General features: G+C 37.5%; 4 protein-coding genes and 2 long non-coding RNA genes across 9 annotated transcripts; 5 read left to right on the forward strand and 1 right to left on the reverse strand.

Annotated features, from left to right (window-relative positions):
- Positions 1-14,694: 14,694 nt before the first annotated feature.
- On the reverse strand, positions 14,695-20,069 carry LOC110930618 (pentatricopeptide repeat-containing protein At1g63330). Of its 3 annotated transcripts, XR_004889124.1 has the most exons (3): positions 17,714-20,068; positions 16,807-17,060; positions 14,695-14,845 (listed from the first exon to the last, which is right to left on the reverse strand). XR_004889124.1 is itself a non-coding variant. In XM_022173962.2 (2 exons), exon 1 carries the CDS (start codon positions 19,888-19,890, stop codon positions 17,731-17,733), a length of 2,160 nt encoding a protein of 719 aa, XP_022029654.1. In that variant the 5' UTR covers positions 19,891-20,069; the 3' UTR covers positions 16,791-17,060; positions 17,714-17,730. The 3 variants fall into 3 exon arrangements, 2 of the variants coding, with proteins under 2 accessions (XP_022029654.1, XP_022029655.1); XM_022173962.2 differs by lacking the exon at positions 14,695-14,845 and having other exon boundaries at positions 16,791-17,060; positions 17,714-20,069; XM_022173963.2 differs by lacking the exons at positions 14,695-14,845; positions 16,807-17,060 and adding an exon at positions 17,441-17,605 and having other exon boundaries at positions 17,714-20,069.
- Positions 20,070-22,473: 2,404 nt separating this feature from the next.
- On the forward strand, positions 22,474-30,707 carry LOC118490306. 2 transcript variants are annotated; one of them, XR_004889125.1, is made up of 2 exons: positions 22,474-23,479; positions 24,443-30,707. It is a non-coding gene; the product is annotated as an uncharacterized LOC118490306 (long non-coding RNA). The 2 variants fall into 2 exon arrangements; XR_004889126.1 differs by having other exon boundaries at positions 25,584-25,979.
- Positions 30,708-37,035: 6,328 nt separating this feature from the next.
- LOC110932522 lies at positions 37,036-37,905 on the forward strand. The gene has a single exon (XM_022175850.1). It carries the CDS (start codon positions 37,036-37,038, stop codon positions 37,903-37,905), a length of 870 nt encoding a protein of 289 aa, XP_022031542.1.
- Positions 37,906-39,872: 1,967 nt separating this feature from the next.
- Positions 39,873-42,600, forward strand: LOC110930619. Its single transcript, XR_002587945.2, has 2 exons — positions 39,873-40,151; positions 40,563-42,600. It is a non-coding gene; the product is annotated as an uncharacterized LOC110930619 (long non-coding RNA).
- A 9,990-nt stretch (positions 42,601-52,590) lies between these two features.
- Positions 52,591-59,578, forward strand: LOC110930620 (probable methyltransferase PMT26). Its single transcript, XM_022173965.2, has 9 exons — positions 52,591-52,753; positions 53,558-54,446; positions 54,795-54,944; positions 55,613-55,883; positions 56,827-56,937; positions 57,037-57,211; positions 57,882-58,154; positions 58,261-58,455; positions 59,137-59,578. Exons 2-9 carry the CDS (start codon positions 53,598-53,600, stop codon positions 59,363-59,365), a joined length of 2,253 nt encoding a protein of 750 aa, XP_022029657.1. The 5' UTR covers positions 52,591-52,753; positions 53,558-53,597; the 3' UTR covers positions 59,366-59,578.
- A 4,644-nt stretch (positions 59,579-64,222) lies between these two features.
- On the forward strand, positions 64,223-70,413 carry LOC110930621 (increased DNA methylation 1). The gene is made up of 7 exons (XM_022173966.2): positions 64,223-66,427; positions 66,514-66,602; positions 67,692-67,930; positions 68,665-68,751; positions 68,832-68,931; positions 69,244-69,457; positions 69,635-70,413. Exons 1-7 carry the CDS (start codon positions 64,606-64,608, stop codon positions 70,120-70,122), a joined length of 3,039 nt encoding a protein of 1,012 aa, XP_022029658.1. The 5' UTR covers positions 64,223-64,605; the 3' UTR covers positions 70,123-70,413.
- The last annotated feature ends 1,676 nt before the right edge of the window (positions 70,414-72,089 follow it).

The raw sequence follows: 72,089 nt of genomic DNA on the forward strand, positions 1-72,089 counted from the left end.
CTCCCATCAGCTTGTATCTTACCGTCTTTAAAATAATTTCACTAACCATTTCCGGGGGTCTCAGCTGATTTTTGAATAACCGAGCATTTCTCTCTTGCCATATGAAGTAAGAAGCAGCCGCAACTAGAAGCTTTGCAACATAGATCACAGCCGATTTTGAACGAGCACGAGCAAGTAACCACTCAACAATATCCCTCCATTTCGGGCTAACCGTTAGCATACCCACCTTTTGCCTTACTGTATGCCAAACTTGAAACGAAAATTTACATTCAAAGAATAGGTGAGGATGAGAATCAAAGTTCTCATAGCACAAAAGGCAACACATCATATTCATATTCTTCCGCCTTGAAAAATCCCACTTCAGAATTTTGTCTTGAGTTAAAAGTTTACCTTTTATGACCAACCACATCATAAATGCATGTCGAGGGATACACTGCGAGAACCAAACAATATTGCACCAGTTAACTTCTGGCTCCTTATACCGAATTGAATGCCAAATAGTCGACGAGGAGAACTCGGTTAGATCACTACCATCCTTCCATAATAGTCTATCTTGTTTTGTTGGATTTAAGTGCACCTGATCTAGATGAATTAGCACCGGAAAAGGATCTCTCCAAGCCATAGGCCATCTCCAAGTACCAAGCGAAAAAACATTAGCCACTGAATCATCCAGCTTGAAATCTGCATTAGTAATGGTTCTTGGTGAAAGAAAGTCACATAACGGTCCCAGGTCACACCAGTAATCGAACCAGGCCGAAGTCTTAACGCCATTGCCTAAATCCGACCAAACATGACTCCTGATCAGCGGGCGTATCTGAATCAATTTTCTCCAAGACCAACAGCAATTAGAAGGAGTTTTGCAAACCCAAAAGCTCTTACCTTTTACACGATAGCTATGAACCCACGCAACCCACAACGAATCTCGCTTAGACACAATACTCCAAATGTGAGATGAGATAAGAGCCTTATTCATATCCCCAATTCGTCTAATACCCAAACCCCCTTCATATTTTGGAGTACAAACAGTCTTCCAAGAAACTTTAGATTTTCCTTTAGTAAACGAACTCTCTTGAGACCATAAGAAGTTTCGCATTCTAGCTTCTAGCTCCTGAATTATCCGAGTCGGCAAGATAAACACAGACAACCAATAAATGTGCATGGATGAGAGGACAGAAATAATAAGTTGTAATCTACTAGCAAAAGAGAGCAACTTGTTCCTCCAGTTCGTGATACGTTTCTCTAATCTTTCGACAAGAACTCGACAATCATTATAACCAAGCCTTGAAGAAATTAGAGGCACACCCAGATATCTGACTGGCAACTTTCCTTCCACAAAAGGCATAATATCCAGAATAGCATTTTTGACATGACCATTAACATTGCAAAAGAATATCGTGCTTTTCTGATTACTAGGCACTAACCCCGACATCTTCGTAAAATTAGAAAGAGACGTCAAAATACATCTCGCCGAGTTGACTTCTCCTCTAGCAAAAATGAATAAGTCATCCGCAAAACAAAGATTGATAATTTGCTGTCGTTCACATTTATTATGAAATTTATACGACGAGTCAATACGAACCGCATGTGGAAGAATGGCCGTTAGGACTTCCATGACTAAAGTAAAAAAGATAAGGAGAGATCGGGTCCCCTTGTCTTAAACCTCGGCCACCTTTAAAGAAACCATGCACAGAGCCATTGACACAGATCGAAAACGAAGCCGTAGAAACACAAAGCATGATCCAATCTACCATCTTACCATGAAAACCAAACCCAAGTAAAACACTCTTGAGGAATCTCCAATCAACAGTGTCATAAGCTTTCTGGATATCCACTTTAAACGCACATCTTGGAGGACCCGTATGTCTTTGGTAATTATGCATTAATTCTTGCGTGAGCATAATATTATCACAGATTCTCCTTCCTGGAACAAAAGCTGATTGGTTAATGCTAACTATGTCATTGAGAACGCCTTTAATTCTATCAGCCACAATCTTGCTTATACATTTATATAAAACGTTACAACAAGCAATTGGCCGATAGTCAATAACAGCCGAAGGAGTAGGAACCTTCGGAATGAGCACAATAGTCGTGTGATTCAGCTCCCGAAGAAGATTGCTTGTTTCAAAAAAATCCAAGATGGCATAAGTAACATCATTACCAACAATAGGCCACGCACTTTTAAAGAACGCCGCTGTATAGCCATCAGGACCAGGAGCTTTATCAATCCCAATAGAAAACATCGTTTTTTGACCTCCTCCACAGTTACTTGGCGAATCATATGAGAAGCGGCCTGAGGAGCAATAACTTTAGAAAATAAATGTGGAGCCGGAGAAAGAGAAATATCACCTTGAGTACCGAAAAACTTCTCATAATGATTTACAAAAGCTTGAAAAACCGTATCACCTTCATAGAGATTTCCATCCGAATCTTTAATCACATCAATTCGGCTACAATGGTTTCTGATTTTCAGAGAAGAGTGGAAAAAGCAGTGTTTGTATCCCCCGCCCTTAGCCAATTAACCTTAGACTTTTGTTTCAGAAAACGTTCCTCGTCCAGCGAAGCCTCTTGGAGATCACGGCTAATCACCGTTTCAGCCGCCCGGAGATCGACATTAGTCGGGTCACGGTCAATACTTTGCTGGATGTCATCCAGTTTCGAGCGAAGAGCTTCCACTTTTTTGTGAAGATTACCTTGCTTGAATAACAAAGATCGAAGAGGATTTTTAAGCAACCGAAGCTTCTTGACCACTCGGAACTAATGCACACCGCTCACACTAGATTCCCAAACATTCTTAACAATTCCCAAAAAATCCGGTTTGAAAACCAGAAAGTTCGCAAAATTGAAAGATCTCGGCTTCACTTTACCAGCTTCAGGAAAACGATAAGATACACGGACAATGATCAGAAAGCCTGTACGGTTTGACTAAAGCAACAGAGTTCGGGTATTCGGCAAGAAAGGGAGTGTTTCCCATAACTCGATCAAGTTTCTTCAGAAGCCTGATAGAAGGGTAAATAACCGTGTTTTAACATGTGTAAATATAAGGTTTTAAGTGTTTATCATCATAAAACATGGTTACTTTGAGTGTGTTTCTATTTGTAGGTACCTAAAGCTTAACGGATGGATATTGAAGCTAAACGGGAGGCTTTCGGGAAGATTTATGAAGGTTAGAAGCTTACACACAAGTTGGGAGTTGAAAAATGCGAAAAATGGTGAGAAACCAGTACTTGGCGCAAGAAGAAACCAGTTTGGCGCAACCTGGTGTCAGTTTGGGCGCAATACAGATGCTAATTAGTCAGGGGCGCAACCTTGTGCCAGGGGGGGCGCAACCTGCGCTGACAGCAGATAGTCATGCGAAAATTAAGGATTTCACTTTATTTTAAGATATCTTCAACCCCAAAACGAGATATACACTAACCCTAGCCGTTTTCCACTTCCCAAGGACGAATTTTGGAGTTCCCAACCTCAATTTTCATCAATCTTTCATGCAATCAAACATCCAAGACAATCAAGAAGATCAAATCATGACTATGAGTGGCTAGATTCTTTTGTGACCACCTCCGGGTGGATGGTTCATGTATGTGAAACTCAAACCTTGTTTATTTAGTTTCTTGGATTGTTTTTCATAACTTGAAGAATACTTGTGGTTTAGTTTTGTTTAAAAGAATCGTGAGTGTTGCAATTATTCATCTTTTACCATTCGCATTCGGTTTTCTTGCATCGTGAGTAGTTTGGTTATTGGGTGGGTTCTTGGCACTTATGATTTGGTAATTAAATTGCATAGGTTATTATTAAAAACTTGTCTTTGATTATCAATCAAACTAAACCGTTAACAAGACCTTTTGGTATCTATCTAATTAAACAGGTTTGGGTGAATCATTGAACCCGAAATCCGGAGGGGGTTGCTTTTCTCTAAAATTGATAACTTTCTTAATTCTTCTCGATCAAAAATCTTAAAACGCAATCAAAGCAATAGTTTTTCTTAGTTCTAGTTAATCTAGGTTTCTACAATCAACACTAACCACATATTCCCTGTGGAGACGACCCTACTTACCCTTGCTAGTAAAGGTACTTAGGACCAATTTTTAAACTTGTTTTTGACCGACCTTTCGACATCGATCAAAATGGCGCCGCTGCCGGGGAATCGGTGCGCTTAGTGTTAGTAGTTGTTTTTATCAAAAAAAAAATTCAAAAAACCTAAAAATTAGAAAAACCAAAAAAAAAAACGAAAAATATTTCTTTTTGTTTGTCTTTTATTTGTTTGTTCCGTATTACGCTTGGTTTCTTGTTTGTCTGTGTGCAGGTGATTCTCGTGTTGCATGCATACCAGGTTTTCAAAGAAATCCTCACCGCTCTTATTTGATCCAGAAATTGAGAAGACTGCTCGACAGAATCTCGTTCTTCTCCGTTCAGCAGTGAAAACTAAAGCTCAGTCATCAACAGTTGCTCAAGATCTTGAACAAGCAGCTCACGAAATGGCTGATCAAGAGCCACAAAACCAAGCCCAAAACGATCCAATCCCTCCCATTCCAGATCCACCAATCCCTCAAAATCAAAATCAAAACCAGAACCAAAACCAGCCTAATAACCAAAACCAGAATCAACCACCACCACAACCATTTCCACAATTCAACCTAGGCCCACAAAACCAACCTGGAAATCTAAATCTCCGACATGGGGAAATTATTCGTCTTAACCAACCACAACATCAACACGGGTATGATGAGGATCCCAACCAAAGAGAAGGCAGTGTTCACACGTGGGAATCCGGTTGGGAAAATGATGATTATCAAAACCAGTACGATGGGAGATATGCTGATTACAGATACGACAAATGGTATAATGTCAATCAGGGACACCCGGTACAACAACAGGTCAACCAAAGAAATCATATCCAGCGGCCGATTCCACAGAATCAGGTTCATAATGGAGTCCCGCAGTTTAATGCGGGAAGAGCTAATAATCGGTTTAGGGGCGAGCAAATACAGTTTGTGGATGGCGTCCCACAAGTCGTTCAAGGGGCACCAATTCAAGGCGTTGAAGGTCATTGTCGACCCGTTGTAGTACCCAACTCATCAGCTATAGTTACACCGGTTGGGAACAATAATCGACCTTTCGAGGTGAGGCCTCAATACTTAGGCCATTTGCCAGAGTTTTATGGAAAGAGGACCGAAGAGCCATACTTACATATAGCAAGTTTTGATTCAATTTGTCAAACTATAGGAGGTTCGGGGTTTACAAAGGATGAGGTGAAGCTGATGCTGTTTCAGTTCACCTTGAAGGACAAAGCTCGACAATGGTTCGCGACATTACCTCCAGGTAGTATATACACTTGGCAAGAGATGCAGCAGGTGTTTTTGGAGGAATACTACACTATGAATAGAACCAGTGAAGCTCGGGATGCAATCAGAGCATTCCAGCAACATTCAGGGGAAGCGTTCCATGAGGCATTCACAAGATTTAAGGAGTTGCTTAGGAAATGCCCACATCATGAAATTCAGACATGGGAATTAATTAAGGCGTTTTATGATGGGCTACTTCCTGATGATGTAAGAGATCTCATCGCTATCAGTAATGGTACGTTTCTCACCAATATAGAAGCTGCAGATTGGGCATATTTGGAGAGACAGAGTGCTACTTCTAAGAGACAGGCACAATCTAGCAGGAGGGCAAGATCGAGTTCAGCGAAGTCGGTTGATTATGAAGCTGAGGAACGGGTCGAGAAGCTGAGGCATCAAAACTTGTTGCTTGAGCGTCAGTTAGCTCAAATGAACCTTGGAAAAGGGGGTGAAGTTAAAACCACCAATACGTTTTCAGTGTGCACTGAATGTGGAGAGTTAGGACATCAAGTCGGAGAATGTGTTGTGTTGGGTGGTCAGACCGATGAAGTGAATCAAATCTATGGTGAACGAAAGCAATATGATATGAAATCGAATACATATCATCCATGTTTGCGAAACCACCCCAATTTTAGTTATGGTAATTCTGCTAATCAGTTGAACCCCAATTTTCAGGTACCTAACCAAGGAGGTCAGCAGTATCAGAATCAGCAAGGAAATTACCAACAAGGAGGTTACCAGAATCGAGGCCAATACAATCAAGGGCCTCAAGCCAACAACCAACAACAAAATCAAAGCAATTATCAAGGGAGTTGGAGGAATCAAGGCAACCTGCAAGGTAATTCTTCAGGTGGTGGAGGCGACTCGAGTAATTCGAAGCTAGATGCAATCATGTCATTTATGAAGGATATTCAGAAGGATAATGAGGTTAGAGACAAAACTTCGGAAGCAATGCAGAAACAGTTGGGGCAGCTAGCAGAAGATCTAGCTCAGCTGAGAAGAGATCCAGGTAAGTTGCCAAGCACTACCACAGTTAATCCAGCACATCAGTCATCTAGCTTAAAGAATGGAAGAAATGTGCACATCAATGCGGTAAGTGTTCGTCCAACTTTTGACACTGATAGCGTTGAGGTAGCTCCACCATCACAAGTAGTTGAGGAGGTGGTGGAGTACGTTAATACTGAATCGGGTTCTCAACATGATCGGGACCCACTATGGGATGAAAGGTGGGAAAGCTTTAAACAAGCTAAAATTAATCTACCCTTACTTGATGCAATTAAAGAGAGTCCCGATCATGTGGAGTGTTTGAAAGAGTTAAGTACCCAAAAACGACTTCACAAGTTTCCTAAAAAACTTGATTTAACTACAAACGTGAATGTCGTTTTATTGGGTACCCTTCCCCCCAAACTCCAAGATCCAGGAGCACCCATTATTTCCATACAAGTGGGTGAATTTAAAATAAAAAGGGCACTGTTGGATCTTGGAGCGTGTGTTAGTATTCTACCAGGGAGTCTGTATGACCAATATGATTTTGGTCCGCTACAAAAAGTCAACACCACCGTGGTGTTGGCTGATCAGACTCCCATGTGTCCGAGGGGGATTGTAAGGGACGTAATTGTGAAAATAGAAGAGTGTTACTACCCAGTTGACTTCTTAGTTCTTGATTGTGCCACAAGTTCAAAGAACACACACCCTCCAGTCATTCTGGGTAGACCGTTCTTAGCGACTGCTCATGCAATTATAAACTGCGTTGATGGAACGGTAAGTATGAAGTTTGGTGATCGCGAATTACGGTTAAATGTGTTTTCAAATGCTACTAATCCTTTTATTTCAGGTGAACGCTCAAAAGTTGAAAATGGTGATGAGAATGTCTCTCCTGCAAAGGAGATTCAAACAAAATATGAGTGCTTTTTGGTTAACAGGTTTGAAGTGGCAGGGAGCAAAGCCGTAAGGAAAAAGGAAAGTGTGGCGGATGAGGAGTTTAAAACAGACAAAGGGAAGCCACGAGGGAAGAAGAAGAAAAAGAAACCGCCTGAAGTTGATAATGCAAAAAGGAGGTTAAAGTTATTCGGTCCAATGTGGAAGAAAGTGGACGACTTACTAGAGCATTGGCGGGGTACCTACGTAGAGGCCATGGGACGCAAGCATCCCACTCAACCACCATAAGGGTATATCAGGTACGGTCTGGCTGAAGACCTATAAACTTAGCGCTCTCGGGAGGCAGCCCGAGGATGTAGAGTAGTGTATATTTGTTTTGTTTTTGCATAAGTACTTTTGCAGGTTATCAGGTTATTAATCTCCATGGATGCAATGGTCCAAGTGTGGGGATGTTCGGTGAAGTCCCAGTACATTCTAGTTGAAATTGCAGAAATTGCACGAATTAGAGTTCAGTCAAAACTGTCCATACTCAATCTCCATTTGGACGGGGATGATCTGCACACTAATTATAGAGATTGACCTGAGTACTTTTTGGACACGGCCGCGAATGAAACGCTATATGGTCGTGGTGGAACATGACGCATGATGCTTCTACGCTTTTAACCAGGGGAGTCTGTTCCACTTTTATTATTGCATTTTTATTCGTGTTCTTGGTGGTGTTAAACTTTAGTGTTTCAGGGTATGTGTTTTTGCTAATTGTGTTAGGAACGGTTGCTCATGAGGTTTGTTAGTTGGTATTCCCGGGTTCTGTTTTTAAAACACTATACATTGGGGACAATGTCGCCCAAGTGTGGGGATGTATGGCAACCCGGGAGGGCAAAGGCTTGGGACATAGTTTAAAAGAGGTTGAAAGTGATTGAAAACGATGAAAACTGAAAAAATTGAAAATTTTGAAAATTTTAAAGAATTTCATCGCCTTAGGTAAACTAAATGGATATGAAAACCGAATGTTTCAATCACTAATGGGTTCCTTGCCGGTAGTAAACTAACATAGTCCCTTGTCATGGTCGTTCCTTTAAGTTTCATGAGAGTAGGTCCGACAGGTGTTTTTAGGATAAAAGAATTGAGAAGAGATGTCTATTTAGAGGTAACATGCTTTAGATTGCATATGCTTCATGTCGGCAACCCTTTTACCCTTTCTTGGTGAGATTTTGAGCCTGTAGAATGATAGAATGATTTACTTTATGACTTCATTTGTTGAGAGCAGGCCGCATGTTATTCTATGTTAGAACTTGTATGATTTGATACATGCTGAGACTGTGGTTTGACATGTGCACGTGAATGATAAAGGCATTAGGATATCTCGTACACCCGTTGTGTTTGTTTTATGTTTACCGAACCATCACCCTTAGTAGCCCTGTTGAGCCTATTTACCCTTTCGTTTGTCCACCTAACATGAATTGTTTGATAGCGACCGTGGATGACAGTTTTGAATAATTGAGAAAATAAGAAAAAAAAGAAGAAAAAAGAAAAAGACAAAAAGAAAGTGTTGTGAATATTGTCTATGTTCTTGGGTAGAAACCAACCCAAAAGTATGTTACGTTTTGCAAATAAGTTGTCACGGTTTGTTCATTTGTTTGCCACATAAAAATCTATAAATATAAGCCAAAAATTTCCTACCTTTAGCCTAAGCCCAAAACCGAAAGTCCTTTTGATGCGTGTCATGTTATATGATACAGTGGAGGTATGATTGTTATACAAGCCTATGATTACAGGATTTCATGTTTGGTTTTGAGTGATATAAATACTAGCACATTACACGCTAGTTCAGATATTAAACCGAGAGGAGAGTTTATTGTGAGAGGCGTGTAGCATGTGTTGTAATCCTAAGCATGTTAGTTTTGAATAGACAAGTCTTAAGTTTTATAAATTGCATCACTTGCTTGTCGGACTGTCAATCTCGATTGTGTTAGTCTATGGGACGGGTATGACTTGGGACTTAAACGGTTGCATCGGTATAGGGGTTTAGAGGTATTGTTACGATGGTGAGTAATTCCGTAACGGTTTGCTTGAGGGCAAGTAAAGGTGAAGTGTGGGGATGTGATAGAAGGGTAAATAACCGTGTTTTAACATGTGTAAATATAAGGTTTTAAGTGTTTATCATCATAAAACATGGTTACTTTGAGTGTGTTTCTATTTGTAGGTACCTAAAGCTTAACGGATGGATATTGAAGCTAAACGGGAGGCTTTCGGGAAGATTTATGAAGGTTAGAAGCTTACACACAAGTTGGGAGTTGAAAAATGCGAAAAATGGTGAGAAACCAGTACTTGGCGCAAGAAGAAACCAGTTTGGCGCAACCTGGTGTCAGTTTGGGCGCAATACAGATGCTAATTAGTCAGGGGCGCAACCTTGTGCCAGGGGGGCGCAACCTTGCGCTGACAGCAGATAGTCACGCGAAAATTAAGGATTTCACTTTATTTTAAGATATCTTCAACCCCAAAACGAGATATACACTAACCCTAGCCGTTTTCCACTTCCCAAGGACGAATTTTGGAGTTCCCAACCTCAATTTTCATCAATCTTTCATGCAATCAAACATCCAAGACAATCAAGAAGATCAAATCATGACTATGAGTGGCTAGATTCTTTTGTGACCACCTCCGGGTGGATGGTTCATGTATGTGAAACTCAAACCTTGTTTATTTAGTTTCTTGGATTGTTTTTCATAACTTGAAGAATACTTGTGGTTTAGTTTTGTTTAAAAGAATCGTGAGTGTTGCAATTATTCATCTTTTACCATTCGCATTCGGTTTTCTTGCATCGTGAGTAGTTTGGTTATTGGGTGGGTTCTTGGCACTTATGATTTGGTAATTAAATTGCATAGGTTATTATTAAAAACTTGTCTTTGATTATCAATCAAACTAAACCGTTAACAAGACCTTTTGGTATCTCTATCTAATTAAACAGGTTTGGGTGAATCATTGAACCCGAAATCCGGAGGGGGTTGCTTTTCTCTAAAATTGATAACTTTCTTAATTCTTCTCGATCAAAAATCTTAAAACGCAATCAAAGCAATAGTTTTTCTTAGTTCTAGTTAATCTAGGTTTCTACAATCAACACTAACCACATATTCCATGTGGAGACGACCCTACTTACCCTTGCTAGTAAAGGTACTTAGGACCAATTTTTAAACTTGTTTTTGACCGACCTTTCGACATCGATCAAAGCCCTACCCCATGTTTCGGCTTTTGGCTCCAAGTATAATGAATCCCCATTCGGTTAATATCAACAACCTCAATATCATCCACACAGTCTTGAAAATCCCTCGTGCCAATAGAAACCGACGACGATCGCATAGAATTATCCTCAATGTTAAGAGCCGTGTTAAAATCACCCATAATACACCAAGGTTTGTTCCCAACAAGAACTTTGTGCATGGAAAGATTGTGTCATAATTCTTTACGGGAGACATAATAGGTATCAGCATAAACGAAAGAACAAGAAGCCATCCTTTTGTCAAGTTTAAAAACAAGCTGAATATGCATAACCTGAGGAGACTGCGCCAAAATCATCACATCAAAAATAGCCAGATTGCAACCGATAATAATTCTCGTGCCTTTGTCACAACACCCTCCATTCGAACTCCAATCCCAAGAACGAAAAACGGAATTGCAAACCTTACCCAATTTACCAACATCTACATGAGATTCTAAAATCACACACAAGCTCAAGTTAAAGTCTTTGACTGCCTGACGAACCTCCTTCTGTTTGAGAGGGCGGTTCAACCCCCTTATATTCCATGTCGCGATACTAACCATCATTAACTATCGAAGAAGGAGTGCTTGACCCTTTGCTTTTTATTTTAAGAGTACCTTCCATCATAAAACCATCTGTTTCATTGTATACCTCTTCATCTGTATCCTCAATGTTCATACCCGATGTCTTAATACTAGCACCCGAATCAGCATCCACTACATTTAAAATATCAAAGGGGTTATTCGACCTGTTACTGTTCGAACTCAAAGCCTTGTTACTGTCTCCCTTTGGTTTTGGCCCCACAGGACGATATTCGAATTTAGATTTTTGTTTGTTCACAAGAATTCCAACTTTTTTAGCAGCTTTTTTACCATAGACCCCTATGTACCCATCCTTATCCACAACAGGCATCTTCCTTGCTGGACGATCTTTTTGAACATTCTGATTGTGCTCCTCATGCATAGCCTTATTTAGTTTCATAGGTTGGTTCGGACATGCATCAATAGTGTGGCCAAAGACACAACAAGAAGCACAGCGATGCGGACTCCATTCGTATTCCACATACATCGTTTCTTTAATAAAACCCTCCCCTTCAGAATCAGGAATGGCCATGGTGATTTCCTCTCGGAACTCTTTATCAGCTGAGATTTCAATCAACGCTCTAGCATAGCTACTGCGACCCCATGGGTCCATGCACATAGACGTGGTTAGGGATGGCAATGGGTCGGGTTCGGGTCGGGTATTAGTAATCCCATACCCGTACCCGGTTATAAAATCGCGTCCCATACCCGACCCAATACCCGTCGGGTATTTGTCGGGTAATTACCCGTCGGGTATCGGGTATACCCACGGGTATCGGGTTTACCCATTAGTTTGTTAAAAGATATACGTTCGGATTTCTAAATACATTTTTTTACTATTGTAATTATTATATTATTTTATTTATACAACAACTATTATAAATTAAAAATGTACATTACATACATATAAGTTTTATCATAAATTAATAATAAGTTTATAATACTTATACACTCACATGCATATACTTCACAACATACAAAATATAAATACTATTATCAAATGCATATACTAAAAGTAAAATTATTTTTTCACATTATGAACATACTAAAAAAATCACTAATAAACAAGGGTTAATGGAAATAAAAATATAAATTAAAAAAAAATCGGGTATATGATCGGGTATATAGTTCGGGTAAACGGGTATGTGATTTCAGGTAATCGGGTCGGGTATCACCTAATCCCATACCCGCGAAAATTTTTAAAATTAATCCCATACCCGGCCCAATACCCGTCGGGTATCGGGTATACCCGTCCCATTTGTGTCGGGTTTCGGGTATACCCGGCGGGCTCGGGTTTTTTTGCCATCCCTAGACGTGGTAAACGAATCCAGCATTTTTGGCTCTCCAATAGTCGTTGCAATCAGGCTAAGACCATCTTCCGTGTAGGCCGCAATAGGAACTTCATGAATTTTAACCCAAAGTTGAACCTTCTTAACCTCTTTCTTTTCGAGTTTAGTTGTTGGGGTCCAGCCATTAAGGAACAATGGTTGAGACCGAATTATCCATGGCCCATCCTTCAGAACATTCAACATACCAACTTCATCTTTAAATTTTAAATTTGAAGAAGAAAAAATCATTTGCATTCATCATGGTTTTTTGTAACCCATATTTCTTCCAATTCATAGGCACAAAATAATTCACCACTGGGAAAGCAACACGATCTCCTAAAAAATACCCATATAGGGTGTTAGCCAGCTTATCTTGCACCATACGTACTGATTCCCTCGGCAACACAATATCACATCCATCATGCACTGCAGAGCTAGCAAGAGAACGAAAATAAACTTTCTTTAAATTCTGAGCAACTACCGAATCTGCATATGACATAGGCTTAGCTGTAGATTCATTAATCGGATGAGTTCCTTGAGTATTAACATCAGCAGCTAACTTCGTACCCGCAACCTCACACTCCGATGCAGCAACCGGAATAGTTATCTTGGTTAATTCGTCGATTACATTAAACTTCTTAGACTCCTGCTGAGACACTTGCACCGATCCTCTCCTGGGTAATACCGGGTTCCCATCAATGTTTACCACACGACTGGCTAAACTTTTGTATGGTAACGGCGGCTTACCTCGATCTCCCAGAACTGAATTATCAGGTTTAGAACGATCATCCATAGTGAAATAAACACCTCTCTCCAAACACCAGTAAAGAAAACAACCATGCACCGACAAAACCAGCCAAAACCAGATCCTCAACAAGAACAAACCGAAAAAGCAGAAAAACCCTAATTCTAGCAAAACCCTATTCCATGCAACTTCCGAATCATATAGTAAAACTTGGAGAATCAATACCCTTGTTATAGAAGGATCGACAATCCACGAATACTATACAGCACATTAGAAAACACAGAAATAAGGAGGCGAATGATCAGAAAAGAAAAGAAAGAAACCCTAGATAAAAGTCGATCAATCCTGCTAACGAGTTCGTTATAGAGATTAATAAATCAATCCCTAATCACAGACTGTTATACAAGAAATCACGAAGAAGATATGCGGATTCATGAAGAACAAATCGCCAAGCTAGAGAGAGAGCATTAGGGTTTTATAAGGTACAATACCATTATGCATAGAAAGGTTGTAAATTAATACTATGTAAATATGATGGTAACTAAATAATATACCAGCCTAGCAAAATTACTCCCGAGCTCGTGCTATAAAAGTAGAGTTGTAAACGGGTCGAATATGAGCTTATGCAAGTTTGGGCTATGCTTTGCTCGTATACTATTGATGAGCCTTCGACATTTAGGTTCAAGCTCTGAGAAAGATATGTAGAGATTGCGTAACTCATATATCTATATGAGTTTCATATTTTAAGAACCATAAACTTAATAAATTAGTCATCACATTGTGCATTCACAAAATCAGAGATTATAGTATTTTAAGTTGATATGTATGTTTATATTGTTCCTAGATCGTATAACGCATCTAATAAATCTTTCGTAGTTTAAGGCTAGTATTTTTATGACCAAAATAATTATTTAAAGTTAAAAAACAAAATAAAGTTTCGGGTTAAATGGTTGTGTTCATGTTAACCCGTGAAAACTCATGTCATGTTCAAGTTTTCGAGTGCATGTAGTGTTTGGTTCATGTTAGGTTTGACCCATCAACCCATATTACTAATATCTTTAAACCAAAATTGTGTTAACAAATAAATTAGAAGCACGCGGACATACATATTACCCAAATCTTTAAACCAAAATTGTGTTAACAAATAACCTTACACCTCAAAAGTATACTGCATACAAATCGCTCCTTTGATGATAATGTAAGAAAGATTAATATAAGCTTGCAAAAAAAAAACCTAGACTCTAACCACAAACATAAGAACATTGGGCATTTCCATCTTGGAAAATGTTGTAATTTGAATGGACACGTAACGTTTCTGGTCCTAGACAGTTTTGTATTTGTTCGTTATAAACGATAAAATAATGTGGCTTAAGTTATTCTATAAAGGCTCCTAAAAATAAGAAGTGTACAAAGATACAATGGATCGCACAAGATGACACAACGTCGAGCAAAATATAACATAATGCCGAAAAATATAACACAATGTCGAGGAAAAAATACACAATGCACAATGACGCAAATATAGAAAAGACACAATGATAATAAACAAAAATTCTAAAATCTACAACCTATAAATCCAAAAGTGAGGCCTAAAATCTCACATCGTAGAGTTTAATGAGACGGTTCCAATGCCGTTTGAATGAGGTCAATCGGAGTCCGTTTGATACCTTTTGTACGACTTCTTATTTTTAGGAGCCTCTGTATTTGATCTTAAACCAAAACTAATGTAACCAAGTTAGTGTCACATCTCGAACCTTTTCCATCAAGTCGTCTAGAGATTTTAACACTAAACTATATTATATTTTGCTCAAAGTAATAGCTTTGTTGAATGGCTTAGCAAGATAACCCATTAAAAATAAAATTATTATACCAGTTCAGTAAAATTATTAAGTCTTATGAAGTTGAGTTAACTGCCATTTTCGTCCCTGTGGTTTGGTCACTTTGGCCATTTCAGTCCATTTTTCAAAAATGCGCCATTTTCCTCCCCGACATTCTGGAAAGGTGCCATTTCAGTCCAAAAATCATAACCCAGTTAAGTCAGTTTGTAAATAAGGACTGATTGTGTAAATTTGTTAACATAAAGGACCATTTAAGTAAAATGTATAAATATTTATATAATTATAAAATCTATAATATATAAACACACAAATCACTGCTCTCTCTCTCTACTCTCTCTCTAAGCCACCACCACCATCACCTCCACCTCCACCGCCGGTCAACCACCACTACAGAACACCACCGCCGTCATCATCCTCTGCCGTCATCATCAACCACCATCCCAAAAACACCACCGCCGTCATCATCCTCCTCTCCTCATCATCAACCACCATCCTAAAACACCACCGCCGTCATCATCCTCCTCTCCTCATCATCAACCACCATCCTAAAACACCACCGCCGTCATCATCCTCCGCCATCATCATCAACCACCATCCCAAAAACACCACCGCCGTCATCATCGCCACTCTCTCTCTTTCTACTCCCTCTCTCTCTAAACCACCACCACCACCACCACCATCACCTTCACCTCCACCACCACCATCACCTTCACCGCCGCCACACCAGACCTCCGCCGCCACCAACTGAATCGGCAACGCCGATGACGGAGAAGGTTACGGCGGCAGATGATGACCAGCATCAGAAGCCCTAACGTTCGCCTCTGTTTCAGGTAGTTGAACTCTCCGATCACCGTTCTGCTCAGATCCGTATGATTGAACAAGCCCTAACGTTCGCCTCTGTTTCAGGTAGTTATCAGTTGATTTATTCTATGTTTGTTATCGGTTGTTATAAGATTTGTAATTGTTAATTAGGTTTTTGAGAATTAAGTTTGACTTATAGCTGATCACCTCTGCAAGTCTCGCCGGAAAAACCATCGCCGGAGCTTAGTCGAGCCGCCATTCCAAACGATACCGGATCGGTTTTACTTGTTAAATCAGTATGTTATTACTTATATTATGTTTCTGCAAGTTTAATTACATTATAATCATGTTTTGAATCGAAATCGGATCGGGTTTGACTTTCGTTGACTGTTTTGGGGAAGACGATGAACAGTAACATGTTCAAATATTTGAATTTTCATTGACTGTTTTGATGGTGGTGGTGATTGCAGACCATTCATTTTCATTTCCGGATTCTCCGATTCACTCCCACCGGCGACCAAACCTGCAACTATCATCATCTTCCATTAATCTTCTTCATCATCGTTGAACCACCCTGTTCACCGTGACATCCTCTTCTCCGATCAAACTACATCTCCAGCATAGAGAGAGAGTAGAGAGAGAGTGGTGGCAGTGGCTGTGGTGGCGGTGGTGGCAGTGGCTGTGGTGGCGGTGGTGGCGATGGTGGTTGTGGTGGCGGTGGTGGTGGTGGTGGCAGCAGAGTGGTGGTGGTGGCAGGGCTAGTGGTGGTGGTGTTACAAATTTACACAATCAGTCCTTTATGTTACAAATTTACACAATCAGTCCTTATTTACAAACTGACTTAACTGGGTTATGATTTTTGGACTGAAATGGCACCTTTCCAGAACGTCGGGGAGGAAAATGGCGCATTTTTGAAAAATGGACTGAAATGGCCAAAGTGACCAAACCACAGGGATGAAAATGGCAGTTAACTCTATGAAGTTTATACATTATATATTACTTGATTGGTGTAAAAAAAACATGCAAAGAAACAAAATTCTCACCTGGATTTTGAATAAAACATGATAACCAAGGCCTTGAGAGATAAAACAGAACTTAATGGTAAGTTAGAACATCTCCAATGGGAAGCCTAAAAACATCAACCACGTCACCACCTGCCCCTCTCGGCCAAAAACGCCCCCTCTTCCTCTCACAGATTCCTCCCGACTCCATCCTTAGGGGGCATCCAAACACGCTTAAGGATGCCACACGGATCAAAAACACCCATTGTGGATGCTCTTCCCCAATCAGATGTAATCTGTGTGACTAAACAAAATCAGATCCCAACAAAATCAACAAATGAGATTCCTCAATAGTAAATTGCATAATAGTTTGAGGGGTCAAACTACAATCATCTCTATTTAGTCGGCTGGAGGGTCAACGGTTTTCCACTTACACGCTTAGAATATGTGTGTGTTTGTGACTAGTGCCGGGTTACAGGTTGGCAGATTGAATTGTTGAACCTGAACATAACTCATATTTTTGTTCGTGTCAAAACATCAATCCTAAGCCAAACACTTAAAATCATGTAACCGAACACGACTTGTTTAACCCAGTTATCTAAATGTGTCAAAAACGGTTCTAATCAAGTTGTAAACGTGTTATCGGGCTGGTGGATTGTAAAAATGGTTAAATGGATTATAGTGAATTGACATGTTTAATTAAACGAGTTAAACTGGTCAACCCGAACACGACCCATTTATCAAACAAGGTTCGACAACCAAAAACCTGATTATGTTCGCATCGTGTCGGAAATTTCCACACCTATATGTGACTTACAACCACCGAGTCATAAGAATTAGCCTGCCACATTATAAATATCTAACTTTTTCAATGAATTTATCATAAGCATAAATATGCAAACATGTATTTAGCTATTTATAAAACAACAGTATAACAGAGTGATCGAACCTTCTAACACATGTCGATTAAGGTTCGCCGAAGCCCTCAGAGAGTATGTTACTTATCTCATCTTCCGTGTCGCCGCCTTTTTCATCAGCTTCACTAGAACCAGAACTAATCAATAATCTATGCGTTGTAGAATCAGGCACCCAACCGTTTTCCAATATCACATCCAATACCAAACGGGCTTCCTGTTTATACCCTTCTTTCCAAAGCCCGTTTATAATTACGTTACAAATCGCATGATTCAGCACACAATGATCAGAAACAGATAACAACTTGTGTATTGCAGGCAGAACCGTATGCAACTGCAACTTTTGTGCCAAAAAAGAAAGTGAACCAGATAATATTTCAGTATCGGGCAACAACCCTTTATTGACCATTTGATTAAGATACAACGCACATTCTGTTGACCTTTGATGATCACTCATGCTTTTTATTATATGGTTATAAGTTTTGGAACTTAAAGGGCAACCTTCTACAACCATTCTTCCGACAATGGTTAAAAGATCGTTGCTTTTCGATAAAGTATACATGCTCTTCATAATAATACTGTAATCTTCACTAGAACAAGATAGACCATGATGCGAAGCAAGATGCAGAAAGTCAACTACTTTGTTGACTTTCGCGTTTAGACATAATCCCTTGATTAACATACTGAAAGTGGAAGTGCGTACGATACATTTGTTGAACAAACCGTGGTGAAACACATCAACTGCATCTTGGATCTTGTTCGTTTGGCAAAGACTTTCGATTAACGTATCGTAACAAGAAGAATCTACGATCCATTGCTCCTCACGAATATGATGAAACAAGTCGAGGGCGTCATGAACTTTATTCGATTTACATCTTCCGATAATAAGTGCAGTGTAAGTGGTGGAATCAAGCGGATTACCAGAAACAATCATTCGAGTCAGCGCTTTATAAACCGTATCATATCTTTGATTCTCACTAAGATAACTGACTAAAATGTTCCATGAAAGACTGTTTGTTATGTTCTTTTCTACCATTTCCTGAAATAGCCACATGACATCAGCATAACTGCCAGCCTGGCAATAGCAATAGCCTTTAAGAAGAGCGTTATACGAACCGGCTTTGGTTACTTGATGATCTTGAAGCAACTGTTTTGCCTGGCGTAACTTGTTTAACATACAAAACCCGTTAACCAAATCAACAAACACACAATCCGAAGGCTTCAAATCACGACTTACCATATCATTAACAAGATCCATCGCATCATCCGTACATTGGTTTTTAGCAAAACACCATATCAAAACCTCATACACCGACAAATCCGGAACAACATTCAAACTCTTCATCTTTCCAAACAATCTCAACCCCATATCATACTCACCCATCTCAAACAACAAAGGCAACACACACGAAAAGAATTCCAATTCAAAAACACACCCACTTTCAAAAACATCACTCAAAACAACAAGAGCTTGATCCAACCGATTCTTCCCAATAAGCCCACTCACCACAATCTCATACGTCCGGCTATTCGCACAGCACCCCTTTTTCTCCATCCGTTTATACTGATCCAATGCCGAATCAACCCAATCATCATCAAACAAAGCCTGCATTACCCAATTCAACGTCTCCGTATTCGGACAAATATCCGCTTTCGCCATCTCCTTATACACAAACAAAACATCCTTAATCCCCTTCTTTTCCTCCACAAGCACACCTAACACGCGATTAACTAACGAAACCGAGGGCTTATAACCATTCAAACTAAGCACAGAAAACACCCTCAAAGCTTCATCTAACTTATGATTTATAACAAACCCATCAATTAATCTTAACAGAGCTTGTTCTGAAGCTGAAAATCCAGCTTTAACCATCTCGTTACAAAACCCTTCAACTTCATCAACCCTAGAAGCCATACCCAATTTCATGATCATGTGATAATATGTATCTGTAGTGTGTTGAAAATGGTGTTGTAAAGATGCCCATTTGAACAACCGTAACGATGAGTTTAAATCGCTTGTTGAAGATAGGATGTTAATTAGGGTTTCTGGGTGAAGTTTGTTTCTTAAGGATTGGATTTTGGCTTCGTATTGTGTGGAATTGAGTGGGTTTTGGTCGGTTGATTGGATGTAATTGGTGCAGGAGAGTGAGGCAACATGTGAAATTAAGTGAATTGTTGAGGAAAGTAGCGGTTTTGGGGACTTTATGATCATGGAATGAGGTTATGAACATCTGCGAGTGGTGCCGGATTGTTGAACAGCGTATGGTGGATCAATTTGTTCTTGAAATGTGAGGAATTGAAGGTGTATTTACTGTACGGAAGAAGAACACGTTTGTTAGGGACGGAAAGAGGACTCAACCCGACCCAAAAAGTGAAAACGGGGCGGGTTTGAGATGGGTTCTGGAGGATGGGTCGGACGGGTTTGAGATGGTATTGAGGGATCATGACTCGAGCTATGGGTTTTCAAGGATGGCTGTTGGACCGGTTTGGGATTAGTAATATTATTTTTTAGAGTAAACTATAATTTTATACTATGATGTTTATACGTGGGATCGACTTTACCTCCTAATTTAAAAATTCTATCATCTATTCATCTTGCACCCTATGTTTCCCTTATTTAATCAAGAGTAAATTACAAGTTTTATCCTTTATGTTTATACCAAATTGCAGGCGGTGTCTTTTGCCTTTAAATTTGACGAGTTTTGTCCTTAACGTTTCAAAATCCTGCACGTTATGTCCTTTAGCCCTAACTCAGTCAGATTTTTTTGTTAAATATGGTCATGTGACTTGCACATGAGGGCATCTTTGTCATTTTACCTCCTTAGGGACTATTAAGAAAATAACTTGATATTCAAGGGACCAATTATGTAAGAATTAAAACATATTCTCTCTCCCCCTCCCCCCTCTCTCTTCACCCACTACCACCATCCACCTCCCACCACCGACACCCACCGCCGCAACTTCCCACCGCTACCCTTCAGCCGTCGCCACAACCTCCCACCACCAACCTTCAGCCGCCACATCCCATCTCCCACCACCACCAACACCCAACCACCACCGCCTCCATTGCTTAGAGCTGAATCACCATCACCACCAAAATTTTACATGCTCAGTTTGCACCCCTCCATAACCATACACAACAAATGCAATTCAAACAAATCATACATTACTACCAGAGTATCGATTCAATTATAGAACAAGAACAAGAATAAATCTGAACCACTTTCACAAACAGATTCAAAACATCAAATCAAATCAAGTATCGAACAAGAATAAATCACCTGAACCATCTCCGGTCTTATGTGTGTTTAAGATTTTCTAAACCATCTCATACTACTTATGTTTGTTAAAACATTGCTTTTGACTAAAAACTAAATTTTTAGTTTACATTTTCTCCTTGTCTTATATCTTTTTCTCATGTCTAGGAATTTCCGTTCTAAGTTTTATTCGTGACCGTTATTATTTTACACGGAGAATTGTAACCAGTTTCCCTTGCTTTACAATATTGACTCGTATGTTTCTTCACTTAGCCTCATGGGCTATTTCTTTATATGTTTCACCTTTTTAAGGTGAGACCCAACAGTTCGTTTCTTTCTATTTATGACCTAACGGTCTCCTTGGTCCCGTAGACCTTATCACGACGTTTTATCCCGTAGGTTATGATGATCCCATAGATCATTTTTTATTCACGTCTACATTCAAATGTCTATTTATACATATATAGCTTTAAAGCATCCTTTGTTATGTTTGGAATCATTTAATTTTGCTTTTGAACTTTAGTTAACCTTGACCGTAGTCTAAGGTTTCATTTGTTTACTTTCGGACTATCTTTCCGACTTTACGACTTCTAACGTCATTTACACGTCGGTTTGTCCTACGCGTACCGTTACCCGGTTCATACTTATACTCCTTTATAGCCCATTACCTCGGTCCTTCTATCTTATTGTTTTTAGCTTTCCGGTTCACCGGTTTGCGTTTTCCTATTATATTAAGCGTTATTCCTTAATTGACTCGTTTGACTCATTTTGGGTGAATTTTCATTGCTTATGAATGTCAAACTTCATTCTTTATTTGTGACAACCGGTAATTTACGGCTCCTAATTACGTGATTAACAGGCGATTTACGCTACATTAAATAGTGCTTACGACGCTAATTAGCTTAATTAGGCCTCTGGAATGCCTATGAACGTTTATAGGACTTTACAGTGCGCGTATGGTGGTTTACGGGGAATCTGCTGAATATTAAGCGACGATGGATCGAAACCGTACAAAATACTGACAACGCCGAAAAAAAAAATTATTAAATTTTTACGAATTAGTTGGTTCGTAATTAAATTTCAACTACCGTATCCGAAATCGAATAGAAAAACGGTCGAAGACGACAATAAATACGCGACTTTACGTTATCAACGAACGAACGTGCAAACTACACCTACCGACATTATTTTATATTTTTAAAAAAATCAAAATTTATATTTTACGGCTCGCATAAAGCTTGGGTTGCGATATCGAGTCTCGTAGGAATTACGGGCCACTTACACATGAGATGGGCTTGTGGGCCCTGTGCCCAAGCCCAAAACCCACAAACCTAAACATGTACATAATATATTAGGTATTATCAAATCTCTACCAAATATTGTCAAGATGTTTACTAGATTTGATAATCATACAATCCTATCCAAATCTCACCAAGAGATTTTGATTCATTGGATAAAAAAATATGACCATGTAATTTGATTACATAATTGACAATGAGAGCATTCCACAACTCTATAAAATACCCATATGTCCCCCACAATTTAAAACACCCAAATAACATCATACATCTCCTCTCCCTCTCGAAACTTTCTGTACACCAACAAATAAAAAAAAAATAATAAGTAAATAAAATATATAGCACCTTCAAATACTCATACATCTGATATACAAACACACACACATACGATACTCTCTCTCGGTCTCCCACTTCCGGCGACACTTCACCGGCGGAGCCGGCCGGTGCACGGCGGAGCCATGGCGGCGGAGCTCCGGCGATCCCCCATTTTGGCGCGTGGCGGCGCGTGTACCCCTTTCTCATCTCCGATCTACCATGCGGTCACGTTTCGGTGTCGATTTACTGGTTTTAGCACCGGAGGTGGTGTCGGTGTTAGAACCACCGTGTACAGGCGGCGGTGGTGGTCCCTCCGACGAACGGGAACCCCCCTTTCTTTTGCGATCTAGAAAACAATCACCACCACCACCACAGTCCGGTGGTGGTGCGGCGACGGTGTCGAGCAGGGGAGACGGGAGAGAGTGAGCGGAGAGGAGAGAGATAGAATCGATGATGGTGAACGGCGGACACGTCTCGAACCGGTGGTTCGTGTCTCAGCCCGGCGGTAGGTGTCTCGACCCGGTGGTTTGTGATTTTATCCGACAAGTTCTCCGGTAAGCTCTCCCTGTTTCTTTCATTCGGTTTCATTTATGGAGATTTGATGAAGATGATGATGCTTGATGATGATGATGAACAATGGATTTGGTTATGTTAGCTCGTTTATGTTAGGATCGGTTCAGATCGGGTGAAGGCTCAGGTCACGTCCCGTGGTTCAAGCCCAGACAACAGTGGTTAATCAACAAGCTTCGTTCGGGTCAACAATAGTCAACAGTTTGGTTCGCTTCGGTCAGATTCAGTTTCGGTTGACTCGGTCAAGCGGGTCAACTCAGCGAGTCGACTCGGTCAAACCGAGTCAACTCAGTCAAACCCGGTCAACAACAGTAAACGTCGGTCAACTCAGTCCATGTTCGACGACTCGGCAAGAGTTGTGGTAATGGTTTAAAGTCGTGATTTCGTTACGTTATCTTTATAATTTTATTTACACGTGACAAACGAGCTCTTGAACCAAATGATAAAATCGTATATATAGTTTGCGGTTTCATATATTATCTTGTCTTATAACTTGAGTTATTATAAATATTTGTTTGAAAACTTGTTGAATCTTGATAAATAACGACAACTTGTGTTGTCGGGGGCGTCCAAAAACAGAGGAAACTCTGCTCGTTTTTCGAGAAAACCCGTAAAACAAAACGAGTTTTTTTTTTAAAAAAACGTGCTTTTCTTGTAAAACGACAACTATTGTATTAAAGCGACTTTTACGAGATACAAATATAAAGTTTCCTTCGACAACGACTTACAACTTACGAGAACAACGATATGGAATTTATTTCGACAACAAGAATAAATATAGTTATTATTATATTTATTTCAAACGAACTCGAATCCTTTTATAAATAAATATAGTTATATATTTATTTTCCAATACAAGTCGACGATTCTTTTACAAAATAAATATAACCATTATATTTATTATATACGCCTAGACGGCATATACGTATATTTTTGGCAAATATACACAAGACGCGATATATATAATACAAGTTATTATATATTATTTTCATACGAAACGCGATACGAGTTTGTTATATGATATTTTCATAGAAATATTCTTTTTATACACGTACGACTACTCGAGACGTCTAGCGCGATGATAACGATATATTTATATATTTTTATATAAATATTTATTTATTTATTTTAAGTCTCTCGGGAACTAAGTCTTTTCAAGACTTATTAAATTGCTGCTAACATTAAATGAGACTTAAAACGTATAACTTAATCTTTTCCATTAAGTTAACAACTTACGTCAAATCGTTCAGTTAACGATTCGGTAGAGCTCGGTAACACGTAGTTACCGTTTTTGCTTAGAAACTTATTAGATATTTCATGTTAGGAATATTGTAGAACGCACGCTAGCAAGTCTCGTCTTGGAAACGACATCGCGAAGTCGTAATTAGCTAGCTTTGCACAGGAATATTCAGGCGAGTTCATAACCCCCACTTTTTACTATTGTTTTACATTCTTTTTGTAAATGTTTTCGGGGTGGAAAGACATGCACAATTTTCAGAAACATACAAAGTTTTGAACAAACGCAAAACTCGTATTTCTAAATCATATCACGAATGGATTTCGAGGAACTCAAACGATTCACGAAAGGTTTATACTAAACATACCGGTTTTTACAAAACAAATGCTTATTTTCGAAATATGAATGATTTTTCATAACTAAGGAGTCAGTCAGGGTGGCTGGGAAGGTTCAGTCAGGGTGGCTGGGAAAGTTCAGTCAGGGTGGCTGGGAAAGTTCAGTCAGGGTGGCTGGGGAGGCTCAGCCAGGGTGGCTGAGGTGGAATATATGTTACAGTAATTACGAAAAATTTTTACATGGTATGGTTAACGTAAGGAGGTGTTATACGATCATGTGAGTTGATAGGAACAACATGGGGCCATTAGTCCTCATGGAGGGACCGAGGGACAGGAGCGGTAGATCTATCTGGGTGTAGCGAGCCCAGCCCCCGGCCAAACTAGAAACAGACCGTGGGGTGACTTTGTCCACATACTTTGCCGTGGCGAAATCTGCTAGGTTTGAGTCTCCCTATTTGCACTTCACATATGTCAGTGGCCTTGCAAACCATTGGTGATCACAAGTCCTCTTACACTGCTACATAACAGGGATTTTATACTTACGGAAACTTCTTGTTCATACAAATTAACTACCATGTTTTATACAAATACAAAGAATTATGGGGGTATGGAGTCAAAGTCAGGGTGGGCATTGACGGTTATGCGAACATTACAAAGACAAGGCTTTACAAATACATGGTTTTATGAACATAACGTGTTACAAACACAACGTTTCCATATAACTTGGCAAGAAAATGATTTTTAAATTCATTCTCTCAATACTATTTCAAAAACCGGTTACCAAAGATTTATTTCAAACCTTTCACAACTCAAAAGATTTATTTCAGATCTTTTACAAACAAACTATGAACTCGCTCAACTTTATGTTGACTTTTTCGCATGTTCTTTCTCAGGTTGCATTTCTAAAACAAGGCACGGTTGGAATAGGAGGACCATGAAGAGTCGAGTACTTAGTGGCGTTCATTTTCTAAAAGACTTAGCTTATTTGCTTCCGCTGTGCAATGAAGATACCAGTCCAGTCACGCCAATGCTCTGATAATTTCGGGGTGTGACATTATTTGACCCGTCCAACTTTGAAATGGTTGAACGTAATTACCAAAATTTATGTTGCGAAAATTCTTGTCATCTTTTAGTCATGACTCATATTCCGAGCCTTTTGACTTTCTATTTCACGTTCCCGTCTCTCGGTTTACGCATTCACCCACAATCCTACCCGTCCATCGGGTATCTTTACCGTAATCATTATCAAGTAACCATTCTTATATGGTTTTAAACATCATTTTAATTTATTTGGTCGTCTTAGCGAAATCCATCGCTTTTATTCAATTAAGTCCTTTATTCATTATTTAATTCGTTTGACTTGTCCACGTGAATTTCATCACTTATGTCAGTCAAACCTTTATCCCCATGCCTTAGCATTCTCATTAGTTGGTTTGTATTTTCATTTACTTCGATCTTTGTCCCTTCTCTCGGGCTCGTCATTTTAACGTAATACGCTTCCGTCATCCGACTTGCGTTTACGTTTACTATCAAACATCTTATTTATTTGATTCATTTGGGTACCATTTAAGTTAGTCCCATTCACCCCGCCCTTACTACATCGGACGTAAATGTGTCCGCTACAAAAAGCTCATGGTATCATATGCCACTACTTACTTGGCCAGAGTAAGCGATCAGCACATGATACACATGACCCTTTTATAGCTTTCACATCACACCCTATGTAAGTAATGCCTCTATTTATTTCATATCTCTGATTTCATTTAGTAAAACTTTATTTAATTGCAAAACAACAATCATTAGTTTTACTAGTTTTACATTTGAACATATAAAATGTTTTTCTTTTCTATCGAACTATTATATAATCACATTTGTTAATGTGATCGCTACTTTTCTCAATAGCATTATATTGAGAGTTTTCCACTTGGATAATTACCCCCCGTCCAAGTTTCCATATGAACTAATCCTATTATTTCTTTGTTATTCATCATCCTGAATAACACATATTTCTATTAAACTTTTCTTAGAAACATCATCCTGAATAGATATCCTATTCAAGTTTTATCAGATATATGCAACTGTTATCCCCTACGTGTTTGTTGCATGTTACTACTTATGCGATTAAATTCAAAAGTGTGCACCTGGTAATGCTTGCCCAAACGGGCGTCTCTTGCCGTGAACTTTGTTCGCGATCGTCACGCGATTTAGGTCCTCAATGAGTGTGCTCAGCTTGTCATACCTCGGACCGTTCCACCGTCATATCCACAATTTATTCAACTCTCGTCATCTTCAGATGCGAGTGTCCTTCAACTAAACATTTACAAAATTTAGTAATTTCGACATTAATGGATGCCCGTAGTATAATACAAGGCTTTTCTACTATACGCATCAACGTGTGTAATTTCGTTGACTATATCTACTCTATATCGTTTTTATTGGTGTAACGTGTATTACACGATAACCATATGTGTTGTTTACAACACTTTAGCATGCTAAATCATTAACATACATGTATTTACCGGATTTGCGATCAAGCCTCGAACCGAACACACTTTACTTTTTAACCGTGAGCTCTGATACCAACTTGTAACACCCTTAAAATTAATTTACAATTTTCGTTCATTTTACGAAAATACACATGTAATTATAGTTTCATATACATTGTAAATACAGGTTAATTAAAACTTTTACAATTTAAAAGAATATATAACTTAATGTAATTGAATTCGTCGTTTAAAAGTTACGACGAAACGTTGTGCGGAAGCTTGTATCTTGGTCGTGTTCGGTTCTTCGTTGAGCTTGATCTTCATCCGAGAACCCTTGACATTTACCTATGATCAAAACCAACTCAAAAGTTAGTTTTGATAACTTAAAAACAAGTTTAAATGAGTCCGGAGTTCAAAATATACAAAATTCAACAATTTTCGAAATTTAGGGGGGCGTCGCGCTACACCTAACCCCCTTTTAGGGCGCCGCCGTACGCTAAGGGGTGTCGCGCTACACCTAGCCCCCTTTTAGGGCATCGTCGTACGCTAAGGGGTGTCGCGCTACACCTAGCCCCATTTTTGACAGAATGTTGCTTGTCTGCAGCTGCAGTCGCCCAGCTATAGTTTTTAATCGAAACACAAACTTCAAAGTGCCATTACTTTTTATCTACTTATCCGTTTTACGCGATTCTTCTTCCTACGCGTTCGTAATTTAATTCCATCCTATGGAGTAAAAACCCGACATCTGAATTCGCAAAATATTAGATTTCAAGCTCTCGGCTTGAAATTTAATTTTGACACTTTTTGACCCGTTTGTGATATGATCAAACAAACTTGTTGGTTAACTTTAAAATGTCATGCAAACCACATTATATCAGTTTACTAATATCCAAGGTTCTAATTACGGGTGCTTAGGCAAATCTTAACCCGTTTTGCATATCTACTCTTTTTGACCCGTTAAGGGTATTTAACATTTTCAAGCTTAGATCGTGCTTCTTTTTAGTTTACATCCTATCACCATTTTTATACGAGTTCCAAGGACTCAATTTAACAAGACGCTTATTTCGAAATAACTCTTTAAAGGTTGTTTACCCTATTTACCCCTTAAGGGCTTTTTGGTCAATTTTAGCCCTTCATTTGCGCGACGAAGGACTTCCGATGTTATTTGACCAAAATATCACTTTTTGCTATAATTCTAAACATGCGTACCTGACTCGGGTCATAAGATTGACCTATTTAAATACCTTTCGCTATTAATATCTAGTTAATAGCAATGCTAACCATGTGTTAATTCCTGTGATCACAAAACTCAACAAGCAATCATCAAATATTATTGACAAATGGTGTTAACAACACCATTTGACCCGTTTAGTCGAAATGACCAATTGTCATTATAAGATGGCACTTAATTACCATTTCACCCCCTTTAACCTATCCCGGATTACTTTTTGAAATCATCCAACTTGAAAGTCGTTTCCTGTTTTATTTGACCCATTATGACTTATGCCAAATGGTGTCGTTTTAAATCCCTTTATCTAATCGTTAACCCATGTCCGGATTACCATTTCACCATTTTTACCCCTTTCTACCATAATTTATGGTTTCTACCATTTTCACTTGTTCCGACTAGCATTATATCGCGTCGGAACATCATGTTTCATTTACTTAATATAAATCGTATTCCATGCTCACAAATAAGCATTTTGTAATAAAAGTAAAAAGGGCATAAGCTTAACTTACCTCACATCCGAACTATGCTTTTCCTTTCCGTTCTTGCTCCGTTTGACCCGCTTCATTCACAAGCTTCCACCTAACTTGTTAAGCGCCAAACTATTATCAGATTTCGTAAGATGGTTAGTTTAGTCATTGTCGATCATGACTATTCCACCCTACGTATCTCCTATCCAAATTATCATTCGATTACATTAATGGCCGGTTTGACTTTTGAAAAGTCAAACGCCTATTAGTTATATAAAATGCACATTCAAGTTTGTCAACTAGTTTAGGCATTTTCTCAATTATCCGGTTGGCGTTATTTCTTTGCCACTGTTTCAACCAAATTTGTTATATTTCTAACACTTTAACTAGTTTAAGCGATTATCATGACTAGTTTATTCATTTATTTTTGCAAGAACTAAGGGTTCTCCTTTATAAGTGAGACCCGTTTCATCATACGACTTAGCATCCATTCGAACTCTTAATAAAATCAAGTTCTTCATATGATCTAATACATAACCCGATTGCATTCATCTATTTACATGAACAAACTTACTAATATCATCACAACATTCAAGACCCACTTCAAGCCTTATATGAGCATTCACTCAAATTTATAGATTGTTCAAGTATTTTGCTCCAACTATCAAATATGATGATTATAAGCACATGCATATCATCATTCTTACTATTTAGTCAAAAACCCACTTAGCTCATACTTGATTAATTGACAAATCACTAGTTTATGACACAATCATACAAATTTGCATCTAGGGTTTGTTTCTAGACCTAGATTCAAACCAATATTACTCATGTATACAACATTCATCACATAATTTTCGATTGTGAGTGTTCGTCACAATTTCGAAATATCACTAAACATCAAAATTCAACATACCTTGTGATCCCCTAAGCTTGGTGGTCACAATTTTATTAAAAGCCCCAAATTTTAGCTTGATTTCTCCTTTGATTTGAGCAGTTCTTTGTAGTTTAGGGTTCATGAGAAGAACCCCTTTTGGCTCCTGTGAATTATCGACCAAAAACACACACCCAGTGTGTGTTTTGAGCCCCTTTTTCTTATTAGTAAATCAACTTTCTAACTTGACCATTTTAGTCCCTCTAATTATATATCTATAAGAGATGGTTAACTTGGTCAAGTTTTCTTTATTATTTTAAACACTTAACTAACTAGGTTGATATTCCTAGTTACCTAGTGGGTCCCAGGAGTTATAACCCGTTTTATTTTAAGTCCCGTTAACTCGGGCTTCTTTTAAATTTACTTTCCTCAAATCATTTATTCTCATTTTAATTAATATTAGGATCATTCGTTTAAGTCCTATTATTCACCGAGTTAATCTTACTACTAACGGTATTTTACCCGTCATTAATATTAATGTGGTTTGATTACCAAACCCGTTTTTGGGGTGTTACAAGGCATTTGGTAAACAGGATATGGAACGTGAGGAAACTTATGTTGTCTTTGAGGATCGAGCCATTGAGGAAATGTTGCCTTATTTACAGGAAGAAAAGACACCTGGAGAACTTTACAAAGATCCAGAAAAGACTATAACCCTGAAGTGTTGAAAGATGCATGGGATTGCAGCTTTCCACCCGAAGAGGATGACTGATATTTCAATCCATATGAAAGGGAGCATGATTCAGATTCGGATTGGTCATGTGTTGATGATTGTCACTGGAAATAGTAGTGTTTGTAATGACTATGTGTAATGTTTGACTTTTCTTCGTTGTATTGTGTTTCATCAACTATGTATGGAATGGCACTTTTAATTAAGACGTGTTATATGTTTAGTTCAATTGTGTTGTATGTGTAATAATTGACTTTTACGCGATCAACTTCCATGCCTGTGCTGGAAATTTTGTGACCGGGTACTATCCCCTCTGTGACCATGAAATGGCACTTTTCCCAATTAAGGGCGAGGTTAGTATCCTCACATCTATATAGCATTCGTTCGAGGTTATTGAGGCGTTGGTCAAATGAATCACCGAAGATAGAAAAGTCATCCATGAAAACTTCCATGGTCTTTTCTATCATGTCGCGGAAAATGGCCACCATGCATCGTTGGAGTGTTGCAAGGGCATTGCATAGACCAAATGGCATGTGTCGATATGCGAAAGTTTCATAGGGACAAGTGAAGGTGGTTTTCTATTGGTCTTCTGGTGCGATGGGGATTTGGAAGTACCCAGAGAATCAATCCAGAAAACAGTAGAATTTGTGACCGAATAATTGCTCTAACATTTGATCAATGAAGGGTAAAGGAAAATGGTCTTTTCTTGTGGCTTCATTGAGTCTTCTATAGTCGATGCAAACCCTCCATCCGGTATCGGTTCTTGTCGGTATGAGCTCATTCTTCTCGTTGGTCACGACCGTCATTCCTCCTTTCTTTGGTACTACTTGGACGGGACTTACCCATGGGCTATCAAAAATGGGGTATATAAGTCCGACATCTAAGAGTTTGATGACTTTCTTTTTTACTACTTCTTACACGTTAGGATTAGCCCATCTTTGTGGTTGGATTGCCGCTTTGCAGTCGTCTTCCATTAAGATTTTGTGTGTGCACATGGAAGGACTAATGCCGTTGATGCCCATTAGTTTCCATGCGATTTCCGTTTTATGTCTTTTTAGTAGATTAAGTCATTTTTCTTTTTCAAGAGAAGTGAGGTACGGGGAAATGATAACGGAAAGCTTACCTTTATTATCTAGGAATGCGTATTCTAAGCCTTTTCAAAAGATGCTAAAATTAAAAACATACACAACATTCTATGACACTTTTCAAAAGATGCTAAAATTAAAAACATACACAACATCAAACATTCGTTAGTTCATAATACCAAACAAAAATCCATAACAGTCATTACATATTCTTATTTGACCCATTTGCAATTTTTACCCGTTAGTTGACATTCCTAGTGTGAAACACTCTTCCCGTTTGACATTATTTCCGTTAACTTTCTTTCATTCCAACATCACAAACAATCATACATACATCCATTCGACCCATTAATAATGAATCCATACATAAACAACATCGTTATTCATCATACATGTCTAAATCATCCTGTTTACAACGGAAAACTTTAACATACATTCTTGACATATCTTTTATCATTTTGACCCGTTTACAACAAATCATTACTAAACCATTCTGCATCCTACTTTCCGAACGATTTTAGTATCGCTCACATAGTTAATATACATCCAATACCATTGTGCTACTTAACCGTTTATCCAACATTCAACATATCAAAACTTTTACTATAAACAAACATACACTTCAACGCTAAAATAAACTAACATTCATAGAACTAGATAAAGGAGAATTAAGTTCATATGAACTTACCGCGATCTTGCGTTTCTTGTGCTTTAGAATGACTTGCTCCTCCTTCCTTCTTTGTTCCTATACATCATAACTTCATATACTTAGCTTTTGAAATTTCATTATTCTCATATTCCTTGTCATAGAATATGATGTTTATGAATCATATGCATTCCCATTATGATCATATTTCATCAATTTAGCAAATTTTCATATAAAATCACAATTACATTAATTTAGACATTTCATCGAACACGTAGCGTGTGTGCCTTCTAGTAAGCATGATGTACAAGTAACTATAACATATTCATCCTAAATTTATCAAATAGATCAACTAATTTCCTTCAAAACCAACAATCATAACCATACTACATATGATTCATATCAAGTTATTCATCTTAACACTTCTATAACATGAATTTAACATCAACATTACACAATTCTTCTATAAACTTTACTAATTTTTCACTACCTTTCACAATCTCAAGTGGGTTTTACCCCAACTAGTAATACAATTGAAATAACACATATCATAACTCCTAATTGTTCATATCATCCAACATATAGGTTCAATTTCATACAAACATCATGAATTACATAACCCACTAATTCAAACATTGTCAATTCATGAAATAAAACTTACTTGACACTTATAACACTTAGGGGATCATGATTCCTATCTCTTGCATCGAAAATTCAGCCATTTTGCCTTCTTAATTTGTAGAATTTTGGCCAGAATTTAAGAACTAGGGTTTACCCCTTTGTCACACCCCGACCACGTAGAACAACCAGACGTGGCGGAAACGTCGGGGAGTGTTGTAACAGAATCATTGTTTCATAACCATGGAATAAATAAATTCTGTTTTATTGAATAAATGAACTCATTGTTTTAATACAATCAAATAAATACAACTATGATCTTCCAAGTTTTAAAGTTGCTAAGGCACGAGTCCATCCTAAATGTAGCATGTATCAACAATCATCTCAAGACAGCACCTGAAACATGTGTAAAAATGGGTACGTCAGCATAAAAATGCCTGTGAGATACATAGGTTTTGTGAATATAGGATTCATGACTTATAAGTTTAGAAAGAGTTGTTCAACAAAAGTCAGTCATGATCCTTGTAAAATGTTTTGTTTTATAAATTATTCGAAAAGTGATGGTAAAGTAGATGATACGTAAAAGAGTAATGTAAGGTTAATTGAATAACCAAGTAAAAATGAATTTTGTATAAGATAAGTTGTTGTAAAACAATGTCTTATGAAAAGTATGTTATTTGTATAAAATGTTATATGACTTAAATTGAAATGATTCAAATAACGCTACGATATGTAATACCATACAAACACTTATATATAGGAAGTACCAGCGGCGTATCCACCATGCTTGTATCATATTACACATGCCTCGTTACTTAAGTCACTTACGCTAACCAAACCACCAATATAGAATGTTCATGTTTAAACCAATAATCCAATATTATTGTATAACTCAAGTTAAATGTAAACCATGTAATGTATAAACAAAAGTTATGTATGGTAAGTAAAATGAGATTTCTTAAACCACAAGTAAAAATGTACAAAACAAAGTGTTTGAATAAATCAAAAGTTATGCTTTGTAAAATAATGTAAGGTTAAACGAATAACCTTATAGTAGCATATTAAAAGTATACTTTGGATTTGTAAATAACATATTAAAAATATGTTTTGGTTTGTTGATAAAATATATATGTTGGTTCTGTACAATACCACACATGAGAGTAAATCAAACTATACTTTTGGGAGTATATCAAAATATACTTTAAAGGTGTGATTTAAGAATTCATTCAGACCTAGTGCATCAAACTACACCTTTGAGACTATAAGGATACTACAAAGGCAATCCCTATTTGGATGGAGAAACAAACTGGTTCCAGACATTCCATGACAACAGGAATGGGGTGTCTAGTCCTATAGCGCTATATCATACTACCAATCGGTCTGGTGAATGTATAAAATAAGTACAATCCAACAATTAATTTTATAATCTTTGAAAAATCAGTGTTTAAATCATAAATAATCATTCAGATTGTCAAAAGATAAGTATTAACATGTATAATCAATTATACTTTGAAATCATGAAAATAACAGATAGGTACAGATGCTTCACCCCAAAACATTTGAAAACAGTAAAAGAGGGGACTATGTACTCACTTGAGATTGCTTAGTAGTCCTTGAGTAACAACCAAATAGTGCTAAAGATTACGGATATCAAACGACACCTAATATAGGTAACTATGTTAATATACCAGACCTAAATCGGAGGATTGGATAGAATGAGGGTTCGTAAACCAAACGAGTATGGGAACTCATGTAATATGGTTTAACAAAGCCTACATACTACAATGAAACCTAACCTAAGTGCTTACGACCCATTACGACCCGTTTAGGTAGCTTATGCTACTTTAACGCGTCGTTCGCGTAAAACGCGTTCGAACCGCCTAACTAGTCCTATGATAAGTAAAATATGCCTTAACATGTCTAATATTGTTGCCAAATCAGTTTAGATATCAAAAGTAATGTTACATATGCTTAATATAAATTTTGGCGTAAAAAGGGCATTTTGGTAATTTACCTAAGGCATATAAACTACCTATCATACAACTACTTAAACGAAGCGACCATAAGGTATAACCTCGGAAGGTTATTCCCTATATACTATGGTCACTTAATGTGCTTGGTCGGATCCTAATGATCGACCAAACGGTTCGGGTTCGAAAGTATAAGCGATTGTATAGATCGCTCACCTTACGACCCTATATAAGCACTAAACTAAAAGTGACTAGCTAAGCATGTTAAAACATGTTAACTAAGTTTAGAAAGCAGGTTTGGTATCAAAACAAACGGTTTTGATACCTAAGAGTAGTTTGGTTACAAAATACGCAAGAATGCGCATTTTGGCCGAAACTACGACTCGTCACTGAGCCTAGATAACGTGGTAATCAGTAGGTATAGTCACTATGGACTATAACCATCGTGATCACGCTCACGTTATGAAGTTCAAACGAACTTCATGTTGACCATAAACTGGTCAACGCAGAAAGTCAAACAAAGCTTGACTTTCGGACTCGAAAAGCGAATATGTTAGTTGCATTTTTAGGCATGTTTTATAGCACTATAATTATTAAAATAACATCACATATCATGCATATATCATAGTCAAAGATCATTATTTTGTGAAACACTTGTTTTTGGTAGAATGGAATCTACTTTGGTTGGTTTTCTTTTGTAGGCGCGGAACGATCATTAAGGATTACAATGGGAGTTGGAAAGAAGTGGAAGGATTCGTGACGACAAAGAAAAGGTCTCAAAACAAGCGAAACGACATGACGAGTGAACTTTCAGATGGATTTTATTATTATTATACATCTTTTTAGTTGGAGGTGTATAATTTAATAGTATAATGTTTGGAGTTTAAAGTTCATAAAAGAAAATAAAGACGTTTGGGCCTGGTCGTAATAGCACCCACATCTTGATGCAATCTATTTTTTTTTAGTGGGCTGCTAGCTAAGCAATATGGGCTGCCAACAAAAGAGAATATATCATCATCAACAAACTTGAGGATTTGGAGGAAATGGCTGGGGACGGCTGGAAGTGAAAACAAGAAGGGAATCCATCTTTTGAGGGGGATTCGAAATCAGAAACGAAAAGAAGGCACTTGGTGGTTTGGTGATTTTCTAGAAAAAAAATTTTTCTTTTGTTTTGTAAGTTTCAACTTTGATTTAGTATTTGTAATGATTCAACTAGCCATTATGTCTGGCTAGAACTATATAGTTTCGACATCGGGGCATATTTTCTTTGATTTGGTTCACAACCTTATGTGAAACGGTTATGTTAGATCCAATTATTTTAGTGGTTTGTTTATATGATTCTTGTTTTTAATACGGATTCAATCCGGAAAATATTAGATTGTTAATAAACCTGATCAACTTATTAATTTTTCTAATAAAGTTCAATCAATTTTTAGAACCCTAATAAAGTTTTAATTTTTGATGCAAGGAACAAATAATATTTTGAGTTTGTCTATGAACCCAAAATTATTATAGAATCATACAATATAATTAGACATACCGAACGACGTGTGTGTTTAATTATAATCGATACTTCTATCACGCAACCCGCACGCTAAAATCCGAACGACGTGAGTTTAGAGTAGCGGGTTGGCTCTAATCAACGAACGGCGTTTGGTTAGACATTAGATAGAGTGGATGTCCGAACTGCGTGACGTCTAGTGTCGATACAAACCATTATTTAAAAAGGATCATTGCACCGTAACCGTTAATGATCATAAGTCGAACCGAATCAAGAAATTGCCCTGGTGTTGAAATTAGTTTTAACATCTGAATTTTCCAACCACTTTAATTAGCTTTTATTTTTAATCTAAAAATTATAAATTGTTTTTACGTTTTAGTTAAACTTAAAAACCCCCTTTTCAATACAATCGTATCTGAATAAAATCGTTTTGGCATAATTAGTTAATCTGTATCCCTGAGGACACGAACCTTACTTCCATTCATACTATTTTTAGTGTGTCAAGTAGGTTTTGTTTTATATTTATTTGCTGGATTCGACACCCAACAAATTGGCGCCGCTGCCGGGGATACGGCAAATCTAACTATTTTGTGCCAAGATTTCTTTTAGTACAGGTACATCGCCATTCTTCCCACGAATCTCCAATATCTACTGTTACAATGGCAGCTGAACAAACCCTTAGACAATGGGCGACTCGTGATGTCCCACAACAACCACTTTGCATTAACTAACCTGCCATGGAGAATTTTGAACTCAAGTCCGGTCTTATCCATTTGCTACCTAACTTCCGAGGTCTTGAGAATGAAGATTCTCACAAATTCCTAAAAGAATTTCACGTTGTTTGCTCTGGGATGAAGCCACACAATGTTACTGAAGATCAAATCAAGCTAAGGGCATTCCCCTTCGCTCTGCAAGATTTAGCAAAAGAATGGCTATATTACCTACCACCGGGGTCGGTAAACACTTGGAATGATCTAGCAAAGAAGTTCTTAGACAAATATTTTCCAGAAGTAAAAGCCTCCATTCTACGAAAGGAAATCATTGGGATTAAGCAAGCTAAAAGGGAAGCTTTACACACTTACTGGGAAAGGTTTAAGAAACTGTGTGCCCGTTGTCCACAACATGGAATATCTGAGCATCAACTCCTTCAATACTTTTGTGAAGGGTTGTCACCATTGGAGAGGCGTTTGATTAATGCCTCAAGTGGAGGAGCTTTAATTGATAAGACACCAACTCAGATTAGAACTTTGATTACCTCCATAGCTGAAGACACCAAACACTCAGCACAAGATGAAGAGTGGTACACCGATGTGCCACGCGCAGTCAAGGAAGTGAGGACTCCTCACATTGAAACTCAACTCGCTGAGCTGACAAAAGTGGTCATGCAACTCACCAAGGATAAGAGTGCTGAGCCACAAGCACGAGCTTGTGGAATTTGTCTACAATTTGGACACCCCACTGATATGTGCCCCACACTGCAAGAAGATGTTGAACAAGCACAAGCACTTGGAAGCTACCCGGAGCAAAATTCAAGGCAATATGAACAATATCAAGGCAATCAAAATTGGGGACCTCCTAACATGAGTCATCAGCAAAGATCCCCATAATATCAGCAACGCCCACCCTTCCAAGGTAATCAACAACAACAAAACTATCAGTCTAGACAACAACCACCCGCACAACAACAAGCGGGAAGCTCGGGAATGTCTTTAGAGGACATTGTGAAAAGTTTAGCTACTAGCACTCACTCATTCCAACAGGAGACTAAAGCTAGCATCAAGAACTTGGAACAACATATGGCTCAACTCGCTAGCTCAGTGAGTAAACTAGAGTCTCAAGGTAAATTACCCGCACAAACTGAGAATTACCCAAAGCACAACGTGAGTGCCATTACCTTGAGGAGTGGAAAAAATAAATGACGGTCCGAGTATGCAAGAAGAGGAAATTGTTGTTGAGAAGAAGGACCGTGATAAGATGAAAGTACAAGAACCAGTTAGAAGTGAAATGAAATTTACTCCTGTAGCTCCATTTCCATCAAGGCTACAAAGCACAAAGAAGGAAAGGGAAGAGCAAGAAATCATGGAGACATTCCGTAAGGTTGAGGTAAACATTCCACTTCTTGATGCCATTAAACAAGTCCCACTGTATGCGAAGTTCCTCAAAGAACTTTGTACATCAAAGAAGAAGCTTAAAGGTAATGAAACGATCAAGGTTAGTGAAAATATTTCTGCAGTGTTACAAAAGAGACTACCTCCAAAGTGCAAGGATCCAGGTGTTTTCACCGTTCCTTGTAAATTGGGGAATATCACTGTGCCTAGAGCTATGTTAGACCTTGGAGCCTCTATTAACGTCCTACCATACTCGATTTTTAAAACACTTAATATAGGACCGTTAAAGAGGACCGTGGTAGTCATTCAATTGGCCGATCGATCCATAGTACGCCCAAAAGGTGTATTAGAAGATATATTGGTACAAGTGAATGAATTAGTCTTTCCAGCTGATTTTTATGTGCTAGACATGGAGGGTGATGAAGCCCCAAATTCAAGTTCCATATTATTAGGGAGTCCATTTTTAAAAACCGCAAGGACAAAAATTGATGTTTATAATGGTACTCTTTCTATGGAATTTGATGGGGAGGTAATCAATTTCAACATAGATGATGCGATGTTTTATCCTAGTGATGTCTCTTCTTTAAATTATATAGATGTCATTGAACCATTTATCGATAAATCTTTTGAGTTGTCTAACCATGATGCTCAAGCATTAGTGTCAGCAGCAGGAAAAGAAGTTACTAAAAAGTTCAAGCTTGGGGAGGATCTAAGAGATGGCACGGCCCTCATGGACCCGCAGAAGAAAGCAAAGGAAAGAGCATCAAAAATGAAATTACCAAGTATTATCCGAAAGCTTCTTCCATGTATCGAGCAAGCACCAGATTAACGAAATAAGGTCCAAGTCTAGCCAAAGACAAGAAAGAAAGGCGCTTCGCGGAAGGCAACCCGTGATTTCGTATTGTTCTCTTTAATTTTAATTCCATTAAAAAACAAAAAAAAATATATAAAAACAAAAAAAAGAAAAAAAAAATTGTTTTTTTTAGTCAAAAGTTTAACCCCGGGAGTTGGATATTCTTAAAAAATGGCCCGGCCGTGTGAAAGTGAGTTTTGTTTCAGAACCTTGCCCCGGCCGTGTTGAAAATTCTATAAAAAGTGACCCGGTCATGTTAAAATTTATTTAATTTATTCAGAACCTTAACACGGGCGTGTCAAACTCTCACCCGGCCGGGTGAAGCTTCTGAGAATAAAAGGAGTGGAGGCAGGTTTCAAGCAATAAAAAAATAATAATAATAACCTAACAGATAAAACAAAAGAAAATCGATCTTACACTATGTTCCCGAGTCATTTAACAGGAGGATGTGAGGGGAGAGGAGGGGAAGGAAAATTTTCTCTCCAATTTGGGAGGATGAATATATGATATTTGGTCATATTTTCCTCCCTTTTCCCTCCCCTCAACCTGTTAAATGAAACTCAGGAACATGGTTTTTAATATTTTCATCTCTTTTCCCTCCCCTCCTCTGTTAATTGAGTCTCGGGAACAGAACCTAAACCAGTAGCCCCATCCCACAATTCCCTTATCCACCCTCCATCTTCATCTTCTCCCTGAACAACCTTCACCTTTCTTCACACCGGAACCCTACCGTCGAACCAGCAACCCACTCGTCTCCTCATCCCCACCACGTCGCCGGTTCAGATTACCTCACCACCTCCACATCTCCCTTGCCGGCGCCGCCCTGAATAGCACCGCCGGTCAACCACAGCCCTACTTCTCCGTCGCCGGCTCTGATTAGGAACAACATCAGGTATGTTCTAATCTCTCCTCTGTAATGTCTCGTGTCAGTTCAAAGCACCCGTCGCCTCACTCCGGCCGTGACGGCACCCGAACCATTGTTCTTAACATCCTCAATTGAGACCTGCTACTGATTCAAACCCAGTTACTTGAATTGAACAACCCCGCACACTTTGCTTTAAACTGAACTTAAATGAATTACTATTTTACCACGGAAAGAGTTGTTAGAATTGAAAATTGGTTTGCAAAAGTTCGTTTCAATGAAATACATTTACTGAATTGGTTTTGTTTTGCATCCAAATTGGTGGTTTGTTGCTTTTGTTTGAACCGTTGTGTTTTATCTTGGGTTTATTGAATTTGTGGTGCGTATCATGGGTTTGAGGCAATATTACTAAGGTATGTTACTCCATTTTGAGGAAATCAGTTTCAATGGTGATGCCCTTGATGATTGTTGATAAACCAACCGTTGTGGAAATATGAGTGAAACAAAACGAACAACCGCAACCGCCTTAGTAGATGCCTTCCACATATTTCTCCGAGCCTCGAGGACGATGCTACATCTTAAGCTTGGGGAGATTAGAGGTAATTTTTATGTTTTCATCTTAGCATGCATTATCTAGTTTGTAAATAGTTGCATTTTTCATGTTCATTGCATTTAGGGTGTATATACATGCATTAAAAAACAAAAATTTCAAAAAAAAAAAAAGAAAAAAAAGCCGTTTCTGTTCCGCTGAAAATGGTTTGTAAAAAATGAGAAATGATATGATTTCTAGCATGTCAAAGCTTATGCGTGAAATGGTAACTTTGGGGAAGAAAACATAGATAATTTGGGATATGTTGATAGGCTCGGCCCTAACTTAGGAACGCCAATGTTGTATGCAATAACCTTAATTGAATATATGTGTTTAGTTTCCCATCTTGATGCTTATGGTCAAAAATTGATCCTGACCAAAAATCGGTTGAGTTGCATATTCTCTATCACACACCATGTTCCCCATATCATGACACCTCCGTAATTTCATTGAAAAAAAAATAAAGAGGTGAAAAATTGACCTCTAAGAGGTGAAAAATTGACCTCATAGGTTATTATAGTTAAAAAAAAAACAAAACAAAAAAAGAAAGAAAAAAGAAGGGGTAAAAGAGCACAATGTATGCCAAAAATTTGAAAAAAAAAGAAGTTGAAATAAAAAAAATTGAGCAAATTAGGGAGAAAAGTCCCGACCCCTTGAAAAACGGAAAAAAAAAGATAATAACTATCGTGTCATGGTTTGGATGCATGGTCGCATCAAGTGTGGTTTTGGATATCTTCAAAAAGTCGTGAGGTTGGGTAGATGTTGCCATAGGTGTTGGGCGTGGGGACGATTGAACCATGTTGGTTAATTTGTATATTATTAAGCAGAAAACATTTGGTTGTGATTAAGCGGGTTTGAGTTTAAAAGGACACAAAATATCAACAATCGCGGTTACACGTGTAAGTATTTCCTGGGTTCGAATGAATGTAATAAGAGTTGATAATGTTAGATGTGATCTCATTACAAGTTTATTTTCCGGAATAAAAGAAGCGGGTTGAAAAAAAAATTAGTAAGCATGCATATGTGCATTATTTTTCGCGTTTATTTCTCGGTTTATTCTTATTCTTGACTTCCTTGAGGACAAGGAAATGTTTAAGCTTGGGGAGATTTGTTAGTTGCATTTTTAGGCATGTTTTATAGCACTATAATATTAAAATAACATCACATATCATGCATATATCATAGTCAAACATCATTATTTTGTGAAACACTTGTTTTTGGTGGAATGGAATCTACTTTGGTTGGTTTACTTTCGTAGGCGCGGAACGATCATTAAGGATTACAATGGGAGTTGGAAAGAAATGGAAGGATTCGTGACGACAAAGATAAGATCTCAAAACAAGCGAAACGACATGACGAGTGAACTTTCGGATGGATTTTATTATTATTATACATCTTTTTAGTTGGAGGTGTATAATTTAATAGTATAATGTTTGGAGTTTAAAGTTCATAAAAGAAAATAAAGACGTTTGGGCCTGGTCGTAATAGCACCCACATCTTGATGCAATCTATTTTTTTTAGTGGGCTGCTAGCTAAGCAATATGGGCTGCCAACAAAAGAGAATATATCATCCTCAACAAACTTGAGGATTTGGAGGAAATGGCTGGGGACGGCTGGAAGTGAAAACAAGAAGGGAATCCATCTTTTGAGGGGGGATTCGAAATCAGAAACGAAAAGAAGGCACTTGGTGGTTTGGTGATTTTCTAGAAAAAAAAATTTTCTTTTGTTTTGTAAGTTTCAACTTTGATTTAGTATTTGTAATGATTCAACTAGCCATTATGTCTGGCTAGAACTATATAGTTTCGACATCGGGGCATATTTTCTTTGATTTAGTTAACAACCTTATGTGAAACGGTTATGTTAGATCCAATTATTTTAGTGGTTTGTTTATATGATTCTTGTTTTTAATACGGATTCAATCCGGAAAATATTAGATTGTTAATAAACCTGATCAACTTATTAATTTTTCTAATAAAGTTCAATCAATTTTTAGAACCCTAATAAAGTTTTAATTTTTGATGCAAGGAACAAATAATATTTTGAGTTTGTCTATGAACCCAAAATTATTATAGAATCATACAATATAATTAGACATACCGAACGGCGTGTGTGTTTGATTATAATCGATACTTCTATCACGCAACCCGCACACTAAAATCCGAACGGCGTGAGTTTAGAGTAGCGGGTTGGCTCTAATCAACGAACGGCGTTTGGTTAGACATTAGATAGAGTGGATGTCCGAACTGCGTGACGTCTAGTGTCGATACAAACCATTATTTAAAAAGGATCATTGCACCGTAACCGTTAATGATCGTAAGTCGAACCGAATCAAGAAATTGCCCTGGTATTGAAATTAGTTTTAACATCTGAATTTTCCAATCACTTTAATTAGCTTTTATTTTTAATCTAAAAATTATAAATTGTTTTTACGTTTTAGTTAAACTTAAAAACCCCATTTTCAATACAATCGTCTCTGAATAAAATCGTTTTGGCATAATTAGTTAATCTGTATCCCTGAGGACACGAACCTTACTTCCATTCATACTATTTTTAGTGTGTCAAGTAGGTTTATTTTATATTTATTTGTTGGATTCGACACCCAACAGAATAAAAGAAAGAAAGAACACTTACGAAGGGTCCCCGAAAGCTAATCTTGATCCAGGAGCTCAGGTATGAAGCAATGGCATCAACTTAGAGCTCTTTGATCAGATTTGTGGGTTTAAACAAGAATGGGGGGGGGGGGGGGTATTTATAGGATATGCAAGACCGTTAGGATCGTTTCTTGAATATCGTGCCTTGATCTCATTCGTACACTTGTCAAAATGTTGTGGTATCAAAATGTGACCCCAACCCCAGAGATTTTGAAGAGGCATTGCCCCTTGGATGCTTGAAAGGCCATTTTCAGCAAGAAAAACGAGTTTCTGCATCTGCAGGCCTGACGCGTCCCGCGTAAAGGTTGCCCCTAGGCTTACGCGGGTCGCCTGGAGGTTCTGATCAGAAGCCAAGTTTCAAAAATGACAGTTTAGGTCCCTGTTATGGTTTAAAGCCATTTCCGACATGTTCAAGGCCCGTTAAGCCATCTTTAAGGCCCTAAAATGATGCCTAAACATTGAGGACATGAAACATGCTCAAAAATATGCCGGATGTTGGTTCGTTTAGTCGTACAACCGCGATGTTCGGTTAATTACGACGGAATGCGCATAAGCGCGAAAAACGATCCAAATTGCGTGACGAATGGATTTTTCTCATGCCAAACACTAAGGCATAATATTATGATGCTTACATAAATTTTTGGATGTCCGGATGTATTCAGAACGTAATTTATGCGCGAAAATGCAAACTTACGCACTTTTTGACACTTTTAGTCCCTGAATGACCCAAAAGTTTATTTTAGCACACCGAACCCCTCAAAGCCTATTTCTAAGCTATATAAAGGATATTTAAGGTGTGTTTAACTTATGGTCATGTTCCAAAATGTCTGTTACAGTACGAATTGGCATACTTTCGCAGTTTGTCAAGTTTAGTCCCTGTAAGCGAATTAACTTGTTTTTGCCATACCAAAGCCTTTAAAACTTATTTCTAAGTTATGTAAAGGTTATTTAAGGTATGTTAAGCCTATTTCACTATTCCGGAGTGTTTGTTGGATTAAACTGGTTATTTTTACGCATCAGAGCGCGTATAACCCTACAGAAAGCGATTTAAAGCTTAAAATCGAACAAGAGTTGATATGTGCAAATGATACACATATTTTTACAAATCCCAAGTATGAAATACAATATTTCATTGGTTTGGCATTTGTTTGATGGTTGAAGTGACACAGGTGTCACACCCTTTGCTCTCTCTCTCGTTCGCGTACACACCCACACTTAGAACACTGACCAATTTCTTTTGATGTTTAATTTTCCACATTTTTCATTTTAAACCCCCATCTTTTAAAAACATGACATTTTTCATTATTACATACTAATCTAATAAACTTTCATGCATTTTTGTAAAATTTTGGATTTTCTAAAAGCTATAAATCCTAATAATGGTAAAAATTCTATATTTACCATTTCGTTTCGTCATAGTATTGTGATTTTAACATTATAACATGTCATACGTAATTTGGGGTGTTACATTTCGGAAGTTCTTTGAGTTCAAGGGAAGGTGGGTCTTCAATAGATGGCTTAGTACTCGGTTCATCATCGCGGTCGATGTCACACCCCAACCGATGGCGAAATCATCGGGGCGCGGCACTGAGCGAAACAGATTGTTCATGAGTATCCATAACAACTATTCATTACCAGATAATTAAAATGTCATGTCCCATACCACAACTTATCTAAACAAACAGTTATTACAAATAATTGTCTCAAAAACCAAATATTATTCTGACAACTCAGATTTCATTTAATTGTTTGTTTCTAAGACTCCAACCTAGCTTGAATTCCACAAAGCAGCAAACATCCTAAGCAGTCAAACACCTGTCACATACGGGTCAATACACATAGTGTAAAGGTGAGCATACAAGTTTGGTAATAGTAATAGAGTTCGAAATAGTTTACGCATAACCAACATGTAACATGTACAAAGTGAAGGCAAGTAGGTTATCGACAGAGAAATATGCACAGACGTGACTGCGAGTTGTAGAATGTGTAACACGTATCCCCACTGGGACATGTGAAGTAAAGCCCTAAACAACCCCTGTCCACGACAGGTGCTGAGTCCAAACTGTAGTACTATCGTTTCTAAGGTGTCAGGCAACAATCACTGTGTTAACATAACATACAAGCATTCATCGAATAACACGTATAACATGCGAGAACGATTAGCGTATAAATAGTGTTTGTGTTGTGTGTAGATTGTGATTTAGAGTAAGTAACGTATGTAACACCCAAGAGTGCGTAAAGCAAAAAGGATTCGAGTATACTCACAGATTGTGTTTAACAATTAAACACGCTCTTGGATTGAAGGGAGCGCTGAGAGATATTAGCCTGAACAGTTAACGATAGCATAACGATAAGCGGCGTGTAAAACGGTGCAAAGTGATAAGTGTCAGATGGTAATCCAATCGGATGGCAGTCCGATCGGATGGCCAGTCGATCAGATATCAATCTGTTCGGACGGTCATCTGATCGGATGGCCATTCGATTGGATTGACACCTCGTTTGGTGAAGATGTGTTTGTGTTTGATGGTTTGTCTTTTGAAGTTTTCGTTGTAGCATTTTGAAAACAGAGAAGTATCGGTCGATCGATTGAACGGTGGTTCGATCGGGTGACGATCCGTTCGGCGAGGTATTTCTCAGAGAACAAGTTCACAGCAGTGTTGTCACTCAATCGGATGGTCTACCGATCGGGTGGCAATCCGTTAGAACTGGTAATGCATGTTTTAAGTGTTGAAGTCCAAATGTCACATGGTGGGACGGTCGTTCGATCGGATGGCAATCCGATCGGACGGTAATCTGTTCGACGTTCAAAACTTTGAAAAGGTTGAATAAATGTTTAAGTGTCAAACCAAGTTCAAGCCGATCGGACGGCTGTCCGATCGGATGGCAATCCGATCGAACGGCAATCCGTCCAACGGCCTGATCGTCTTGTCACTTGATTGTTTTGAGAGTTTGTAGTTTTGATCGAGACGATGTGATAACATGCCAACCAATCAGAAACCTCGTCAAGACTCAAGTGACCCGATCGAACAGGAACCACCCTAGTCCGACTAGTTAACTGTTCGAGACGGTGTTTCATGTTTAACCTGAAATTGGTAGTCTCTTGGATAGAATCCAGATCTTCAACAACACATCAACAAGAAGGAGTAGAAGATCAGAACAAGCTCCGATTCTATCGATTTTGAGTGCATTAAGTGTAAAAGAGTTGAAAGAAAGTTAGAAACCATCTTTCAATCCTTTTAACTGTGAATATGTTCAGATCTATGCAAGATCTTTGTTTATTCATGTGGAAATCCTTCAGATCTGAGTTGTTCTTGGTGGAGTGAGGCCAATAATTGAAGTTCCTAAGAACTCCATGATGACATCATCCTAGAACACCTCAAATCCGTTGATTTCACGGTTAAAAGTTAAGATTCAAAAGATAGGAAGATGAATAAGTGCCTGTAGATCATAGAAGTACCAGATTTAGGTTGGAAACTTACAAGAATTGCGAGGAATCGAGAGAAAGAAGAGCTTGAGTGCGGCTGGGTCGAGTGAGAGCTGTCACATCACAAATGATGTGACAGGTTGGTATTTATAGGGTTTCCCAAAAAGGAAAGTGCAAGGGATTGGTGGGTCACCGATCGGATGACTGTCCAATCGGGTGGCAATCCGATCGGATGGCAATCCGATCAGTTGGCCATCCGATCGAGCGGTCACTCGATCGAGCGGCTCCGACGATTTTGAGTTTCGGTGTTTTGTTTCGTGCGTTGGGTTTTGCGATGCGTTTCGAGTGAGCGATGCGATAGAATTTCCCATTAGTTACACCATTAATCCCAACTACTATATCTAACATACAATCACTATAATTAACTTGCGTTTAGCATTTGCGATTCGATTGCGATAGAGTTGCGATTGCGTTTCGATTAATCACCACAATATAAACATAAGTAAACATGCACAAGTAATACATAAATAGCACACACACGTAAAACAATATTCAGAATCTATAATTCAAGGCGCGAATGCGATAAAGCAAATTAACTATGTGATAAATAGCGATAAATTGTCACACCCTGACTTTTGCTGAAGCGTATGCGTGTGACTTAATCGGTTCTCATTGCATTCGATTATAATAAACAACTATATGATCAAAATGATGTTCACCCATTCAAAGGTTTGAAATATTATAACACAAGTCATTTAAGTTTCAACCAAAACCCTCAAGTTATGATACAAACAAAAGTGGATGATATCTAAACTTGAAATTTACATCTTGAAAATAACACCAGCGCCCAAGAGCCAACTTGTTTCCTGAAATACATGTAAGTTTTGGAAAATCGTCAACATAATGTTGGTGTGAGTTCATGCAGTCTTTGTATAAAAATTTAAGCATTCGTTGTAGAAAACATGGTATGTAATTGTACTGAAATATGTACTTCTGTAAATGTAAGGAAATCGAGATCGCTAATGCAAGGCCATTAACATGTGACACGACATAGGAAGCATCCAAACCATAGGCATTTTTAGTTGTCGATTCCACGACTGTCGATTCACGACTAGAGACACAAAAGCACTGCTTGGTAAAAGAATGGCCAAGAGTGTGGTTGCCTGAAATCCATTAGATCTAACCTTTTGTTCTGCGGTCTTGGTATGTAACTGATTAATGGTGCTTATGGCACCCTATTTGTGACATGATCTAAAGTATCATTCCTTAGTTTTTGTATTCAACATACCATAACACATGTATTTTTCTCAAGTTTAGAAAACAAGTAAAAGTTTAAAAGTGGGGACATGAACTCACAACTTTGCGTATCCTGCGCCGTAAACTTCACCGGTTGGTTTTGTAATGTCGTGACCTATACGTATTCTATGTATGTTAGTCACTAGACTTGTATCACACAAGTACAAGTCACCATCTTTTGTTTATGTATATGTTCTTTGTATGTTCAATCTTTGTGAGGGTCGTGCCCTTGTTTGTCGGGTCTCGCCCGTTTGTCATGCCTTTGCAGTTTTTGTATATAATGTATTTTTGTAAATATATATTTTACTTCTCAAATGTATATTCATTCATGTAGTCCCTTTTTAAGGTAATAGATGTTAAAAATAATTTATATTTTTAACTTTTCATGTATGTTACTTATATTATTTTCCCAAAAATAAATATAAGTATTTCGTAAAATAATATCCTCAATATTATTTTGGTACAAGTATTCTTAGGAAAGTATACTTGTATTTTATGTAAATACTTGTGTATTTTTCACCAAAAATCAATACTTTGATTTCTATTTTTTCCGGAATTAGATTTCTTAAAAATAATATATTTTTAAGACTTGTAAGAAATATATATATTTTGTCATGCTATAAAATATATATAATCATTCTCGTTATTCACCCGATTTTTGTATACTTGTATACTTATGTATTCTCATGTAGTTGTACGTGTATTTTTGTATTCATACTCCTTGGGAGTATTTAGTGTATTTTCAAGTCCTTAATACACTATTACATATAATATACACAATATACACTTAGCACGAAATTTGGTGATTACTAAGTATATATATTTTCCCCAAAAATATACATTCTTAATATTGATTTTAACTTGAAGAAATCACCACTTCTTGACTTGAAATTTACACAAAAAAATTAGGGAAACCTTGGTAATATTTTTAGGAAATAAGTTTCACCAAAACTTATATTTTTCTAAGTGTCAAAATTTTATAAAAATTTTGACATAGTTTCCCCTAAAAAAGGAGGTTTCCCATGTTTTCAAAACATGTGTTTATTTTCTTTTCAACTTCAAAACAATTTTCCAACAATAATCATCAACAACAAACACTAATTCTTTCATACGAAACATCATGGTGAGCTTGATCCTTGTTAAAAATGTGTAGTCTTTTAGATCTACACTTAACATGTTATGATCTTTTCAAAAATAAGTGTTCTTGAATATTTTAAACAAACTTATGTGAAATTTTATTTTATTAACCAACTCATCCATGAGTTTAATGGTCTTTAAAGTTTGTAAATCATGTTCTAAAAACACTTTTATGTTTATTAGAAGGATCATTATTTTTAACATCATGTTTAACCATGGATCTTTCAAGATCCATTCTTAATATTTTTAGATCATTCATAAGCAAGCTTTGTGTTAAACTTTTTAACAAACTTTTCATAGATATTATTTTCAAAAATTAGTTTAACACACACTTTATTACTTCAAGATTACAGTTTATGTGTATAAATTAGTTATTAAAGTCAATAATACATACCCAAATAAAAAGTTAACCAAAGCTTGGAAATCAAAAGTAATACATAAAAGATTTGTTTTCACCAAGGGATGTAAGAGATTAGCCAAGCATAACCATTGGTTGACAAGAACTCTAACTATCAATCTTGAATCCCGAGACTACTACACACTCTAAATTCCAACGATTGTGGTGTTGGAGTGGTGGTGAAGTGAGAGATAGGGCTGCTAAGGGATGGATTGCAATTGAACCAAGCACCCCTATTTATAACTGGAAACATGCTTCTCACACGGTCTCGTGCCCGAAGGGCACGACCCCGTGTCTTATTCTTCTTTTTCTCTGTCTTCATTTAACTAGACGTATCAGTCCGTATTCACACACGACCCCGTGGTCTTGTACTTGATGTACTATAGGAGATTTTGTATATCTGGGAGTTGATCACGACTCGTGTCTCTTGTCTGCTTCTGTTTGTCTTGACTTGTATGGATTCTTGAATGTGGCACGACCCCATGCTTTGGTGGCACGGCCTCGTGTTTATCTTCTGACATGTTGTTTTTGGTCTTAGGGTGAAGCTCGGAGAGTTATTATGATGTGTCAACTTCTATTTTTTGTATTTATGTTGGTTTTTGCTTTTAGTTTGTTCCTTTTGTACATTTAAGCTCTTTTAATACTGAAAATCAAAAGTATACAAAAAAACGTATGTCTTCCAACAACATTAGCACATAAAAGGGTTGATTTTATACATAATTTGATATAATTTATATGCTGTATTTTGTGCATATCAATCGCGAACAAGTTACAATTGTATAACTAACTTTTACACGTTTATATAAAAAAAAAATCACCAAAATAAAACAATGTTAGGCTATTTTTAATAAGGTTTAGGCCATGGAGTATGGGGCGGGGGTTTGGGCGTGGGTTGGGGGAAAACGCCCAAGGCACCACCCCGGGTGGGTTTGGGTTGGGGCGTGGCCCTTGGGGCTTGGCTTTCAAGCCGGGCGTGGGGCGGGGAGACATGCTAGCTGGCTTGCTCTTATTGGCTTGCTCTTTTTGTATTATTTTTTTTAACAATCTGCCACACCCAACCCACGCCCCGCCATACTCCAGGGACACGTAATCAGGCGGTGGGGGGCTCCCATTCCACGTGTCAACAAATGCCTCGACCCAAACCTAACCCAAACCCCACCATACCCCAGCTTTTTGGAAAAGAGATATGAGATGAAGCTAGATGTGGGGTTGATGATGGGGAACAACATTATTAATGAACGCAATAATGAATGCAAATCATACATGCTATACGTACTCTTATGGAGTATATTAATTATTGAAAAATTCATTTTTGAGATCTGGATGCTTTATTTTATATTAAATTTTGTTTAAAAAAATAGGTGGTCCCAATGAAAATTAGGTTTTTTATTCTTTTTATTTATTGTTAAGGGTATTTAATTTAATTCAATTCTTTTGTTTATTAGACTACATGTACTGGGGCGCGAGGAAGAAGGATAGCGCCGCTATGGCGCCTACAACACCGCCCCCAGGGGCGCTATGTTTCAAAAATGGGTGGAGGGCTTGAAATTTTTCGCGGCGTTATTGTTGTTTGGTTAATTGAGTTGGCCAATCAAAAATAGAAGAGTTTTTTTATATTAATTAATAAAACTTAAAATTATTAAATAGGTAATGATGGGTAGGGGTTTTATGACTACGGCCTCAAATTGCATAACGCCCCATAAAGCCCCTTGCTGACGTGGCACGACACGTGTCGCATAACGCCCCCAAAAGGGCTTTATGACTACACATGGCCTTAGAAAAAGAAAAGAGAATGTCCATACAAGACGATGGTCATTTGTTACCACTAGAAAAATATTGGATTAACATAATTTCAGAAAGAAAAAACTACATAAATCCGTAATACATCCATTGTAAATAGCCGAATAACGTTAATGAGTTAAATAAGGCATAAGATACTAAGAGGTTATGAGTTCAATTCTCACGGTATATAAATTTAGCCATTAAAAAGATATAAATATATATATAAATCCGTAATACTAGTTAACTAACTATAGAAGGAAAGTTGGGGAATAGTGCCAGTCAGTTTTTTCATTGATTCAGTCAAATTATGATTTTATTATTAGTTTAAAATTACGATTTCTCCCCAGTTCATAATAAAATTTTTGTTTTTGCCCCAGCTAAAAAATACGATTTTGTCCTCACTTAAAAATTACATTTTTGCCCCCAGTTTAAAATAAAATTATAGTTTTGCCATCAACTAAAAGTTACGATTTTTCCTGACACTTCCCCATTGGTCCAGCCAAATTACGATTTTATCCTTAGTTTAAAATTACGATTTCAGCCCATTTAAAAAAAATTTGGTTTTGCCCCCAGCTCAAAATTATGATTTTGCCATCAGTTAAAAGTTACGTTTTTGCCCCCAGCTCAAACTAAAATTACGGTTTTGCCCACAACTAAAAGTTACGAATTTTTCCTTACTCAAAATATGATTTTGCCTCCGGTTCAAAATTGCAATTTTTCCATCGTTTTTTTGGCAAAACTATTGACTCAATATAGTTTTTATTCGTGTCAACCAGCTTCCTTGCACTCGCTCATTGGTCTTGACAAATTACCGTTTTGCCCCAGATCTAAATTACATGTTTGCCATTGTTTTAGTTTTTTATAGCAAAACTATAATAGTGTTTTAGTTTACTTGGTTGACTCGATGTATTTTTTTTGAGATCGTATTATAAATGTCATATACAAGTAATCGAAATACATAGATATATATTATTAAACTGAGAAATATTCGATTTAACATCTCGCAACACGTACGGCACATACCTATAGTATACCACATGGACCAAATAAAAAAACCTCCCAAAATAAAACAATGAAAGGTGATTGTGGGGTTCAAGATGGAGCACATCATACCTAGGATCATATAATATATTATTATATCATCATCATCATCATCAATGAATACAAATCACACCTACTATACGACATACGCAGTCCATTCTCATATGTTAATTATTAAAAAAATACATAAATACCCTGAATCTCACTTCTCACACACACGTTCCAATCTCATCTCATCTCATCTACTGAAGCCGATTGTACTACACTATCTTAGCAATGAACAGCCTCCAGATCCGCCGTTAGCTTCCGATCACGGTACGCCTTTTCTTCATCTTCAGATCTGTTCGCGCAAACAACTTTATACTTTATTATGATCTCGATCAGTTCGCTCTTTTTATAATTAGTATCTGTTCAAAGTTTGGTAGCCTCATGATGCAGCAATTAATTTAGTACTAATAGTCTTGTGCCTTTGGGATTATCTTTTCTTTTAATCACCTAGAATTGCAAAACATTTGTGATCAGAAGAGAAGAGTTGGTCTAAATTCAAATACAAATATGATGCTTGTCTAAGTAGTTAATGCGGTAAAATATCGGATATCGGTCAAGGACCGATGTTTGAGATATTGGTTATCGTGGTGGGATATCGCTAATTTTAATATCATGGTAAATTTATTTATATAGCAATTTAACACCAACAATTGTAACAAGTAAAGAACTGACTAAGACTTAAGACACTAACATTTAACAGTAACAACTAACAATTAAGACTTAAAACACTAATAGCAACAATAAGAAGAAAAATGAACGGTAGAAATAAGAAGAATGGTACTGATATCGGGAAAATCGGTGATTTATCGATCAAATATCGGACAATATCGCTGATATTATCGGTACCAATTTTCTGACCAATATTTTGTACCGCTATCTCGGCAGGGGACCGATAACCGATATATCACTAATATATTGGGATCTTAACTACATTGCTTGTACACTTTGACAAATAGCATATCTCTTTGGAATTTCAACTATAAGATGATGTAGACTTTTAATTAAGTTCTAAAGTCAGTAATTTATTTATTTTCACTTCAAAAGTTTGACAACATTGTGTTTGAATCGCAGGTTTCAGACATATAATACTACATACTTCAAATCAACACAAATGGCAGTGCCAAAACACTCCAAGTCCGATGGAAGAAAATCAACAAACACTTGCTGTTCTACGGTTACACTGGTGGCTTTCGTAGCCCTGTGTTTGGTAGGCGTATGGATGATGACATCATCCTCTGTTGTCCCTCTTCAAAATCTAGACACTACACAGAAGAACGATATAATTACCAAGAGTTACGATACCGAAGATAGCTCTGGCGAGAACACTGTAAACACTGCAACGCTCGATGACAGCAAACCCAAACAGTTTGAGGATAACCCTGGTGATTTACCCGATGATGCCACAAAAGGAGATAGCAATGTAAATTCTCAACAGGACAACAACAACAATAATAATAATCCGAAAGAGGACGATGAAACGACAAACGAAAGTGAAAAAGAGACAAAGCAAGATGAACAAGAAAACAATGAATATGGTAAAGAATCGAAATACGGAGTCGATTCACAGTTAGAAAAGGTGGAAAGTGAGGGTAAAAACGACAAAACCGATGCTCCAAAAACTGAGGTATTGCCTTCTGGGGCCGAGTCAGAGCTTTTGAGTGAAACATCGGTTAAAAACGGGTCATTTTCAACTCAAGCATCAGAGTCAAGTAAAGAAAAGGAAGGGCAGAAGTCGGTAAAACCTGAGAATAACAAAGGGTATAACTGGAAACTTTGCAATGTTACGGCTGGGCCAGATTATATTCCGTGCCTTGATAATTTGCAAGCTATTCGGAGCCTTAGGACCACTAAGCATTATGAACATAGGGAACGACACTGTCCTGAGAACCCTCCTACTTGTCTTGTTCCTTTGCCTGAAGGATACCAACGCCCGATTAAGTGGCCTACAAGCAGAGAAAAGGTATACAAGTTTTTTTTTTTTTTAAATTACTTTTATTTATGCTAATGGATGTACTGCCTCCTTTCTTCATGCATTTATAAACCATTATGCGCTAGTTATGATTTCTAACGCAATGCTTTTACAATGATAATCTCAATCGTTGAATAAACTGATTCGGCGTTTGTACATATTAAAATAACTAAATTAGTCTGTGGATGACTTTTAACACATTCTACTCATTCACCTGTTAGCTTTTATTTTGTTTGAAAATGTTTTGAGATAATACACTAATCAAATGGACCCATTCGATAAGTATATGGGTTGAAACTGCCATATCTAATAGCTATACATTGTGTTTTTTTTCTGCAGATATGGTACCATAACGTTCCTCACACAAAGCTGGCAGTGCTTAAGGGGCACCAAAACTGGGTTAAAGTTGATGGCGAATATCTAACATTCCCTGGTGGTGGAACTCAGTTTAAGCACGGTGCCCTCCATTACATCGATTTCATACAAGAAGTAACGCTCCTAACCACCTTCGTAATGTTATATTACGTGCTTCTTGATTAGTCAATCACATAGAAATTTGACCCCTATAGAAGATGCATTTATCTACTTATAATAATATTGCTTTTAGCGTACGTTGCAAAGGATTCATTTAGTCACATATTATTTTGAGTAAAATGTCATTTTCGTCCCTAAGGTTTGGCCAGTTTTGCGGCTTTCGTCCAAATGTTTGTTTTTCCGCATCTGGTCCAAAAGGTTTGAAATCTTGCCGTTTTCATCCTGCTTGTTAACTCCATCCATGTTTCTCCGTTAAGTCGGGGGTATTTTTGTCTTTTTTATTAACTTAAAGGGAAATTCGGTCTTTTGAATTCTTGTACATAAAGTGACAAAGACCGAATTGCCCTTTAAGTTAACAAAAAAGACGGAAATACCCCTGAGCCAATGGTGAAAAATGGAGTTAACGAGCTGGATGAAAATGGCATGATTTCAAACCTTTTGGATCCAGATGCGGAACAACAAACCTTTGGACGAAAGTCGCAAAACTGGCCAAACCTCAGGGACGAAAGTGGCATTTTACTCTATTATTCTTGTAGATAAAAACAGAGAGGTTTAACCATAGAATTTTTTTATCAATAGTACTAAGATTATATCTATTCTTAAAATAAATATTGTTACAACAGAATGTGCCTGAGATTGCATGGGGAAAGCGGTCACGTGTAGTATTAGACGTTGGATGTGGGGTGGCTAGCTTCGGAGGATTTCTGTTTGATAGAGATGTGTTGGCAATGTCTCTTGCTCCTAAAGACGAACATGAAGCTCAGGTTCAGTTTGCACTCGAAAGAGGAATTCCCGCCATTTCTGCTGTCATGGGCACACAAAGACTTACTTTTCCAGCTAGAGTATTCGATGTTGTTCATTGTGCACGTTGCAGAGTTCCTTGGCATATTGAAGGTATTTTATTATATATTGGAATTAACAAGCAATTACTATCGCAAGATATAATAGGTGACAAATGAGCAGGTTAAGTAGTTATCAATCGGGTCGCGTTTACCCACAAATTCTTCTTTATCAATTTTATATTTTAATGCACTAATTATGAGAAAAGTTAATATTATTACAATAATGAGATTTGTTTTTTCTTTTGGCAGTTTTATTATTACTACAATAGAAAGTATATATTTTTTCTTTCACCCATTTATTTATATAACCTTAAAATCAAAACTCTACCCCTAACTTTTAGTATAGTGTCAAAATTAAACCCTCAACTTTGTAAATGTCATTTTGACCCCCTCAAGTTTCTAAAGTTTCGAGTTTACTCTAAAACTAATTTCTTACGTTTTTATTTTAATGCATGTGCCGGTATAAGTTCGAGTTCGTCTATGCTTTAACGTATTTTTTGACTAGAAACGAATCGGGGAAGTTATAACATGTTTTATTTTTATGTATGTTTTGAGCTGGACTACATTTTGACGTAACTTTGGTTGGAAACAAATCGGGTCAAATTTAATACGTTTTCATTCAATGGTGTAAATTTAAGTTACTATACGTTTCGACATAAATATAGTTCGGAAACGAGTCGGGTCAATTGTAATCTATACTTTATCACGCCACGTACGATGCCACCACACGTGTTTATTTTATGTACGTTTTGAGTTGGTCTACATTTCGATGTAAATAATACATTTTCATTCAACAGTATGAATTCGGATTACGTTTCAACGTAAATTTAGTTTGTAAACGAGTCGGGCTTTTGTCAATAAAGTATCACGTCGCATACGGCGCCGCTGAAACGAGCGGCAGGTAAGAAAACTAGTTTGAGTTAAAACACAACCTAAAGCGAAAGTATTTTTTTTCCATAAAATATTCAGTAATTTTTTTATATATTCATCCCTAGGTGGTAAGCTTCTTCTAGAGCTGAATCGTCTATTGCGACCTGGTGGCTATTTTGTGTGGTCTGCTACTCCTATCTATCAGAAAAATCCCGAAGATGTTGGAATTTGGGACGGTATGCATTTTTAGCTATTTATAACAATGTTTTATTGTAAAAGCAGTTGCTTGCGGGACCCAACTAATGACTGATTACCTATTTTCAAAATTCTGGCAGCAATGAAAAAGTTGACCAAGTCAATGTGCTGGGAAGTTCAGGCAGTCGGGAAGGATAAGGTTAATAAAGTAGGTGTGGCTGTTTATCGTAAACCAATGTCTAATGAATGCTATGAAGGACGACAACAAAACGAGCCTCCGATGTGTAATGAATCTGATGATCCAAATGCTGCTTGGTACTTTTCGTTATTCAAAACGTATTGGGTTCGGTCAAAAAGTGTAATTTAGAGTACATGTTGGGTTGGGTTGACTTGAAACACTCATTTCAACATTTTATTAATTTTTTAATGAATTTTAAATGTATTAGTTAAGAGTAAAGAGTAAAGTACACGAATGGTCCCTGTGGTTTACCGGAATTTTGGAGTTGGTCCCTAGCTTTCCAGACGTACACGGATGGTCCCTGTGGTTTGCAATTTATAACGCATTTAGTCCCCAGCCAACAAATTTAAAGGTTATAGCATGTCCAACTTAGGGACTAAATGCGTTACAAAGTGCAAAAACCACAGGGACCATCCATGTACCTTTGGAAAAAGTTAGGGGCTAAATGCGTTACAATGTGCAAACCACATGGATCATCTGTGTACTTTTAGAAAGCTAGGGACTAAATCCAAAATTGGTTTTTTTTGAATAAACCCAATTAGCAGGTTTTTTTCATTAAAATTACACTTAGGTCAACTTTGAAGCCATTGACTCGCTTGACCGGTTTTACTTATTACCTTATTTTTTGATTTACATTGTTAGTTTGTTACCCATTGAAATAACAAATATGATACATGCATGTGTATATTTGCAATTCTGGCTTCAATCAAATGTCGGTGACGGTTACGTGTCTGTTATATTTTACAGGAAAGTACCTTTGCAGACATGCATGCACAAGGTACCGGTTGCTGCACAGGTGCGTGGGTCCCAGTGGCCTGAACAATGGCCATCAAGGGTGGAAAAAGTACCTTACTGGTTGTTATCTTCACAAGTTGGTGTGTATGGAAAACCTGCACCCGATGATTTCTCTGCAGACTTTGAACACTGGAAACGCGTGGTCAACAAGTCTTATAAGAGTGGTCTCGGGATTGACTGGTCAACTGTGAGGAATGTCATGGACATGAGAGCTATCTATGGAGGGTAAGCGATAAATTTACTTTTGTACTCCTCCTTTAAACCAAAATAAATATCATGTTTTGGTCATTATGTATTTGAAATTTGACCAACAATAAATGTTATATTGCAGATTTGCAGCTGCTTTAAAAGACATGAATATTTGGGTGATGAACATTGTATCGGTTGATTCTCCAGATACGCTACCAATAATATACGAACGGGGCTTATTTGGAATATATCATGACTGGTGTGAATCGTTCAGCACATACCCAAGATCTTATGATCTTCTTCACGCAGACCATTTATTCTCCAAGATAAAAAACAAGTGAGCATCCCTATTATTTATTTTCCCGCATTAGCTGTATAATTTTAAATAGATCAAAATCTGTTATTTATATATCACAAACGGGTGGAATCACAAGAAGAAAGCTGATAAAGGAAACATGACAAATGGATCTCACGGAGTCACGGGTTAAAAGCTGATACCAACATGTATTTCTAATGCTTACCCTAAATTGCTCTGTTAAAAAACGTTACAGATTGTTACTGTGATAATTTAGTTTTGTAATCATTATCAATGCGTTAAATATTTCTGAATAATAAAAAAACAAAAACATACGAAAATTGTTTGCTCAACCTAGAGGCTGCAAAGTGAGCGGGTTGGGTTTGTTTTCTTGTGCTACATTAGTTGTACATAGAGGTTCTCTGTATATATATATATTAATCATATGTATATTTTTGTTATCTAATTTTGGGCGTTCAAGGATTAACAATATAATCTCGATTTTTATACTAATTTACAAAAATATTATATGAGACGTGTCACATACATGATGCTCTCACATATCTTATTATTTTCAGGTCGTGTCATAAATTGCCACCCTTTTTGCAAGTATTTGAATGCACGCAAGATGACTTTTGACCCGCTTAACTCATTTTAGTCTTATATAATTTGTTTATATACATATGAGTTAAATTTTACGTGTTTGTGTTTGACCTGTTACAGATGTAATATGACGGCTTTGGTTGCGGAGGTAGATCGAATACTGAGACCGGAAGGGAAACTTATTATTCGGGACACGGTAGATATTACAAATGAGGTTGAAAACATGGCGAGATCCATGAATTGGGAAGTGAGGTTAACTTACTCTAAAGACAAGGAAGGATTATTATGTGTCCAAAAGAGCATGTGGCGGCCGACTGAGTTAGAAACAATCCCGTATGCCATTGCTTAAATCGTTTGCACGTGGTCAGTGTTTCGACTTAGGTAAGAGGTTGCTCGTGGTTAGGGCTTGGTTTGATTTTAGGACATGCTATATTATGTTTATGTTGGAAAATGAATGTATTCTTGCTAGTGAGGAGGCATTAATATCAGAAAAACAGGATATGGAAATTTTGAATGTATTTTTGGCTTGGGTTTAAATGAATCAATTATTAATCTTTGATCATGTACAATATGAAAATTGAAAAATAGGGAATGGTCACCAATACTTATATAATTTTTTTTTTGAACGGCAACACTTCTATATTTAGATATAGAGCCCAACAAGAAACTGGAAACAGAAAGTTTCATATAATTTCTTTTTTGCTTTATGTTTTCGGATTCCCCTCATTGATAGTCAATTTTCTCGCAGCAAGCAAATACGACAACTTTTTGGTCATTATTCTCTTGTTCTTTGAGAACACGATTTACCGTGTATCGAATAATAAGTGGTGTACTCTATAACTAAAAAGTTGGTAGTTTAAATAATGCGGGGTGTATGTTGTATTTATTCTATAAAATACAGGAATTGTTGTTAAAAACATTATTATTTTCTCTCTGACACATGAACCAACAAGGTGGTCACTTGAAATTTTACATTTTTGTACATTTATAATAAGTTTCATGATATTAGAAGTTAAAAGTTGAGTAATTATGCCATAACAAAAAGTGTTTTGTCCGAAATCCTGACCAACTTATGATGGTGGTGGTGGTGGAGCCGTGGAGTTTAGGACGGGCACTAGCGGGTAAACCCACCACGGCTTCGAACCCGAGCTAGCACACCATCGTCACCCATACGGGTTAGGCATGCGGGTATATTAAGCCAGCTTGAGTACTGACATTTAGGGGTGTGCATGGGTCGGTTCTGGCCTAAAACTATAACCATAACCATAACCGCGATGTCGGTTAATGGATAAACATAACCATAACCGATCGGTTTTTTCGGTTAACGTCCAGTTTTTTTTTTCCTCCCTTTTATGACAAATTAAAAAAAAAATCTGACCATTTTGCCCTTCATTAAAAGGGAGAAAAAAGACAAAAAAACTGGATGTTAACTGAAAAATCTGATCAGATTTTGTTTTTGGATGAAAATGACAACAAAAGTGAAACCACAGGGACCCGGATTCAAAAAGTTTGAGTTTTGTACTAAAGTGTCAAAAGTGACCAAACCTCAAGGACCATTTTAGCGGGACCATTTTAGCAGTTTACTCATTAGTATATTACATAGTATAAAAAATACACATAATCTATATATTATTATCGAATATTCAAATGAAGTGATATGATATATTCCATAAATTCAAATAAACATTCAACCAAAACCATAAAACGATATGAAAAACCCATAAATACTAATAATCTTCAATCAAAAACATCAAATATTACAAATATGATGAAAAATTCTAAATCCTACAAAGATTTATTAAATGTTGATTCGGTTCGGTTATGGTGGGTATGGAAACATTGATAACCATAACCGACCCGCTACCTTCGGTTTTCAAAAAAAAAAAAAAAACCATTAACCGACCCACCAGTTTTTGATTTGTTTCGGTTTTTTCAGTTCGGTTTTGTCGGTTAAGTCGGTTATGGTTCGGTTAATTCGGTTTTTTACACACCCCTACCGACATCATTGATTTCGAATGTTAGTTGTGGACTTCCAACAATCATATGACCGTTTACACTTAAAAATATTGGTTTATTTATTTTTTTTTAACCTTATAAATAACCATCTCTTTCTCAAACCATTTTCACTCTAAACCATCTCATTCTCACTTAACCCTTACTCATTTTCATTCTCATCAATATTTTTCTGAATGGTTAATCACTCATACGAAGCGTTGGTATTTACTTACCGCCAAACGATTATGTAGGAACATGTTAGGACCGATCACGATCTTCTTGGATATTCAATTGATTGTGTTAGGCCCTTGAAGGTTTATGGATTAGTACTTAAGTGATTTAGGGGGCTTATGGATTAGTGAATATTAGAGTGGGCTTATTTGGGTAAATGGGCCTAGGGTTTAGGGAGCCTCCTCCCTAATCTCCTACTATAAATAGTAAATCATGTTTTAGGAGCATGTGTGGTTTTGAGTGGTTTTTGTGGTGATCATTGGATGTGACTTGAGCATATCTTGTATTAGACAACTTGGTTGTATGCAAGATTGAATCATTCAATTAAAGAAATCTTTCCACTTCATCTCCTTTCTTGTGAATCATTGCTTGTTTGTGTGATATCATTGTGATCTCGGTTTTTGGGACTTACAATTGGTATCAGAGCCTGTCGAACCTGTTTCCAGGCTCGAATCTGATATCACACCGATTATGGATCTCGGACTATTGACTGGTTGCTGTTTCTGCTCGTTCTGTTGAAGATCTGCTCATCCCGGACAAGTTTCTGTGCATCTCGGATAATCTTCATCTCATCACGGACGATCTCGGACTTGAAGATTTGAAGATTGTCTTCATCTCGGATAGTCTTCATCACATCTCGGACGATCTCGGACTTGAAGATCTGAAGATTGTCTTCATCTCGGATGAGCATCATTCAATCTCGGATAAACCTTAAATCATCTCGGATCGCATTCAAATCATCTCGGATTGTCTCGGATAAACACTTGTTGAGGATAGTCATCATCTCGAACAAAAGCCTAAGCATCTCGGCCAGTATTCAATCATCTCGAATCAAACTGTTTGAATCTCGGACACTGTTAATTGCATCTCGGACAAACCTTAACATTTCGGACACACTGTTCATCTCGAACCTCATCTCGGACAACCTATCATCTCGAATCATTATCCCTGATCGTTGTTCACCATCTCGGACCACAATGTGATATAGGAAGTGGGTTCATTTGATTGCAACGTGTTTGAGTTAGCTAGCTTACAGGTTATTGTTAGGGGGAACGATGAATTCTCCAAGTACCGATTCTCAACGTCAGTTGCTCTGGGAACAACTTGAAAATTTCAGCTTCATTCAAGGTGAAAGCATAGAAGACGTAATCAGAAGATTTACGCTACTGGTTTCTGAAATTGAGAAGAGCGGATTGAATGTGACACTTGGTAGGATTAATAGGGCCTTTTTATACGGTTTGCCACGAAGCAAGACATGGGATTATTGTGTTGCGGTTATTATGGGAACATACAATCATTCTACAACGGAAACAAAAGATGTGATCTCCTTAGTCAATGAATACGTCTAGGAGGACAAGCAGAGGAGTCAGAATCTTGCAAGCACATCGTCATCTATGTCCAACTGTCAGAAGGCCGTTGCTACGTCTCCATTTGTTACTCATTCCAACGCCACTCAAATTCCCTCATCTTCACCCGTGGCTGCTACATCATCTGATGAGAAGGCCCCACAATCGACGGAATCTCATCTCAATGAAGTAGTCAAAGCTGAAGAACTGAAGTCACTCTCTGAAACGCTAAACTCTCTTTTATGTTACGAGCACTGTAGAAAGAAAGTTGCTTTTCTCAGATCACAAAACTCAGCATTGATCACTGATTACAACAGTGTTATGGGAAAGTACATTAGTCTTCGAGAGAACAATAAAGTTCTTTATGAAAAAATTGAAGCACTCAAGAAGGATATAGCTCAGCTGCACAGAGACGTAAATCAACAGCAATGTTGGGTTCACGACTATAAACACATGCTCACAGTTAAAACATTAGAACGCGACTCTGTGAGAGCTGTGCTGGAACTTCTCACTGGAAAGTACAAACAAAACAAAATGAGTTAAACATAAAAAAGTATGATACTTCCAGTGATACTGTTCGTAATCTCCATCAACTAACATGCGAAAAAGCATAAATCAAGAGGTCTTTGAGGGCTGTAATGATAGGCTATGGTTAAGGGTGTGGAATGGATATTTAAAAGTGGCTAAACGTTTAAAACTCGGCTGTTATTTCTAACAAGCGTAAATGAATCAACAACAATACATAAGTAACACATATAAAGACGATCTCACCCTTTTCGAGCTAAACAACAAATTTGTACTATTCATCGCTTAAAATTGCTCTAATTTGGTCGTCTTTAATCTGTTTTTCGATCGCTATTTTTCTGTTTTTTAAGGAAATACTTACAAACAAGCTAGTTAAATACTAACTTGAGTAAATTACAAAAATCATCCTTTATGTATGTCACTTATTGCAAACTGTGTATTTTGTCTTTAATAATTACAGAAAACGTACTCGATGTTTGCAAACCCTTGCAAGTTATGTTTTTAGCCCTAACACAGTTAATTTTTTATGGTTAAATCTGACCAAGTGGACCCCACATGAGGGTATTTTGGTCATTTTACTCTCATGTGGGGTCCATTTTGTCAGATTTAACCAAAAAAATACCCTCATGTGGGGTCCATTTGGTCAGATTTAACCACAAAAATTAACTGAGTTAGGGTTAAAGGATATAACTTGTAAGGGTTTGCAAACATCGACTACGTTTTCTGTAATTATTGAAGACAAATGACACAGTTTGCAATAAGTGACATACACAAAGAACGAGTTTTGTAATTTACTTTATTTCAATCAGTTTAATCTATCCCAGCCCCCAGGGGCGAAGGATAAGAGGGGGGGGGGAGGGGGCGAATTTTTCGCTCAGTAGTGTTATATATATAGTTTTCGTATAGAAATTTGTGGGTATATACGTTTTCGCCCCCCGGTTTTGGGTATATACGTTTTCGCCTCCCCGACTGAAAAATTCAAGCTTCGCCATTGCCAACCCCAACAAACAAAATAACCAAGATTACAAAAAAAAAAAAAAAAAAAAAACAAGCAAAAGTATGTTTTTAATCAACAAAAAAACTTAGAAACAACATGATACTCCTATGTGTAACATCAATAGTATTACTTGTTCCATGTGAAGGATAACTCAACTCTCATCTATGGTACTTTTACATTAAGTCTCGGATTAGATTGGAGGGAAAAATAATAAGTATATATGTATGTTTCGCACAACATAAATTAATTACCAACTTGTTATTTCCGTTTTCACTCGCATCTAAATCCCTGATCAAAATCTTCAAATCGACAATTTCCGCTGCAAAATTCGGCTAATTTCAGGTGAATTCGAACTTGATCTCACACATAATTGCACTTTCGATTCATAGATTACCTGTTTTCTTCTCAAATTTCGAAACCTAGGGTTTGCATCTTCGAATTTAGGTTTCATGTCGTGTAAGTATCGATAATTGTATCGACATTTGTTGTTTTTCTATGAGAATGAAAGAAATTGAAGGATCTGAGCGTTCAGGAAGTTTGATTGTTGAAAAAAAAGTGAGTTATGGTGTGGGAGGTGTTCTAGGGTTTAGTGATGGATCTTCTAGGAAGTTGTTTAATTTGAATAAGGAGAAAAAGCGCTCTCGAGTTGTTGTTAGTGATTCGGAGTCGAGTGATGAGTTAGGAGAGCCGGTTCGCCGGAAAGTTTATAAGTTAGGTACCGGTTTAGTCGAAAATGAGGAGTTTTTGACCAGGAAGAAGGTTGATGACGACTCGGATGAAAGGAGGATTAGGAAGGATGTTGGCGAGAGACGTAAGTTGATGTTGCATAGGCAAAATGGGAATCGAAGGGAATCTGGAAGTGGTAGTAGCAAGACGAGTTTTGATAAGAAAGTCGATTTGTATTCGAATAAAAAGAGTGCAAATAGTAGTGTGTATGCAAAGGAGCATGATGGACTGAACTTATCGTTATCTGTATCGAATGGAAATGAAGAAGATGATCTTGATGGAAGTCATAGAACAGTTGGGTTGCAAGAAAAGAATGGTGCAAGAAAAGAACGGAAAGAATTTAGGACTGGTATACAAGCAACTGGCACAATGAAAATGGTGAAAAAAGATGCAAATGTGAAGGCACGAATGAAGAATGTTAGTTCGGTGAATAACAAGGAAAGCAAGATTCAGCGGGCTAGCTACACTGAAAAACAATTGTTACGGGAGAAGATTAAGAATATGCTTTTTGGAGCTGGATGGACGATTGATTATAGACCAAGAAGAGGTCGAGACTATTTGGATTCTGTATATATTAGTCCAACTGGAAATGCTTATTGGTCTATAACTAAAGCCTACGATGCTCTCAAAAAGGAAGAGAAAAATGGTTCAAAAGATGGTGGAGACTTTACTCCTTTACCCAATGAGATACTTAGTAAGCTAACAAGGCAGACACGGAAGAAAATTGAAAAAGAGATTGACGGGAATAGAAAAAATGAAGGCAACAGTAAGAAGTCTAAAAGAGCTAAGGTGAAAAAGTTGGCACAGGAGAAAGCCATTAAGTTATTAGAAAGGAGACCGGAGTTAGAAAGTTGTAAGTTTGATAAGGAAACACCCCGTAAACATGGTTTGAAAAAGTCAACTATTCGTACTAGCTCTCATATGGTACAAGGAGAAAGAAACAGAACAATGGGTAGACTTGCTTTGCTGGTTCGTGGGTATGACACCGCGCTAAATTCAGAGGATAATGGGCTTGATTCTCACTCGGGTAAAGTTGGTAAACGGACCCTGCTTTCATGGTTAACCGACTCCGGTATGGTTTCTGTTGGTGACAAGGTGGAATATATGAACCTTAGAAAAACACGGGTAATGCAAGAAGGCTGGATAACTGAAGACGGAATCCATTGTGATTGCTGCAGCAAAATCATAACAATTTCGAGGTTTGAGCTTCACGCAGGAAGCAAACTTGGGAAACCGTTTCAAAACATGTTTATAAAATCTGGTAATAAGTCGTTAATGCAGTGTCTGATTGACGGTTGGAATAAACAAGAAGAGTCAGAGCGGAAAGGGTTTCATGCTGTAGATGTTGATGGTGATGATCCTAACGATGATACGTGCGGGAAATGTGGGGACGGTGGAGATTTGATCTGCTGTGATGGATGTCCATCAACCTTCCACCTAAGTTGCTTAGATATGCAGATGCTTCCTCAAGGTGATTGGCACTGTCCGAATTGTGCATGCAAATATTGTGAAAGAGTTGGTAGATATAGCACTAAGGCCAGTGGTAAAACGGGAAATTCACTTCTTACATGCCGCCTGTGTGAGAAAAAATGTAATATTACTCTTCTAGAAGGACCTTTTAGTCTTTTTTTTATTTGATTTAACATTGTGTTGAAATGCAACCTACTGTTATTGCAGATCATAAATCATGCAGCCCAGAGACGGATGGCATTACTATTGATTCCGATGACTTGAATATTCCTTTTTGTGAACAGAAGTGCCGAGAGGTACATAAGTTCCTTACTTTATGGATTTTTTTTGAAGTAACACTAACACAATAGAGGTATTATATTTTCACTTTCATGTGACATAAGATCATCGAGTGTGATAAATCCGTTTATGTTCTCCCCTAGCACTAGTTGTGCTAATGGTATGTTAAAGAGTTAACTTAACCGATCAACAAGAGACTAGACCAGCCCAAAAATACGAGTTTAATTTGATTGGAAGTTTTTTCCATTAGGTTACTAACTGTTATTATTAAGGTTGAGGGGCTAAACATGTCATTATTAAAGTTGAGGGGCTAAACATGTCATTACTAAAGTTGAGGGGCTAAACATGTCATTATTAAAGTTGAGGGGATAAAGTTGTTTTAGTTCTATGCATAGTTGTTAAAAGCCATCGCCTCTTGCGCCTAGGCCCAATTTCCTAGCAAGGCGAGGCAATTGCGCCTTAAGTCAAGGCAATTGCGCTTTAATTCTCCAAGTGATGGTTCATGCGTAGGTTCCAGCGAGATTCCTAGATTCTTGAGAGTTTTCGACCAAATTCTCTAAATTCTTGCAAGATTCTAACTAGATTTCTACTTTTATCTAATGAAACTACTTTTCTACACTAATAAACTAGCAATTTTATAACTTTTGGTACTAAATAGATGATATTTAATGTTATATAATAGCTTTATTTTATTTTATTTGAAGAATAGTATAATTTTCTATTATATAAAAATATTTTTTAAGTTTTTTTTTGTTGTACGCTTTTTTTTTTCTCGGGCCCACTCTTTTTTTGCGCCTTGTGCCTAGGCCCCAAGCGATGCCTATGCGCCTTGAGTGCGCTTAACGCCTTTAATAACTATGGTTCTATGGCTAAACATGTCATTATTAAAGTTGAGGGGCTAAAGTTGTTTTAGTGAAGGGGCTAAACATGTCATTACCAAAGTTGAGGGGCTGAACATGTCATTATTAAAATTGAGGAGCTAAAGTTGGTTGATGCCAAAGTTGAGGGGCCAAAGTTGGTTGATGTGACAAATTAGCATATTTATAGTATATATAATAGAATGCTTCTTCATGCTAATATAGTAGTATAATCGCCTACTTTTGCAGCTATACAACCGCTTGCAGAAGCTTCTTTGGGTGAAACATGAATTAGATTCAGGATTCTCATGGTATCTCATCCATCGATCCGATCCGTTACCGGATGTCTCATCGGCCAACTTTTCTCAAAGAGTAGAATCCAATTCTAAACTGGCTGTTGCTCTGTCTGTTATGGACGAGTGTTTTCTGCCTATCATTGACAGCAGAAGTGGGATTTCTCTAATTCATAATGTTGTCTACAATTGTGGGTAAGCTGTACGCCATTTTTAGTATGGGTCAAGATGGGCTGGGATGGACCGGTGTAAACTAGCCGATTCGAGCCCTAGCTCGCCTAAGCTCGAGCCCGGCTTGATTAAGTAAAGAGAGCTCAGGATGGCTCTTTAGCTAAGGAGAGCTTGAGTTCGGCTCGTTTCGAGCTCTATTTATAATACTCAAGCTCGGCTTGTGAATAATTTTTCAAACTCAAGATCGGCTCGAGCTTGACTCGTTTATTCTTTATTATCAGTTATTTGCTTATTTTGTCTATAGGAAAGGGATCATTAGAAAACTTAAAAGATACCAAAAAACTTCGAGAAAACCACTTTTAAACAAGAAAAAAAATAATTTTTATTTTTTTATTCTTTTTATATGCTACTATTATCCGTGAGAATTAAAAAAAATAAAAAAAATATATGTAGATCGATGTAGATCGACGAGCTACATATAGCTCGTCAATCCATATATTTTTAATTTTTATTTTCATTTTCATTTCTACAATGCTAAGCTTAGAATAAAAGGAAATAAAAGTAAAAAAAATAATCGATTGGTTGGTTGGTTGGAAGTCGTTTTATTGGTTTTCAAAATTGTCACCACTCATGATACTGACTTGCTTGACAGTTGAAATACCATATTCTAGACAATACAACACTACGGGTCTTTTGTATATTTATGTTACATAACAAACTCTCTAGATCTTACCTGATATTTTGTAATTTCCCTCCAGATCAAACTTTAGTCGGTTGAACTATAGTGGCTTCTTCACAGCCATTTTGGACAAGGGTGATGAAATGATTTGTGCTGCATCCGTCAGGTAGTGTGTTTTACTATTATCGTTCTAAAAGTTTGCTCTGTTATTGATACTTTTGATCTTATATTTGATATTACTCCTAGGATACACGGAACCCAATTAGCAGAAATGCCGTTTATTGGGACCCGCCATTCGTATAGACGCCAAGGGATGTGCCGTCGGTTATTGAATGCCATTGAATCAGTAAGGAGATTACTCATATTGCATATTTGCATCCGTTGTGAATAATATGGCAATGCTGATCCATGTACTTACAAATGGGTCCAATTTGTTTTGTGCTCCATTCAAACAGGTCAAACGGTCCCAAATTTGTAGTAATATTGTTTTTTTTTTTTTTAACTATAATTAATGCATTAATTATTTATAGAAAAACTCCGTTTTGACCCGTTTTTATTGGCGGTTTCAACATTGTTGTATATTATTTTATATGTTCATCTATCATACTTGTAATATTGTAGCACTTTCGGCAAAGAATTTGACAATATCTGTTTTCAGGCTCTCTCCTCTTTGAAAGTTGAGAAATTGGTTATTCCGGCCATTGAAGAACATTTGCATACATGGACACATGCTTTCGGCTTCAGCCCGCTTGAAAAATCACAGAAACAAGAAATGAGGTCCATTAATATGTTGGTCTTTCCTGGGACCGATATGTTACATAAGTCACTGATGAATGAAGGCACCTCGAGAGGCAGCATAACTTCAGATAAAGGTACCAGACCAAAAAACACGTTATCTCACAATTAGCTTGATAGAGGTGCTAAATTCGGTGGGTCATCTGGGTTTGGTAACGGGACAAAAATGGGTTCGGGTTGAAATATGATTGCCCATCTATTTCTCTGTTCACCTTTTAATGTACTTGAACATCGGTTTCTTGACTGTGCTGCAGGCGAGAAAGGTGTGGAGGTAGATGACGACAATAAGGCGTTGGAATCAGAATTGAATAATGCAGCCAAACCGACTGTCGATTCCAGTACTGGAAACCCTTCTGAATGTGAAATCCGATCATCTGGAAAGAAATCAGACGAACAATCCGATCCTAATATTTTAAAAGGTGCAATACTGGATACGACCGAGATTGCTGAAGGACCTGGTGGTGCTGATTCCGCTTCCAAAGTAGAAGCAAATGATTTGCAGAAAGGCAATGGAATGGACATCGGAATCACGAATGCCAATCTACCGCAAGTCCCTGCTGGTGCTGCACATGATACCATTTTAACAGAAGTCACAGCGAAAGATTCCGATTCTATTAACATGCATTCTGATTCCGTTGTTATCCGGAATGACAGTGTGAACGAACTGGAATCAGGCACTCAGTTCCCAGGAAAGGAAGCGGCTTCGGTTGATGCACGGGATGCCAGCAATAAGAATGCCTGATTTCATTGTTGTTCACTGTACAAGAAAACGAAGAAGGATATACAAAGTACATTTATATATAGACGCGATCTTGTGCAAACTGCACCATATTCGGTACCGTTTGACTATGAGATTATCACAGTTTTATCGATTTACTTTGCAATTGGTAATATGAGTCTTTCTTGGATGACTCGTAACAGTTTTCGTAAAATGAGCAACATAGCCTTGAAGGTATATGTTTTTCGTGTGATCGGACTTTTGGTTCATTAAAATTGAATTCAGTGCAACTGGAATATGAATATTCTTGATTTTCGTTTGGTTTAGACCATGCGTAGTGGTAGAAGGTTATAATGCCCCCACCATGGGGCGTTTTGCGCCATGTGGCGTCCTAGTCAGCAAGGGGGCATTATAGCAAAAGTGGTGTAGTGGGTATAATGCCCCATAATGCCCCTTACAATTATTAAAAAAAAAAAAAAAAAAAAAAAAACCTTTTTAAAAAAGCTGAACTATCCCACATGGTCTCTTCCCATTGGTCAACACTCACATGGTCTCAACCCACATCAAAATCTTGGGCGTTTTAAAGAACACGCTGGAACAAAATTTTTTCAAAAATTTTAGAAAATAACGCCCCCTGTAATGGAGGGGTGGGCGTTTTCGGGCGTTATTTTTGAAAATTTTTTAAAAAAAACGCCCCACTACACATGGTCTACAGAAGTTTTTGATTGTCTTTGAAATGTTCAACGTATTATATGAGCTTCGACAAAATAAAAGTTGAATTCACATAGAAGCAAACAAGTTTTTAATTTATATATAGTAACATCCTTATTTCTTATTTGTAAACATTTACATATATAATTATATTTTATTTGTTGTATTTTTTATTGTAGAACATATAGATCATAAAATAGAAAACATTGGGTTTCAAATGATCGTTGACGAAATTTTCACAAGGCTCTCTGCAAAATCTATTGGTCGTTTGAAATGTTTTTTCAAAAATTTTTATACGGAACTGTCAAGTCATGCATTTGACGTGATGCATTCTCTCCGAAGTGGAGATTCACTACAAAAGAAACTACTTTTCTTTAAAGACACGTCAATTGTCGTTGACAACATTGTAGCTGGTAATTTGGATGTCGTTACAAGCAAAACCATAAGTTTTCCTAACAATGTCCACCCTACCTTCTTATGTATTCTATCGTCATTTAATGGGTTGTTGTTAGTTTGCAATGAACGGATTTGTTGTGAGCTGATCCTTTAGAATCCAACAACCAGACGCTATAAGTTTTTGTCTGACGACTACTTAAATAATAGTCATGATCGAAATTCTGATACAGGTGGAATGTATTTTGATGAATCCAATGATCTGAAAGTGCTTCACATCAGATGTTACCGTAATGTGGTTACTGCTCGTGTTTACTCACGACGTCGTGAGTCCTGGAGAACAATAAATTTCTTGAGCGTAATAATTATGGTTCAAGCAGTTATTCATGGTCTTCCGGAATTTATTCTGGTAAAACCATATATTTCATGGTTTCAAATTATTGGTATCCACTAAGTGAGAGGAACATAGTTGTTTTCGATGTTCTTTCTAAGACTTTCAGAATGATTCGTTTTCCCGAGAGTATCGGAGTCAATCCTTGCCAAGGGTATTTTTTGACTATCGCAAAGAGGCTGCATTTGATTGTTGTTGGAAAGTCTGCTAAGCTAACTGATGATTTGCTCAGATATGAAGAAAAAGGCTGGATCAAGGTGTTTGCTTTCAATAATCCTCGTGTAGTTGATTATGTAGATAGGCGCCGAAGGACTAATATAATTGAAAACAACAAGTGGCTAATAACAAGCATTTGGGGGGATATGGTTGAAGTTGATCTGAGCAATGAAGTTTTGAAATACCTCCAACATGTTGACAACTATAATGGTTCGAAAGGAGCGTTATTTATCGAGACTACTGTTTCGCCCATTGATTAGAAATTATTATGCTGTATTTT

The sequence above is a fragment of the Helianthus annuus genome, chromosome 3, assembly GCF_002127325.2.
Source record: "Helianthus annuus cultivar XRQ/B chromosome 3, HanXRQr2.0-SUNRISE, whole genome shotgun sequence".
Taxonomy (NCBI): Eukaryota; Viridiplantae; Streptophyta; class Magnoliopsida; order Asterales; family Asteraceae; genus Helianthus; species Helianthus annuus.

Bases quoted from the DNA above. Each gene is read 5' to 3' on its own strand.
- LOC110932522 (XM_022175850.1), top strand. From the start codon at position 37,036: ATGGAGAATTTTGAACTCAAGTCCGGTCTTATCCATTTGCTACCTAAC.
- LOC110930620 (XM_022173965.2), top strand. From the start codon at position 53,598: ATGGCAGTGCCAAAACACTCCAAGTCCGATGGAAGAAAATCAACAAAC. The intron at 54,945-55,612 runs GTAACGCTCCTA...TTGTTACAACAG, and splicing joins ACATCGATTTCATACAAGAA to AATGTGCCTGAGATTGCATG. The intron at 57,212-57,881 runs GTACTTTTCGTT...TATATTTTACAG, and splicing joins GATGATCCAAATGCTGCTTG to GAAAGTACCTTTGCAGACAT.
- LOC110930621 (XM_022173966.2), top strand. From the start codon at position 64,606: ATGAGAATGAAAGAAATTGAAGGATCTGAGCGTTCAGGAAGTTTGATT. The intron at 68,752-68,831 runs GTAGTGTGTTTT...TATTACTCCTAG, and splicing joins ATTTGTGCTGCATCCGTCAG to GATACACGGAACCCAATTAG. The intron at 69,458-69,634 runs GTACCAGACCAA...ACTGTGCTGCAG, and splicing joins CAGCATAACTTCAGATAAAG to GCGAGAAAGGTGTGGAGGTA.
- LOC110930618 (XM_022173962.2), bottom strand. From the start codon at position 19,890: ATGATCATAAAGTCCCCAAAACCGCTACTTTCCTCAACAATTCACTTA.